At 44.9% G+C, this 70922-nt stretch overlaps 3 protein-coding genes and 1 pseudogene across 4 annotated transcripts in view; 3 read left to right on the top strand and 1 right to left on the bottom strand.

Moving 5' to 3' along the window:
* Positions 1-6208, top strand: part of LOC103677247 (zinc finger protein 256-like) — a 20575-nt gene extending 14367 nt beyond the window's left edge. For both annotated transcript variants that reach the window (XM_008706507.2, XM_040633792.1), the window contains one exon: positions 2244-6208. In XM_008706507.2, the coding sequence (XP_008704729.2) occupies positions 2244-3703 (1460 nt within the window). In that variant the 3' untranslated portion in view covers positions 3704-6208. The remainder of the gene's footprint in view (positions 1-2243) is intronic.
* Positions 6209-11381: 5173 nt separating this feature from the next.
* Positions 11382-20704, top strand: LOC103677246 (zinc finger protein 345-like). The gene is made up of 3 exons (XM_040633788.1): positions 11382-11625; positions 13992-14118; positions 17782-20704. Exons 1-3 carry the CDS (start codon positions 11593-11595, stop codon positions 20097-20099), a joined length of 2478 nt encoding a protein of 825 aa, XP_040489722.1. The 5' UTR covers positions 11382-11592; the 3' UTR covers positions 20100-20704.
* A 28747-nt stretch (positions 20705-49451) lies between these two features.
* LOC121099753 (zinc finger protein 345-like) lies at positions 49452-64733 on the top strand. Its single transcript, XM_040633787.1, has 3 exons — positions 49452-49722; positions 52355-52481; positions 59838-64733. The coding sequence occupies exons 1-3, from the start codon at positions 49690-49692 to the stop codon at positions 62153-62155; spliced, it is 2478 nt and encodes an 825-aa protein (XP_040489721.1). The 5' UTR covers positions 49452-49689; the 3' UTR covers positions 62156-64733.
* Positions 55339-55847, bottom strand: LOC103677280 (annotated as a pseudogene).
* Positions 64734-70922: the final 6189 nt, after the last annotated feature.

The raw sequence follows: 70922 nt of genomic DNA, 5'->3' as shown, positions 1-70922 counted from the left end.
ATTTAGTTACAGTTTGTTTTTTTATTCTCTCTCTCTCTCTCTCTCTTTTCATATAGAGTCCGTACCCAGTATGGGGCTTAAATCCACTACCCTGAGATCAAGAGTTGCATGCTCTGTGGACTGAGTAGGCCACGTGCCCCCCGTTTGTCAGTATAAACACTCACAGACTTACTGATGTTTCCGTGTATTGGCTATGTGAGCAATACTGCAGCGGATACTCATGTTCAGATACGTTGTGGAGATACTGATTTGTTTCCTTCGGATACATACTAGAAATGGCCGTGGTGGACTATATGGTAGTTTTATTTTCAGTTTTTGGTGGGTCTCCTAATATTTTCCATAGTGAATTCCCCGCTTACATTCCCAGCAGCAGTATTCACATGTTATTTTTTTCTGCACATCCTGACCAACCTGTTGCCTCTTGTCCTTTGGTAATAGCCATTGTAACAGGTAGGAGGTGATATCTTGTGGTTTTGGTTTTCATCTCCCGGAGGATTCGTGATTGTGAGCACGTGTTAGTCACTTGTACATCCTTTTCACTGTCTCGCGTGTTTCATCGCCTCTGGCGCAACTTTTCAATGGGGTATGGTGGTGTTTGTTAGTTTTTGCTTTTGTTGTGTATGCTTTAGATGTCCTTTTCAAAAAATCACTGTCAGGAGTAAGGTTAAGGAGGCTTTTCCCTATGTTTTTCTAGGAATTTCAGGGTTTGAGATCGTATCTCTAAGTCATTAGTCAATTTTAAGTTCATTTCCTTCAGTGCTGGAAGATAGGGATCCAGGATCCCTGGTTTTTCATTTGGATATTGAGTTCACAGCAGCATGAAAGAGGTTATTCTTTCCCCAGTGTTGATTCTTGGCCTCATTGTCAAAGATTAGTCGTCCATACATGTGTAGCTTTGCTTCTGGGCTCTTTATTCCATTCCACTGGTCTGTTTCTATGCCAGTACCCTATTGTTTTAAAAACTATAGCTTTGTAATTTAGTTTGAAATGACAGGTGTGCTGCCTTCAGCTTGATCTTCTTTCTCAAATTGCTTTGGCTTCAGACATTGGTTAACTCGATGGCAAAAGATGCCGGTGTCCTCTGTGGAGCAGGAAGCTGGAGGCTCTGCTGAGCGGGGACTGCAGTCGCACCCACCCTGTGGCTGGCAGAGATAGCCCCAGCCCTTATTTCCCACCCATCACACACGGCTCTGCCAGTGGAGTCTCCAGCCGACTTTTCTGTGTGCTTGTGCCCTCTTTTATGGTCTGCTGTGTTCTAGTCAGTGTTAATGGGCCCTTGAGCACTTCCAGGCTAAGCCACTCATAGACAGCTGTAGAATTGATTTCTTTTGTTGGGGTGAGGGATGATTTCTGCTTTTCTACCATCCTGCTGACATCAGTCACATAGGATGTTTTTCTTTGTTGTGTCCTGAGTCGCTGTAGGACAGTGCTGGCGGTTCACTTGGCCTGTTTTCCTACAGTATTGGTATCGTCCTGGTACCCTGTAGTTGCTCAGGAGGGCTTACAGGGAAGAGTCCTTTGTGTATCATAGCATGGACATGCTCCAGAAGTAACCAGGTGATCTCATGGGGAGCCTGTTTCTGGTGGACGGCAGCTGGGAAAGGTGTGGTATCGCACTGTGTTGAGATCATACTGGGCACCTTTGTTTTTTCAACCTGAGTTTGGTCCCATTGCTATGGCCACACCCCACTTCTGTCTTTCCTTCTTTACTGTTGACAGTTTGTGGACTTCTGAATTCTACTGTTTGGTGGTTCCATGATACCCAGTTTAGGGGTAATAAATGCTTCTCGAATCTCCACGTCTTGCCGATATCTCTCACTGCTTTTTCCGAGTAGTCCGACATTCACTCCTGAAAGTTTTACCATGAGCTATTCACATGCCCTTAAACTACCTTGAACAAAAGCAAATTTCTAGGGATTGGATATTCCCGCAGCCTCTCCTGAGCCTAATATCAATAGCAGAAATGGTCCTACACAAACCTTTGGTCAGAGAACAAGTTGTAGACCCTGGTTCTCTTCCTTGTGTCATGGCCTAGGTTTTTGTCCTTCTAGAGTGCTCTCCACAATACTTGACCAGTTGGACCCAGTAAAGCACGGCGACCACTCCTTCAGTTGAATTCCATCTCCTTTGTGTGGAAAAGCATGCTGTACACTCCTGCCTAGATGAATCGGGTGCATGCGTGTGATGGGCTCAGCCCCTCGCGATAGTGAACACGAATTTCACCAGCGTTTCTTTGCCTTCAGGTTGCTGCTGTGGAGCAGAGGGTGAGGAGGCACCCTTTGCACAGAGCACTACTGTAGGCGCGTCACAGGCCGGGACGCCCACGGCAGCTGTGTCTTCCCGGAAGACCCACCCCTGTGAGCTGTGTGGTCCAGTCTTGAGAGACATTTTCCACTTGGCTGAGCACCAGGGAAAAGGAAACAGCCAGAAACTGTTGAGATGTGGGGCGTGTGGCAAACCATTTTATTTCAGTGCAAAGTCTCAGCAGCAGCAGGAACAGCACCTGGGAGCAAAACCCTGCAGAAGCTGTGTGGACGGGGCCTCTGTTGTGAAGAGCTGGGGATTCCATGGTTCAGGAAAGCCCTTTACCTGTGCAGAAATTCAGAAGGACTTCCTCTCTGGCTCCGGGCATCTGCAGGCAGAGGTCACTCATACTGGGGAGAAGCCAAATGAAATCTTCCAGTGCAGGAAAAGTCATCATCCTTGCGGAGAATGTAAGAACATCTTTTGTCCCAAACACACAGATACTCAGGACCAGGGTGTCCACATTGGAAGACAGTCCGTTGTGTGCAGTGAATGTGGGAAAACATTCAGGTACAAATCCTTATTTGCTATACACCAGAGATATCATACTGGAGAAAGATACGAGTTTGGCCAATGTGGAAAATCCCGTAGACAAAGATCAACCCCCAATGAACATGGAAAGAGTCACAGTGGATCCAGGCAGCCCACGTGCAGCAGATGTGGGAAATCGTTAGGTCGGAAATCTGTCCTCATTCACCCCCAGAGATGGCACAGTGGAGGGAAGAGTTATGTTTGCAGTAGATGTGCAAAATCTGTTAGATGTAGCTCAGAGATGATTGCCCATAGGGCTGATCCTGGGGAAAGGTCTTACAAGTGTCGTGCCTGTGCAAAATCCTTTCCCTCTAAGACTGCCCTCTCTTGTCATCAGAGATCTCATGGAGGAGAAAGATGGTATGAGTGCAATGAATGTGGGAAATCTTGTACTAGTAATTCTGCCCTCCGTTCTCACCAGAGACTTCACACTGGAGAAAGGCCTTATGAGTGCTATGAGTGTGGGAAATCTTACACTACTAGTGAGGCCCTCCGTTATCACCGGAGAGTTCACACTGGAGAAAAGCCTTATAAGTGCCATGAATGTGGCAAATCCTTTAGGAGTAGTTCTGCCCTTGCTTGTCACCGGAGCATTCACACTGGTGAAAAGCCTTATAAGTGCAATGAATGTGGGAAATCTTGTAGTACTAGTTCTGCTCTCCGTTGTCACCAGAGAGTTCACACTGGAGAAAGGCCTTATGAATGCTCTGAATGTGGGAAATCTTTTACTGCCAGTTCTACCCTCCGTTACCACCGGAGAGTTCACACTGGAGAAAGACCTTATGAGTGTAATCAATGTGGGAAATCATTTACTGTTAGTTGTGGCCTCCGTTCGCACCAGAGTGTTCACACTGGAGAAAGGCCTTAAGGTGCCCTGGATGTGGGATATCTTTTATAACTCCTAATGGTTTTAGATATCATAAGAGTCTTCACACTGCAGGAGGGGTTTAAAATAGCGTGGAAGGTGATACTTCTTTGATCAGTATAGTTCAGGCCGCATGACAACCTCTGTGAGGCAGCCACGTACCTGAATTGAACTTGATTCAGCCGAATGTCCTCAATGAAGTGATTTCGCATAAGTTCCCCCTATTTTTGGAAAATTTCAGAACCTGCACTGTGCTTTCGCTGTGCACGCAGTCATTGCAAGATGGAAGTCACTGTGTCTGTGGCAGATGTCCTTTCACCTCTGCCACCTCGTAGTTCCCAATAATGTGCGTAAGTCACCACCCCACCATGGTTAATGATGCAGACCTGTCTGCTTTTTCATTTGTTCATCTAAATTATGGGTAACTGGAACTCCTCGTTCTGTTCTACGTTACGGCACAGTGAGTGATGTGAGTTCTGGGTGGTGACTGGCACAGGAAGGCCAAATCCAGTGGGGATGTTGTCGGTCTCATGATGCTTTGATGACTGCAGCTTCCAAGTCACCACACAGGACTTGAGTGCCACGTGTTGCTCTGATTTATGCATTTAGTAAATGCCGTCTTTGTTTAATTACCTTTAGTCTTAGACATTGTGTGCACTCTTTAAGGGGTGGTTTGAAAGCTGGACTGTGCTCTCCCACCATGAAGGAAAGAGCAGGTTACATTGCATCCCAGATTTGCTCTGTCTCTGAGAGGATAATCGCAAATAAATAATATTGACATACATAGATTCATAAATACTCTAGCTTGTGTGTGAATTTGCATTATAACCCAAGACCATTGTGATGGGCTGAATTGTATACCCAAAATCTGTTATTTTGACGTTATAACCCCCAGTACCTCACAGTGTGACTATAGTTAGACACAGCATCTTTAAAGCGATACGAAGTTGAAATGGGTTATTAGGATGGACTCCTATGAAGTATGGCTGGCTTCAAGATGAGAAGAGATGAGGATACAAGGACACAGGGATGACCATGTGAAGACAAGGAATCCCCACTACAAGCCAAGGAGAGAGGCCTCAGAAGAGAGTATCCCTGTTGACACCTTATCTTCAATTTCGAGACTCGAGATTCGTGGAAAAATAATTTTCTGTCGTCTGATCACCCATTGTGTGGTACTGTGTTATGGCAGTTCTAGCTAATACAGTCTTCTGGGATCCATATCTGGGTTTTGTGGTGTTGATGCCAGCATGTTTTGTGTGCTCAGAGGTCACCTTGAAGAGGGGAGCAGTTGAGATCATCTCCAGCGCATGTGGAAACAACAGGAGTATTTGCTTGTCCTCAGCTGACAGCACGGGATCCCAGGCACTGCTGAGTGGAATCTCTATCCCAGATCCTTCAAAGGAACCGTGTGATCTGGTATACAGTATTCACTTGTAACACCACAGGGGCGGGGCAACTGTAATTGGTAATCTAGGAGATTGGGTAATTAGGTACTTAGAGGACTGCCGCGTCAGGCCCCTAATGGAGTGTAAGTCTTATAAAAGTTTATCCATAGATGTTGTACTGATTTGCTGGCAGGGTCAGTGTGCACAGAAATTCTCCACTTTCAGACACATGCATCCTGTATAACAGGTCATTATAAAATAATCCAAACGTCCCTGAATTCCCATATCCTCTCCGGTGCATATATGTGAAGACCGTTATGCTGCCCACAGGTAAAAGGCAGGAGAGAATTCATAGTTTCCAGATGTAGCTTTAGTGACCCCGCCCGGCCAGCATTCTTGTTGGTGTCCTAAAGGGCTATGGCAGACGCCTGTTCTGAAACATCCTCGTCCCAGGTTGTCTCCCAGGTCGTCTCCAGGCCTAGGGTGAAAAACACAGGTCTTTCTGGAGGTGGTGGTGCAGAGTCCTACTCCTATTCACGGTTGCTCAAGATCTGTCCCAAAGTCCTTGAAAAAACCATTTCTCCTCAAGGTGGACTTCTCAGCCTTTTTCTTCGGTCTGAAGTGTTGGAGTTTGTGCATGTATGTCCCTTTCATTCCGTGGTACTGTTTCCTTCTCTGGATGTATACCAATCTCTTCATCTGTTTGGAGCACGTGATTATTTCCTGTGTTTCCTTTTCACAAACGATTCCCTCTATATATTTTCATTGTAATTCCTTATGAGGATAGAGGTTTCATTTCTCTTCTGCTAAAAATCAAAGCACCATGGTAGGCACAGGTAGGTGAGTGTTAACACTGTCATGAATCAAGGGCCAAAATGGGGTCTGAAGTGTTCACTACTGCATTCCCTCCGGTTACGTATGAGAGTTCCAGTGTTTTCATCCCTTCTAGTACTTGAGAGGGTCAGTGTTCCATGTCAGCCCTTTTAGTACATGTGTAGTGCTATGTCGTAATCGCATTTCCTACGGCTTTCTGCCTTCCAGCATTGTTTCATGTGTTATCTTTATCACCTATATGTCTTCTTTGGTACAATTTCTGTTTACATTTGCCCGTTTTCTTTCATACGAGTTATGACTAGTTCCTTTTCATTTACAAATAAGACATGTATACTAACAGATATGCGATGGAATGTCCTCATTTGCACATGGTGTGATGTTTATCTCAATGGAGTCTCAGTAATTCTGGAATTCTATTTCTTCTTCATTTTTTCTCAGATTTTTTGTGTCCCGCAAAATGTAATGGCCCAAAATACCTTACTTGTTTAGTTGTTCAGTGCATTCCTACCGCTACGTAATGCCCTTCTAAAGTCCAGGCGCTCAGAATAGAAAATGCATCCCGCTTTGTAGTGCTTCTGCCAATTTCCAAAGTATAACTTCTCCCATACGAGCGGATATGCTCAGAGAAGGTGTTGAACAACTACTTGGGTGTTTGGGGAAAACTAAACTTTGGCCTGTGTAGGCGGGAGACTTCACAACACCTGGCAGACAACAGCGTGGGGGGTGTGAGCTGGCTGGAGGTCTGCAGGAGCCTCACAAGCAGACTAATCTCGTCCGTCCAGAGAGGAGGGACGTCCCTGAACACCCCTGACTGGTGACTGAAAATCTGGGTGGTCTCAGCGTAGTGTGACAAGGTTGTCTTGTACACCCGCTCAGGTCAGAGTTGCTTCCTCCGATCCCACCCAGTACCTTGGAAGGACTTTCCTCTTACGTGATTACCCCAAATGATTAAATTCCTTCTCTTTCTGGTCCACAAAGGAGTCTATGTTCGGCGGCTCACCACCTCTGTGGGCTGTGTTTGCGGACAGCTGACCGGGAAGACTGTGAAGGAACACTAGGGCCTTCTGGCTGCCCCCTTACCTTGAAGGATTGGGAGACAGGTGAAGCAAGGCCTTACCTAGAAGGTTGGGCTCAGTACTGGCCTTCCTCTCCACTGGAAGGACGGTTGTTCAGGCAGAGTAGGGCCTCTACCGGAGGCATAGGGTCCCCAGGTCAGGCACGAGTTTGGGAATCGGCTGAAGTTTTTTGCCTTGTCCCCAGGTGAGATCAACCTCCCTCTCAACCGGGAGGATCAGCCAAGAAGAGGCCTACAGGGGGACCACGGTGCTGGGTGGGAGGGCAAGTGTGCAGGGACAGGGGAGCACCTGCAGGAGGGTGACACACCTGGAGGCAATTCAGGAAGGACCCTCTGTGCGGAGTCCATTACTTCCTCTGGGGCTGATGTTCCCACGTGTGGATCCCTAAGGTAATGCCCTGCCCAGAGCTCCAGCCATTCTTGTCCAGGTATGAGATGCAGCACAGTCCAGAGGTGAGTCCTGAATTCCTCCCACGTGCACCAACATGACCACTGGTGCCTTCTGATACCGATGGGGTGTCGAAGTCTGGACTAAACTCAGCAGATTAGGTTGTCCACGATTCTCTTCAGGGGAAAAGACGTCAACAAATTATGGTTGGTCAACAAAGACGACTTTGTTGTAGTGTTAGCACAGGGTGCAAGAGCACCTAGTCTGGGGGCCCCAGACAGACTTGGTTTGGCCACTCCATGGTGACTAAATCCAAAGGCAGAGAAAGGAGTGGTGCTAAACAAGAAAGGAATCTCAGGGAGCCCAACACAGAGAAGACAATGGCCTAAGCTCTCAAAGATTGTCTCCAAAGTGCTAAGAACACTTCCAGGTTTGTAGAGGGGAAAACCCGGGGGTAAGGTGAGTGGCTACATGCAGGTAGGCAGTGAAAGTCAAATAGATCATTGTCCTGGAGTCAGTCATTGGTGGGGACTTGCTGGCCTAGGGCAACCCTTAGAGTTTGAGGGGGTACTTATTGGTTCCCATCAGGGGATGCCTTGCCAGCAGGGTCTTCCAACTGAGTCAAGAGGCAAGCTGAAAAGAAGAACCCAACTAGAAAGTTTGAGGTCAACATGGGGGCAGGCGAGGTCCCCTTTCAGTGCTAAGTAAAGCAGTGTGTATGGGTGAAGTCGCCTCGGGCCCTCCAGCCAACCTCGTAATCCTGAAGGCTTAACAAGCGCCCTATTTGCCTCCATGATTGATTAACCTTTCTGTGTTCATCTGTAGGTCATGCTTTCTCTCCTAGAAAGAGCTGAGCATTCTGCATGCCACAAAACAGAACAGACCCTTTTGCACGACCCCTAGGCATTATGGAACCAGACCCCCCTGTACAGTCTCCCAGCGCTGTGGGAACATCTGTAGCCGCACCACTGAGTGTGCATGTAGTCGAGAAATGTTTCAGACCTTGTACTCCCTTTATTGGTTAACTACCTTAAGCTTTTTATTTTTTTTAAAGATCATTATTTACTTGACAGAGAGCACAGGTAGGCAGAGTGGCAGGCAGAGGGAGAGGCAGTAGCAGGCTCTCTACTGAGAGATCATGACCTGATCTCCTGGGATCATGACCTGAGGTGAAAGCAGCCGCTGAAGCTGCTGAGCGCGCGCCTGCCCGAAGCTTTTTAAACACCCAAGGGTGAGGCAGAAACCTTGGAGTTGGCCTCTGTACAAGAGTCCACCTTCTCCCGCCTCCTGATTAAAACTCATATTCCTTTCCAGTAAACATTTTCTCTGTTCATAAAAGAGTAGTAATCCCTTAATAAGAGAAAAGTAGACATTTTAGACATTACTTTTTTAAGGAAGGAAATAAATGTGTGCTGGTACGTTTTGCAGCCTAGGTTATGAAATCCTGTACCGGTCGAGGAAATTCTTGTGAATCACAAGACTATCAGGTGCCCTGTCCACAGGAACCACAGGAAGGAGATGGAATGTTTTACTGTGTGTCTATCTCATCCGGAAGCTTGTTTTAAAAAGGGGGGGATTGTTTAATTACCCCCCAAAAGTCTGAGTCAAAAGGTCTCAGTTGTGGGCAGAGAATCACCATTTCTAATGAGGAGATGTTGATAGGGTCAGTGCACAGAAAACAAGTTTTTAGGGACGCCTGGGTGGTTCAGTCGTTAAGCGTCTGCCTTCGGCTCAGGGCATGATCCCGGGGTCCTGGGATCGAGCCTTGCATGGGGCTCTCTGCTCTGCTGCGAGCCTGCTTCTTCCTTTCCCACTACCCCTGCTTGTGTTATCTCTCTCACTGGCTGTCTCTCTCTGTCAAAAAAAGTTTTTAGGGAAGACGAAACTGTCTCCCTCCAGGCTCCAGTACAGGGAGACTGTAAATGTACAGACTGTAATGAGCAGCAGAGTGAAGGGTTCCAGTTGCACACATGCTGAGTGCCTCTGCAGTGATCCAAGCCTTATGGGACTGGAGTTCCAGGCTCTCGACTACTGAAGGGTTCCAGTTGCACATATGCTCAGTGCCTCTGCAGTGATCCAAGCCTTATGGGGCTGGAGTTCCAGGCTCTCGACTGCTGAAGACTCCACAGAAGCCACCTAGCCAGCTCCTTCTTTTGCTTCCAAGTCTACATCCAGAAGGAGTCTGTTAGACGCAGGTGGTTCCCTGCGCTAGCCACCTACAAAAGCGAACAGACACCAAACCTGGAGCGAATTCTTGTAAAAACCTCCAGGGTAAGAAATGGCAATGGAACCTAAGAACACCCAATCACAGAGAAGTAGGCTTTCTGAAATGGGCAATTCCTTATGTTCTAGACAATCATATACTTCTTTGCTTGGATTCTTGTTTTTTGTCTACAAAAGCTTGACCCCTAGTTTCGTTTGGTGCTGCCTGAATGGATTTGCTGTTTCCTCAAATAAGCTCTTTGGGAAAAAAAAAAATTATTTTTGGTGCCAAAAAGGTGATTTTATTAAAGCATGGGGAAAGGACAGGTGGGGAGAAAGAGCTACCTTTTGGAAATTTTAATGTAGATCACTTTATCCTTTAACAGAACTGATAAAAATAAAGACCCAAATGACTCATCTTTGCTCAGTGGTGTTCTTATGGACAAGGGTTTTCTTTGCACCCAGTGTAAATACTATATGGAGTCCCCTCGTCTTATAAACTCCCCTAGCCTTGTTCCCATTACACCTGCCACATTCTAACACCGACTTCGTATTTCTGCATTCATGTTTCCTGTCCTTCCTTGAACATACTAAAAGCCACACGAAGGCAGGAGCGCTTCTTTTGTGCTTGCATGTCTCCCATACACCAATCCAAAGTTCCTGAAAACTCAGTATGAACTCAATGCACGTTGGGTAGAACAGTGAATAAATATGACATTTGCATTCTCCTTTCGGTTTAACTTTTCCGGTTGCTCTAAATGTCCCCTTTACTTCTCCCTCCAAAGTACTGTGAAAATTAGTAAAGGAAGCCCCATTTAAAATGGAGTCACTTGGCCCTGAATGGGGAGCTCCCTCACAGGTAGGACATGTATAATCAGCAGGAGGAAGGAAGATACTTTTTATCTTTTTTTTTTTTTTAAGATTTTATTTATTTATTTGACAGAGAGATAGCCAGCGAGAGAGGGAACACAAGCAGGGAGCGTGGGAAAGGGAGAAGCAGGCTCCCAGCAGAGCAGGGAGCCCAATGCGGGGCTCCATCCCAGGATCCTGGGATTGGGCCCTGAGCTGAAGGCAGACCCTTAACGACTGAGCCACCCAGGCGCCCCGATACTTTTTATCTTGATAAGGGAGGATGCTTTCTTGGTAGGATTGTAATCTTCTTTTAAGGAAAGAAGGGATGATCTCTCCTGTCCCAGCAAGGACACACTAACCTTGGCATGCAGGCAATGAAACACTGCCAGGACCTCAGACGCTTTTCTTGAATGACCTTTTCTTGAAAGCCACCCTCTCTAAACTCCTTCTAAGACCTAATAAAAGCTGACTTTCCCTTTTTCTCTTCAGACTTGCTTGTGGTTGGCCACGGTGTACTTATCCCGAGTTGAGATTCCTCTGTTCCTGAAGAAACTCGGTTTGCTAGTAAAATAACTGGCTATTTATACTTAAGGTTGGCAGTAGTATGCCTCAGAGTTTTCAAGAATGACAGAAGTCACATTGTGATGATAAAAAGCTTCACCAAGTCCAGGCACGTTGGTCCAGCACGGTGACCCGCTCTGTGTGATTCCATCTTTTCCTGGACTTGTGAAGCCCTCTCCTAAGAGGTCTCCGAGGTGATGCCTGTCTTTTAGCTTTTACTGACGTGTAGGGAGACCTAAGCGCGGAAGCCCAGGGCGGAGGACCCCTTTCTGAGACCGCCAGAGCTCCGGGAGCCACACCCCCCGGAAGAGCCTGGCCTCTGAGGGCGCAGTGCAGCGCAGAGCCAATGAGGGAAGGGGACACGGCCTTCCTAGCCGAGCGCATCCTCTGGGGGCGGGACTTCCGCTCTCATCCCCCGCTGGCGGTCTTTTAGCCTCAGGTTAGGTCCTTTTATCCGCTAAGGTTCCTGACCGCGGGTTCCGGCCCGGGGTGACTGACGGTGAGGACGCGAGGGGAGGCGCTGTCCTCGCCGCACACCGTTGAGTCCGGGTGTCCGTTCCCTTCCGGCCCCGCTGCCGGCCCACCGAGTCCGATGGCGGCGGCCGCGCCCAGGGACCCGGCTCAGGTAAACGCTCGTCCCCGCCCTCCCCGCCGTCCCCCCACGCAGACCCGAAAGGCCCGGAGCGGGGCGCCTGCTCGCGTCCCTGCAGCCCAGGCCCCGGTGTCCGGGACAGGGAGGCGCCGGAGGGCGGGGGCCCGTGTGTGAGCGCCGGCGTGCTGGCTGCGGGAGCGGGCTCGGGGCTGAGGGGCCGGCTGGGGCAGAGGCTGGAGGCGGTCTGCGCCCCCAGCGGGGAACAGCACGTCTCCCTGCCTTGTGTCAGCAGCAAGGTGCGGCGCGGCCAGCGAGGCCTGTCCCCTCGCTGCCTGAGCAGTCCATGTCTCATGGCGGTAACGAGAGGTGGTCTAAGCCAGGTGTCAATAGGCTTTCCCTGGCCGCAGAGACGAGAACCCGCGGCGGGGGTGAGCGAGGAGGCAGGGAGCGCAGGAGGAGGGAGTTGCAGTGGTCGCTGGTATTGTCCACGGACTGCTGCCTTGTGCACCTTGGATGCTGGAGAACTGGTTGACTACTGGTCTACCTTCTGAGAAGGTCTAAGGCAAATTGTAGGTGTTGCAGGTGGGAGGAGAATGGGGGGAGTGAGGGAAAACCCCAGGACTTTTGGTCTGTGAACCTTAAAAATTGCTCTTTTACCCTCAGAAGTGGGTTTATATGGAAAGGAAAGTGAACTACAATTCGGAGTAACCAAGCTGAGCCAAAACAGTAGGCCAATGTGGAGAACAAAAGAAGGGTAGTCTTTTTAAAGGGGAAAGGGGCAAAGTTGGGAAGGCTGTTGTTATAAACTACGAGTCCACTGGAGTAAGGTGGGAGTTGTGGCTTCTCATTGGCTGAGCTGTTGCTTGGGATGATCAGGAAATCGTGTATTTTGGCTCTGTGCTAGTGAAGTAGTATCCCCACATAAGGTCAAGTCTGTCTCTTCCTCTGTGGTCTGCAGTTGGTCACTGTGGCAGTGCCTGAGAGCTCCCTATGCTGCAACCTCCCAAGTCCATAGTAGTGAAGGTTCCAGTTGTTAATTTTCATAGTTCCTAGCAGCTGAAGGGATGGAAACTCCCGTTACCTGGATTGAGGGTAATGTGGGTTGATTTTCCTTGGGGATGTCGTACATTGTGTTGACATTGTTTACAGCCTCAGATGTGTCAGAAAAGCGTGAGTCATGGAATGAACTAGGGAGCTGGACAGCAACGTTTGGGAAATTAAGGGAAAGTTTCAAGATGGACAGTTTGAAAAGTGATGGCTGTTGTGTGGACCAGGGCGGAGATTTGGATCACAGTTAGGAAGGAATGCAGAGTGTAGTGGCAGTGCTGCTAGTAGGTCTCAAGGATGTGCTCAAGAATGGTTCTCTTGCACAGCCCGTGGTGTGGTTGATGGGCATTGTTGACATGGGAGAAAGAGAGAGAAAGATCTGGCAGATGATGTCCAGGGTTCCTTGGGGTGATTGGAAGAGATGGCTGAGGACATCTAAGATTGAGACAGGGTGACAGTGAGGTTGGGGGCTGCTCTGTATTCCGTGTTCTAGGGCTTCACCGGAATTTTGTGGTCAGCTTTTATGGTGTCTGGAGTGTTTCAGAGTCTTCCTGCTAGAAAAGCTCTGGGTCAAATGTTATTTGTGGTTTGCTGTGCCTGGCAGGGAGAACTCGAGGACTGGGGTTTTCACAAGTTTCAGTGGAGGATGGTTGGTTCCTGATTGTGTAGGGACAGCATGGGCAGCAGGGAAGTAGAAGAGGGTCTACGAGTATTCTGTGTTGACTGTGGTTGTGAGTGTCTGTTACTGAAGCGAGGATTAGAGGCAAATAAGGAGGGCTTCTCAGTAGCATTTGAGGCTTTCCCTCAGTGGGGATCCAGGAGAATACTGGGGTGATTCTGGAACCTGCTTGAGTTTGTCAAATATCCTTTGGGTGTCATGTGACAAGTACAAGTGTGAGACAAGGGAGAATCCTTGGGTGGCGCAGGAAGGTGTGGGAGTTCATCCTGGGGTCTGAAGACGTGAGAGCGGTACAGTCTACAGAATCCTGTACACATGGAGAGAAAGCGTGAGCTAAGGGCCTCAGGGCTCTGGTATTGAAGGCTTCCTGGGAAAGCAGGGACTATAATTGTCTGCCTTGAGGGCACAATCTGGGAGACTCCCCGGGAATATCGTGTCAGAGGGATGGGACCTTGCAGGCCAAAGCCAGAGTCTCGATTGCGTCTGCGTGTCCCCGTGCCTCTGTTTGCTGTGGACTGAGCACAGTGAGTGATGGGAAGGTGAAAGGAGAGCGGCATTTGTGGCACCAGGACCTGGTATTTATTTTGAGGTGGGGAGACTGGGGTAGATGTGTGGGGGATTGGATTGTGGGTTCTCAGAATGTTCACGGTTTCATCTGTTCCTTTCATGAAAGGGTGGTGTGACCTTTGAGGACGTTGCCGTGTACTTCTCCTGGAAGGAATGGAAGCTTCTTGATGAGGCTCAGAGACGGCTGTACCACCATGTGATGCTGGAGAACTTTACGCTTATATCCTCACTGGGTAAGAGCCTCAGCCTCCCCTTTGACCTGGACTAGACTCTGTACTCCCGCTTCCCCCTCTCCATTGTCCAGGGTAGGTTTGTCCTTCTCTCGTGTGGACTGTGGGCACTGCTTGGTTCCCCAGCTTTCTGGGTAGTTGCTTTTTTTGCTAGCTCTCAGTTGTTGGTCTGCCCTTTCCTCTGCCCTGCAGGCCCCATATCCTTTGTGCTGAGCCCTGATCGGCTAAGATTAGAGGTCAGTGGTCATGCAGTGAGGCTGATGGATTGCACCTTGCTTGCCCTCTCCCTGGCTGGGTCCGTGTATCTAGATCCATGGCTTTTGGATGGCGTAGGTGTTGACCCTTCCCTTAGATGATATTTCCTTGTGCCTGCCTCTGCCTGAAATTGGAGGCATTGGTCCTGTCACTACTTTAGTGGACCTTGGGCTACTTCACAAGAATGTGCTGTATGGATCTTTTTGTAATGTTTACCTCTCTTCTGCCTGCCCCTCTCCTTCAAGTTTGTGACAAGTGTTTGAGAAATCAAATTGTATTATTAAAAGTATTGCATAATGATTTCATGTACTTAAACATTATGAAGTTATTACCAAAATGAAGTTAATCAACACAGCCATCACTTGGCATAGTTACTTTTTTTATTGGTGGTGGTGAGAAAGCTTAGTATCTACCCTCTTAGCAAATTTCAGCTCTGCAGTGCAGTATTAAGTGTAGACATGCTGTATGTTAGTTCCTCAGAAGTGTATCATCTTGTAAATGAAAATGTGTATCCCTGACCACCATCTGCCCTCCCCCTCATGTGCACACGCGCTCCCTCGGTCTCTCTCTCACAAATAAATAAGTTAAAAAAAAAAAAAAGGATATCCATGTAATTAGCATAATGTTTTCCAAGTTCATCCATGTTGTGGCAAGTGGCAGTGTTGCCTTTTATATGTCTGAGTTTTCCTGCACATATGTGTTTACTAAACGTTCTTTTTTTTGTGTGTTTTTTTTTAAGATTTATTTATTTGTCAGAGAGAGACAGAGAGCGCGCGCGCACACGCAGAAGCAGGGGGAGTGACAGGGAGAGGGAGAAGCAGGCTCCCCGCTGAGCTAGGAGCCCAATGTGGGACTAGATCCTAGGTCCCTGGGCTCATGACCTGAGCGGAACACACACACTTAACCCACTGAGCCGTCTAGGCGTCCCATGTTTCCCAAATGTTCTTTGTCACATTACTATTTTGCTTAAGATTTTTAAGTTGTTTTTTTTTTGGTTTTGTTTTTGTTTTTTGTTTTGTTTTTTAGCGATCTCTACACCCCATGTGGGGCTAAAACGCACAACTCCGTGATCAAGTGTCTCATGCTCTACTTACTGTGCATGCCAGGGCCCCAAAATGTTCTTTGTGTCTTTAAACCCTGACCCACACCTAAAGATGTTGCTGTATATCGGGTATTATGAACAGTACTGCAGTGGATACGGAGGTGCAGATAGTTTGTGGAGATACTGATTTTGTTGCCTGGGGATACACACATAGCTAGAAGTGGCAGTGGTGGAATATATTGCAGTTCTGTTTTTAACTTTTTGTGTACCCTTCCTAATGTGTCCCATCATGACTTCCTAATGTGTATGCCCAGCAAAGGTATTCAGGGATTCGCTCTTTTCCACATCCTCACCAACTGGTCTTGTCTTTTTACTAGCCATTGTAATAAGTACAAGGTGATACCTTGTGTTGGTTTTCATTTCTCTGATGATCAGTGATTGTGAGCTCGTGTTGGGCCCTTGAACATCTCCTTTTCCCTCTTTTGTGTTTCTTTGGCTCTGCTGCAACTTTTTTTTTTTTTTTTTAAGATTGTATTCATTTATTTGAGAGAGAGAGAGCAGGATGGGGGGAGGGTCAGAGGGAGAAGCAGAGTCCCTGCTGAGCAGGGAGCCGGATGTGGGACTCCATCCTGGGACTCCAGGATCATGACCCAAGCTGAAGGCAGTCGCTTAACCAACTGAGCCACCCAGGCGCCCCCTGCTGCAACTTTTAAATTTAGTATAGTCCTACTTGTTTGCTTTTGCTTTCGTTATATAAACTTTGGGTGTCCTGTTCAAAAAATCATTGCCAGCAGAAAGGTTGAAGAGGCTTTTCCCTCTGTTTTTGCTGGGAGTTTTAGGGTTCAGGTCATAGGTTTCAGTCTTCAGTCAATGATACGTGCATTCCAAGGGGTGCTGTAAGATGGGGATCCACTCTTACTGTTTTTTCATTTGTGTACTGAGAGTTCACAGCAGTAGGAAAGAGGTTATTTTTTCCCCCAGTGTAGTTCTTGGCATAATTGTCAAAGAGTAGTCGACTGTGTATGTGTGGCTGTCCTTACAGGCTTTTCATTCCATTCCATTGTTCTGTTTTGGATTGTATAGCTTTGTAATCTAGTTTGAAATCAGAAATGTGCTGCCTAAAGATTTGATCTTCTCTCTGAAGATTGCTTTGGCTTTAGGCTTTGGTTGACTTGGTGGCAAATAGTCCAGTGCCCTCTGTGGAGCAGGAAGCTGGAGGCTCTTCTGAGCAAGGACTGCAGTGGCACCCACCCTGTGGCTGGCGGAGATAGCCCCAGCCCTTATTTCGCACCCATCACCCACGGCTCTGCCAGTGGAGTCTCCAGCCGACTTTTCTGTGTGCTTGTGCCCTCTCTTATGCTCCTCTGTATACTAGTCTGTCTTAATTGGACTGTTGAGCCCTCCGAGGCTAATGTCATTCATGGACAGCTGTTGCATTGATTTTCCTTGGGGCTTAGGGTGGTATCTCTGATTCTACCTTGCTGCTGATAACAGCCCCGTGGGACATTTTTCTGTGTCTGTTGTGTCCTGAGTAGCACTGAGTAACAGTGCTGGCGGTCCACTTGGCCTGTTTTCGTACAGTCTTTCTATCTTCCTGGTACCCCGAAGTTGCTCAGCTAGGGCTTACAGGGAGGAGTGCTTTGTGTATCAAAGCATGGCCATGCTCCAGACATGACCAGGTGCGCTCATAGGGAGCCTGTCTGTCATGAGTGGCAGCCGGCAACGGTGTGATATCCGACCTGTGTTAGGTCATACCGGGCACCTTTGTTTGTTCAGTCAGAGTTCGGTGCCATTGCCGATGGCCACACCCCGTTTCTGTCTTTCCTTCCTTGCTGTTGACATTTTTGTGTCAAGTGGATTCTACCTCTTTGGTAATTCCGTGAATGCCAGTACAGGGATAATCCTTGCATCTCAGGCACCCATGTCCCACCTATTTCTGTCACTGCTCTTTCTGTGTACCTCAGTGTTCACCCCCAGACATTTTGAAATGAGATATTCACATGTCCTTAAACTCCCCTTGACTGAAGTCAGTTTCGTGATACTGGATTGTGCCGCAGCCTTTTACTCAGCCAGACACCAGTAGCAGAAACGCTTCTACACAAACCTTTGGGCTGAGAACAAGTTGCAGACCCTGGCTTGCTTTCTTGTGTCATACCCTAGGTTTTTGTCCTTCTAGGCTGCTCTCCGTAATACTTTGACCAGTTGGGCCCAGTTACGCACAGTGGCCACTCCTTCAGTTGAATTCCATCTCCTTTGTGTGGAAAAGCACGCCGTACACTCCTGCCTAGATGAATCGGGTGCATGCGTGTGATGGGCTCAGCCCCTCGCGATAGTCAACACGAATTTCACCAGCGTTTCTTTGCCTTCAGGTTGCTGCTGTGGAGCAGAGGGTGAGGAGGCACCCTTTGCACAGAGCACTACTGTAGGCGCGTCACAGGCCGGGACGCCCACGGCAGCTGTGTCTTCCCGGAAGACCCACCCCTGTGAGCTGTGTGGTCCAGTCTTGAGAGACATTTTCCACTTGGCTGAGCACCAGGGAAAAGGAAACAGCCAGAAACTGTTGAGGTGTGGGGCATGTGGGAAACAATTTTATTTCAGTGCAAAGTCTCAGCCGCAGCAGGAACAGCACCTGGGAGCAAAACCCTGCAGAAGCTGTGTGGACGGGGCCTCTGTTGTGAAGAGCTGGGGATTCCATGGTTCAGGAAAGCCCTTTACCTGTGGAGAAGTTCAGAAGGACTTCCTCTCTGGCTCCGTGCATCTGCAGCCAGAGGCCACTCACACTGGGGAGAAGCCACACACGATCACCCAGTGCAGGACAACTTTACAAAGCAGGAAAAGTCATCATCCTCGGGGAGAATGTAAGAAAGCCTTTGGTCCCAAACACACAGATACTCAGGACCAGGGTGTCCACTTTGGAAGACAGTCCGTTGTGTGCAGTGAATGTGGGAAAATATTCAGGTACAAATCCTTATTTGCTATACACCAGAGATATCATACTGGAGAAAGATACGAGTTTGGGCAATGCGGAAAATCCCTTAGGCAAAGATCAACCCTGAATGAACATGGAAAGAGTCACAGTGGATCCAGGCAGCCCACGTGCAGCAGATGTGGGAAATCTTTAGGTCGGAAATCTGTCCTCATTCACCCCCAGAGATGGCACAGTGGAGGGAAGAGTTATGTTTGCAGTGGATGTGCAAAATCTGATAGCTGTAGCTCAGAGATGATTACCCGTAGGGTTGAACCTGGGGAAAGCTCTTACAAGTGTCGTGCCTGTGCAAAATCTTTTCCCTCTATGTCTACCCTCTGTTATCATCAGAGATCTCATGCAGGAGAAAGACGGTATGAGTGTAGTGAATGTGGGAAATCTTTTACCAGTAATTCTGCCCTCCGTTCTCACCAGAGAGTTCACACTGGACAAAAGCCTTATACATGCAATGAGTGTGGGAAATCTTTTGCTGGCAGTTCTGCCCTACGTTATCATCAAACAGTTCACAGTGGAGTAAGGCCTTACGAGTGCAGCGAATGTGGGAAATCTTTTGCTGGTAGTTTTATCTTACGTTATCACCAGAGAGTTCACACTGGAGAAAGGCCTTATGAGTGCAGTGAATGCGGAAAATCCTTTATCCGAAAAACTAGCCTCAGTGTACACATAAAGGTTCACTCAGGTGAACGGCCTTATGAGTGTAATGAATGTGGGAAGAATTTTACTGCCAGTTCTGCCCTCCGTCATCATCAGAGAGTTCACACTGGAGAACGTCCTTATGAGTGCTGTGAATGTGGGAAATCTTACACTGCTCGTTCTGCCCTCCGTTCACACCAGAGACTTCATACTGGGGAACGGCCTTATGAGTGCCGTGAATGTGGGAAATGTTTTACTTTCAGTTCTGCCCTATCTTCTCATCGGAGACTTCATACTGGACAAAGGCCTTATGAGTGCTGTGAATGTGGGAAATCTTACACTGCTAGTTCTACCCTCCGTTCTCACCAGAGACTTCACACTGGAGAACGGCCTTATGAGTGCCATGAATGTGGGAAATCTTTTACCAGTAGTTCTGCCCTCCGTTATCACCAGAGACTTCACACTGGACAAAAGCCCTATAAGTGCAGTGAATGTGGGAAATCTTTTATCACTAGTAATCAACATCGTGCTCACCAGAGAGTTCACAGTGGAGAGAGGCCTTATGAATGCAGCGAATGTGGCAAATCCTTTCCCCGTAAAGGTAGCCTCAGTGTACACAAAATGGTTCACTCAGGTGACCGGCCTTATGAGTGTAACGTATGTGGGAAATCATTTATTGCTAGTTCTGCCCTCCGTCGTCACCAGAGAGTTCACACTGGAGAAAGGCCTTATGAATGCCATGAATGTGGGAAATCATTTACTGCTAGTTCTGCCCTCCGTTATCACCAGAGACTTCACACTGGACAGAAGCCTTATCAGTGCAATCAATGTGGGAAATCTTTTATCACTAGTAATCAACATCGTACTCACCAGAGTGTTCACAGTGGAGAGAGGCCTTATGAATGCAGTGAATGTGGCAAATCCTTTCCTCGAAAAGATAGCCTCAGTGTACACAAAAAGGTTCACTCAGGTAAACGGCCTTATGAGTGTAATGAATGTGGAAAATCATTTACTGCTAGTTCTGCCCTCCACCGTCACCAGAGACTTCACACTGGAAAAAGGCCTTAGAATGCCATGAATGTGGGAAATCTTTTTATCAGTCATAATGGTTTAGATATCATTACAGTCTACACAGTGCATGAAGGATTTAAAATAGCACTGTGAGGCAGCCACCTACCAGAATCCAACTTTGTTCACCTGAATATCCACAGTGGAGTGACTTCTCCTACGTTCCGGCTGTTTTTGTTAAAATTCAGAACCTGCACTGTGCTTTCGCTGTGAATGCAGTCATTGCAAGATGGAAGTCACTGTCAGTGTCTGTGGCAGATGTCCTTTCACTTCTGCCATCTGGCAGTTCCCAATAATGTGCATAAGTCACCACCCCAACATGGTTAATGATGCAGACCTGTCTGCTTTTTCATTTGCTCATCTAAAGTGTGGGTAACTGGAACTCCTCGTTCTGTTCTACGTTATGGCATGGATGAGACCCAGTGTTGATCCACAGTGAGTGATCTGAGTTCTGGGTGGTGACTGGCACAGGAAGGCCAAATCCAATGGGGATGTTGTTGGTCTCGTGATGCTTTGATGACTCTGCAGCTTCCAAATCACCACACAGGACTTGAGTGCCACGTGTTGCTCTGATTTATGCATTAGTAAATGCCGTCTTTGTTTAATTACGTTTAGTCTTAGACATTGTGTGCACTCTAAGGGGTGGTTTCATTTTTTTTTTAAAGATTTTATTTATTTGACAGGCAGCGAGAGAGGGAACACAGGCAGGGGGAGTGGGAGAGGAAGAAGCAGACTCCCAGCAGAGCAGCCTGTTGTGGGGCTCGATCCCAGAACACCGGGATCACGCCCTGAGCCGAGGGCAGAGGCTTAACGACTGCGCCACCCAGGCCCCCCTCTAAGGGGTGATTTCAAAGCAGGATTGTGCTTTCCCATCATGAAGGAAAGAGCAGAGTGCATTGCATCCCAAACTTGCTGTGTCTCTGAGCTGATAATCGCAAATAAATAATATCGACATACATATATATATGAATACTCCAACTTGTGTGTGAATTTGCATTATAACCCAAGACCTTTGTGATGGACTGAATTGTTTACAGTCTCAGATGTGTCAGAAAAGCGTGAGTCATGGAATGAACTAGGGAGCTGGACAGCAACGTTTGGGAAATTAAGGGAAAGTTTCAAGATTGAGGGTTTGAAAAGTGATGGCTGTTGTGTGGACCAGGGCGGAGATTTGGATCACAGTTAGGAAGGGAATGCAGAGTGTAGTGGCAGTGCTGCTAGTAGGTCTCAAGGATGTGCTCAAGAATGGTTCTCTTGCACAGCCCGTGGTGTGGTTGATGGGCATTGTTGACATGGGAGAAAGAGAGAGAAAGATCTGGCAGATGATGTCCAGGGTTCCTTGGGGTGATTGGAAGAGATGGCTGAGGACATCTAAGATTGAGACAAGGTGACAGGTTGGGGGCTGCTCTGTATTCCGTGTTCTAGGGCTTCACCGGAATTTTGTGGTCAGCTTTTATGGTGTCTGGAGTGTTTCAGAGTCTTCCTGCTAGAAAAGCTCTGGGTCAAATGTTATTTGTGGTTTGCTGTGCCTGGCAGGGAGAACTCGAGGACTGGGGTTTTCACAAGTTTCAGTGGAGGATGGTTGGTTCCTGATTGTGTAGGGACAGCATGGGCAGCAGGGAAGTAGAAGAGGGTCTACGAGTATTCTGTGTTGACTGTGGTTGTGAGTGTCTGTTACTGAAGCGACGATTAGAGGCAAATAAGGAGGGCTTCTCAGTAGCATTTGAGGCTTTCCCTCAGTGGGGATCCAGGAGAATACTGGGGTGATTCTGGAACCTGCTTGAGTTTGTCAAATATCCTTTGGGTGTCATGTGACAAGTACAAGTGTGAGTCAAGGGAGAAGCCTTTGGTGTGGGGCAGGAAGGTGTGGGAGTTCATCCTGGGGTCTGAGGTCGTGAGAGCGGTACAGTCTACAGAATCCTGTACACATGGAGAGGAAGCATGAGCTAAGGGCCTCAGAGCTCTGGTATTGAAGGCTTCCTGGGAAAGTAGGGCCTATAATTGTCTGCCTTGAGGGCACAGTCTGGGAGACTCCCTGGGAATATCGTGTCAGAGGCATGGGACCTTGCAGGCCAAACCCAGAGCTTCGATTGTGTCTCCGTGTCCCCCTGCCTGTTACTGCTGTGGACTGAGCACAGTGATTGATGGGAGGTGAGAGGAGAGCAGCATTAGTGGCACCAGGACCTGGCATCTATTCTGAGGTACGGAGATGGGTAGATGTGTGGTGGATTGGATTATGGGTTCTCAGAGAGAGAATGTTCATGGTTTCATCTGTCCCTTTCATGACAGGGTGGTGTGACCTTTGAGGACATTGTTGTATACTTCCGTCCTCATTCATCCTCAGAGATGGCACAGTAGAGAAAACTGTTTGCAGTGGATGTGCAAAATGTCTTAACCGTAGCTCAGTATTGATTACTAATAGGGTTCGTCCTGGAGAAAGGCCTTGTAAGTGTAGTGACTGTGCCAAATCATTTACCACTATGTCTGCCCCCCATTATCATTAGAGAGCTCAGAGTGGGGGAATACCTTATGTGTGCAGTGAATGTGGGAAGTCTTTTATCGCCAGGACTGGCATCTTTACTCACTAGAGTTTACATTGGAGAAAGGCCTTTTGTGTGCATGACTGTGGAAGGTACTTTTTCCAGAAAAGCAACCTCAAGATTTGCTGAGGTGAATGACCTTAGAAGTGTAATGGTTGTGGGAAATGTGTTATTTTTTAAAAGATTCATTTATTTGTTTTATAGAGGGAGAGAACACTGAAGGGTTGGGCAAATGGAGAGAATCTTCAAGCTGACTCCTGTTGAGCCTGGAGCCAGAATCGAGCTTGATTCCATGACCCAGGAGATCATGACCTGAGCCGAAACAAAGAGTTGGACACTTAACCAGTTGAGCCACCTAGGTGCCCCAAATGTGGGAAATCTTTTAAGTAGAGGGCAGCATTCATTCACTACTAGAGAATTCATGCAGGAGAAAGGCTTTTGAGTGCAATGAATGTGGAAAATCTCTTACTGGTCATACTACTTTTAATTATCATCAAAGAGTTTACACTGGAGAAAGGCCTTAGGAGTGCTGGGATGTGCAAAACCTTTCAGCCAAAGCTCCAGTCTCCTTAAAGCAAAAAGTACGTAGTTGATACGTCGTTAGGAGTGATATTATGAACTGAATCTTTATGTTTACTAAAATTCATAGGTTAAATTCCTATACTTCAGTGTGATAGGATTAGGAGTTGAGGTGATGTCTTTGGGAGGGAATTGCAGTTAGAATATGTCATGAGTGTGGAGCCCTCACGAATGGGATTATTGTCCTCATAAGAGTTCTGAGAGAGTTTGCTTCCTCTATCATGTAAGGACCATTTTTGAAGATAATCTATAAATCAGGATCTCACCAGACACAGAACTAGACCCTATAAGGAGTGTAACGCCAGATATCCAGCCCCCAGGACTGAGAAATAAATTTGTGTTTTTACAAGCCACCTAATTTATGATGTTTTTAGGGCAGCCCGAGGGAAGACAAATGTGAAGAATATAGGTGATCGTTTGGCCAAAGATACGGTTTTAGAAAAATCAGAATTCATACTGGGATAAGGTGAATGACACCATTCCTTTATCCAGTCATCTCTATTCATTCCATATTGGAGAGTTGACATTGCAGAAAGGCTTTAAAATAACACAGAAGGTGATGTTTCCTTACTTTGTGTAATTCCAATGGGGGAGAACCTAGTGAGGCAGCCACCTTCCTGAATTGAACTTTGTTCACCTGAATGTCTACGGTGGAGTGACTTCCCATAAGTTCCAGCTATTTGGGGAAAATTTAGGAGGCATTGTGCTTTCTGATGTGTGCAGAGTCCTTGCTAGATTGAAGTCACTGACCGTTTCTGTAGCAGAAGTTTAACTTCTGCCACCTGGCAGTTCCCAATAATGTACATCAGTCACCATCCTAACATACTTAAGGATGCTGAGCTCTCTGGTTTGTCATTGTTGATGGAAATTATGGACAACTGGAACTTCTCATTCCCTTCTAAGTTAAGGCATGGATGTGACCCAGTATTTATCCACAGTATGTGATCTGAGTTCTGGGTGGTGTCTTGCAGAGAAAAACCAAATCTCTTAGGGATGTTGTTGGTCTTTTGGTGCCCAACTTGTCAGGTGGGGCCAGGGCCTTGCCCAGAAGGAGGGAATGGGGGTAGGATTCTGTACAGCAACTTGGTGAGGTCTTTTCCTTTGCAGACCCAAGTGTGAGTGTGGTCACATCTCAATTGGGACAGTAAGAAAGGGGTTGAGCCATGTGGGGAGCAGGGTAGAACATGCCGGTAGACCACCATGCTAGGTGGGAGGGCAGGGGTGGTTCATGGGGACTGGAGTAGACACCTGGAGGGAGCACGCCTGGGGATGCGATTTAGGCGGGACCCTATGGGCTGAGTTTCCTTTCTTCCTCTGGAGGCAGATTTCCCACTGTGGGTCCCTAAGGCAATGCCCTGCCTAGAGCTCCAGCTGCTCTTTCCCCAGATGTCCCCTGAGGGACACATCACAGACCATGTGGCCTGGAGACGATGGCATGTACAAATGGTATTCAGTCTTTGAGCCAGTTAGGGACTCAATCTCCATAGCAATTATGTTTCAAAATATATTGTTAAGAGATAAATTAATAACACGAAATGAACCATAGATCCAGAAAGCTTAGAGAACGCTAAGCAGGATAAATGCCAAAAAATACCCCAATGTAGGCATATTATTTTCAACTTCCTTGAAATCATAAAGTTTTGAAAGAAGCCTGAGGGAAAAAATACCTTAGCTCCAGAAGAACTAAGACTTACATCCATCCTCTCAGAAACCATGCAAGCAAAAAGGGAGAGGAGTTAAATATTTGAAGTTTTGAGAGAAAAACTGATCAGGCTAGAATTCTGTTCATTGCAAAATTATCCTTCAACAGTGCAGGGCAAATAGGCTTTCTAAAAGAAAAACTAGGGAATTTGTTGCCAATAAACCTGCCATCTTAGTCCATTTGGGGTGATATAACAAAATACTAGAGGCCAGGTAATTTATTATAAAGATAAACATTCATTTCTGACAGTTCTGCAGCCTGGAAGTCCAAGATCAAGGTGCCAGCCTGGGTGAGTTCTCTGGTCAAGATCCTTCTCCTGGTTCATAGTTTGCTTTTCTTTCTGTGTCCTTCCATGATTGAAGAAATCAGGGATCCTGGTGGAACCTTTTTTTTTTTTCCTTAAATTTTTTTTGAGAGGGTGTGCGCACTTGCAAACTGGGGGAGGGGCAGATGGAGAGGGAGAAGCAGCTCCCTGCTGAGCGGGGAGCCCAGTGTGGGACCTGGATCCCAGGACCCCGAGACCATGACCTGAGCCAAAGGCAGATGCTTAACTGACTGAGCCACCCAGGCGTGCCAGTGGAACCTCTTTCAGTAAACCCATTCATGAGGAGTCCAACCTCATGACCTAAGCACCTCCCAAAGCCCCATCTCTTAATAATATCACATTTTGGGGTTAGGATTTCATCATATGGATTTGTGGAAAGGGGGTGACAATGAGCTCTTCCATGCAAGAATTGTTAAAAGAACTTGTTTAGAGATAAGGAGAATGATACAGGTCAGAAATTTGGATCTACATAAAGGAAGATCATTGCAGGAGGAATAAGTAAAGGTCAAATAAAAAGTATTTTTCTTTTATTATTATTTTAAAAGTTTGATTTATTAGAGTGGGGTGAGGGAGGCAGAGGGAGAGAGATTCTCAAGCAGACTCCCCTGCTTAGTTCTGAGCTTGATCCGGGGCTCGATTTCAGGACCCTGAGATCATGACCTGAGGTGACATCAAGAGTCAGATGCTTAACTAACTGAGCCAGCCAGGTGCCCCTATTGTTATTACTATTTTTAATTTTAAGTAGGCTCCACACTGAACATGAGGCTTGAACTCATGACCCTGAGTTTAAAAGTTGCATGCTCTCCTAACTGAGCCAAAGAGGTGCCCCAAGAGTGTTACTTTTTTTAATTCTTAATGTAACAGAACAATTTTTTTGCAGTAGTAACACCAACAATATATTCTGTTATTTATGATTATCTTAGTGTGTGTGTGCTCTTATCATGCTTTTGTATTCGTGGGATGTATGACATCAATGGTACAAGGGACCGGAGGGGGAAATTGAGATTATTTTGTTATTACAAGGTACTCACATTATCCGTGAAGTGGTATAGTGTTTGAAAAGTATATTTGGATTAGTTGTCAGTGTTTATTGAAAACTCTAGGACAACTAATTAAAAAAGTAAAAAAAAAAGCATAATTGATATGCTAAGAAACAAAGAAACAGAATCATATAAAATGCTCAGTTAAAACCACAAAAAGCAGGAAAAGAGTGGAAGACAAAGTGGAACAACAAAAAAGGTGACAAATAGAAATTGGTAACAAATATGGTATATATTAATCTGACTATATCAGTAATCACTTTTTTAAAAAGATTTTAGTTATTAGAGAGAGTGAGAGAGCACAAGATGTGGGAGGGTCAGAGGGAGAAGCAGAGATTGGGGCTCAATCCTGGGACTCCAGGATCATGACCTGAGCCAAAGGCCTACGCTTAACCAACTGAGCCACCCAGGCGCCCCTCAATAATCACCTTGAATGGCAAAAAACTAGTAAAAGATTTTCAGAGTGGGTCCCAAACCAAGATCCAACTATGTATTGTCTACAAAAGCTGTGCAATAATTTTTACGGCTCTAAGTTTATAGTAATTTGTTACAGGAACAATAGAAAAGGACTAGAAGAACAGACATGCAAAGAAATGAAGTAATTGAGGGGCGCCTGGGTGGCTCAGTCGGTTAAGCGTCTGCCTTTGGCTCAGCTCGGGATCTCAGGGTCCTGGGATCGAGTCCCACATCGGGCTCCCTGCTCAGTGGGGAGCCTGCTGCTCTCTCTGCCTGCTGCTCCCCCTGCTTGTACTCTATCTCTCTGTATGTCAAATAAATAAATAAAATCTTTAAAAAAAATGAAGTAATTGAAAAAGACATAGAGCAAGTCAATGAGGGCTCACTTCTTTATAAAGTTTCTCCCTGTGTGTGACATAGTAGGGTCAGTGTTGGTAAGTAAACTGCTTTATTTACTGTGACTTCATTGCTTAGCAGTACCCATTAACTGTCATCAGGCAAAAGTATAACTTTATATTGATATTTCATCATAAAATTATGCAGGTATGACTAGGTCAGAAATGACCTTAGAATTATAGAGTACAAAAGTCAGTTGGTCACCTGTTTAGCTAGTTGGAAAACATTCAGGTCATTGTGTTTAATGAAACACACCCTTTATCTGATTGTGAAAGTTCTGTGAATGGGAGGTATTGGAAGGATACAGCCCCATCACAGAATATTGCATGAAATTAACCCGATAAATATTTACAAGGTGTGTATAATTTTATAAATATGAGATCATACTCCAAAAATATGAAGGTTTGGAATTAAACAATCTTTTAAATTTCATCACTGGCTTAGAAATACACAAAGATCAGTGGAATAGAATAGAGAGCCCAGAAATAAACTTGTGCATATATGGGTTTGTCTATTTAGTTAGACAAAGGAGCCAAGAATGTACAATTCAGAAAGGATAGTCTCTTCAATAAATTATGTTGGCCAAACTGGGCAGTTACATGCAAAAGAATGAATCTGGGGCGCCTGGGTAGCGCAGTCGTTGGGCGTCTGCCTTCGGCTCAGGGCGTGATCCCGGCGTTCTGGGATCGAGTCCCGCATCGGGCTCCTCCGCTGGGAGCCTGCTTCTTCCTCTCCCACTCCCCCTGCTTGTGTTCCCTCTCTCGCTGGCTGTCTCTCTCTGTCAAATAAATAAATAAAAAATCTTAAAAAAAAAAAAAAAAAGAATGAATCTGGACCCCAGCTTTATACCATAAATGAAAATCAGCTCAAAATGGATGAAAGATTTGAATGTATGACCTGAAACCATAAATCTCCTAGAAGAAAACATGTGGGTGATCTCCTTGCCATTGGTCCTGGTAATGATTTTTTTGGATTTGACACCAAATATACAGTCATGGCTACGCAAGTGCAAACATTTGTCAAAAGTCCATGAATTGTGTATTTAAAATGGGTACACTTTATTGTTTTTAAATTGTGCTTCAATGAAGTGAGAACTAGCTTGTTTAAATGGTCACTAGGATCAACAGCCTAGCCTTCTTGTACAAAAGGGGACCCAGAGAGGTCTGTCTTTTCTTTCTTTCTTTCTTTCTTTCTTTCTTTCTTTCTTTCTTTCTTTCTTTCTTTCTTTCTTTTTCTTTCTTTCTTTCTTCTTTCTTTTTTTTTTTTTTTTTGATTTTATTTATTTGACAGACAGCCAGTGAGAGAGGGAACACAAGCAGGGAGAGTGGGAGAGGAAGAAGCAGGTTTCCCAGCGGAGCAGGGAGCCCGATGAGGGGCTCATTCCAGTACCCTGGGATCATGCCCTGGGCCGAAGGCAGAAGATTAACACTTAACGACTGAGCCACTCAGGCGCCCCGAGGTATATCTTTCTGTGAGAGAATGGGGAAGGGACTTCCCCAATGTCATACAAGTTATGTAAGACCTGAGGCCAGAATGCAGGTCGCCTGACACCCAAGCAGGATTTCTTTCACACACACACACACACACACACACACACACACACACACCCCGTCTTCCACGTAAAGACTGCATCTGACTTCCCTGAATGAACATGGGCACATCCCTCCAAAGACAGGCTCTGGGTCAGGGGCCAAAAGGCAGCTGTCCACTTTCGCCTCCAGGTGACCATGATGCCTGAAGTGCTGGTTGACTTGTCCAGTAGTTTGTGTCTTGAGGATAAGCTCTGCCTGCCAGGGTGGGGAGGAAGGAAAGTAATCCCCCAGGATTCTTTTACCTGGCCCCAGGGCTGGTCTCTGATCACTCAGAGACAGAATCTTGAACATATTCAAGGATGTTGAGGTCTAAGGGGGGCACTGAAAAGAGAACAGTTCAAACATCTTCATTTCTAAAAGTTAGAATTTTTCTTTTCATTTGAATTATCAAGGAGAGAACCTTGCTTTTTTTTTTTTTACAAGCAGGGGGAGCAGCCAAGGGAGAGGGAGAAGCAGGCTCCCTGCTGAGCAGAGAGCCAGATGCCGGGCTCCATCCCAGGATCTTGGGATCATGATCTGGGCTGAAGGCAGAGTGTAAAGATTACTTAAATAAATAAATAAATAAAATCTTAAAAAAAAAAAATACCCACAAAACTCCAGTTTGTCTAAGTGTAAAGAAAGCTCCACTTGAAGGATTGGTTTTTCTTTGCGCTTTTTTTTTTTAGTTTTTATTTATTTATTTATTTGAGATGGGGGGGGCCGAGGGAGGGGGAGAAGCAGACTCCTGGATGAGCAGGGAATCCTATGCAGGGCTCAACGCTGGGCTTGATCCCAGGACCTTGGGATCACGGCCTGAGCTGAAGGAAGTCACTTAACCATCTGAGCCACCCAGGCGCCCCTGAAGGATTGGTTTTTGAAACTCTCAGAATCACTTTTCTTTTCCTCAAATGTGTTGTAGGTTCTAGCTGTGATAGAGTAACAGGGTCTGAGTGACAGCCTGCACAGTGGAGAGCAGAATTATGTATGGGGTTAAGAGAGGAAGCAGAGCCCCAGAAGCAGGCTACTGCAATAGTCCAGGTGAACTGGTTGTTGAACCAGATGGTGGCTGTAGAAGTGATAGGAGGGATTGGATTCTGGGTCCATTTTTAAAGAAGGGCCAAGTAGACTTTTGGATATCGTAGGTGAGGGAGAGAAAGGAGGAGTCAAAAAGAGCCCCAGTCGTTTTGGTCCTAGCAGCCGAAGCAAAGGAAGCTCCATGAACTAGAATGGTGAAGTTGGTAGATGGTTAATTTTCATTGGGACTATCAGGAGTTTTGTTTGGCCCTGTTAAGAATCTATGATGTTTCAGAGAATGGTGAGTGAAGTCATTAAGTAGGCAGCTGGATACACAGGACTGGAAACCTGGGGAGCAGTTCAAGAAGCAGACATTCAAAAGTGGTGGCTATGGTGTGGACCAGGATAGAGCTTTGGATTAACATGGAGGAGGGGGAATTCATGTTATGGTGATGCTCTTAATAGGTTAGGAAGATGGTAAAGAGGACTGAGTCTGTTGCTCAGGCACATGGTTGAGGGTGGTGGGCACAGAAAGATGAAGGGAGGATTGTCTGGCAGGTGACCAAGGCTTCCATGGGATGCGTCATCATGAGACAGTTGTGGAGGCATGGGAGTAATTGAGACAAGAGGACACTGCCAGGTTCCTGCTTACTCACAACTGTACAGAATCAGCATAATTTTGTAGTGAGCTTTGGTGGGGTCTGGGGTTTTTCAGTCTTGCTGGTGGATAAGATCTGGAGCAAAGGTGGTCATCTGTGAGAGTCACTATACCTGGCAGAGGGACCAGTGGTGCTGGGATTTTAATGAAAATTTCTTAGAGAATAATGGATAATGGCTGCTGAGGGGAGAGCAAGTGCAGCACAGAAGTGGAAGAGGGCATGGGTGTCTCAAACTCACATGGAGTTCTAAGTGGTTAATACTGCAGAAAGGTCAGAGGTAGGCTGAGAGGCCTTCAAAGCAGCATTCAGGGCTTTCCTGGGCCGTGGGATCCATCAGAGGTCTGGTGTTGTGCTGGATGGTGTTTGAATTTGTCAAGCACTCTTTGGATGCCATGTGCCAAGCACCTGGGTGAGTCCAGGGAGATGCCTGTGGAGTGGGACAGGGGGAGGTGGTGGTGACGTTAAAATGTGACTTTGGTGTCTGGAGGTGTGAGAAAGTATGGTCCACAGAATGATGTGCATGTAGAAAGAAAGCGTGACCTGATGTCTCCAGGGCCTTGCTATTGGGAACTGAAGATGAAACTGTGAAGCCAGGTTTGGTTGTATCTGAGAGTCATGATCTTGGGGACCCCAGGGTTATTGCCTGGCAGGAGGGTTTGGGCCCTGAAGGCCAGCCCCACTCTTTAGATGGCATCTGCCTACCTGCCTGTTGGTGGTGAGGTCTGAGCAGAGTATTAATGTGACCACTAGGAGGGCATGGGCATCAGTGGGACCAGGGACTGCTATCTCCTCAGAGATGTGGATCTCTGGAGGAAGATGAGTTTGTATTGTGGGACCTCAGAGAGGCTACTCCTGATTTCATCTGTCCCTATCATGACAGGTGCTATGACATTTGAGGACATGCTTATATATTTGTGGGAGGAGTGGGGGTTCCTGGATGAGGTTCAGAGATGCCTGTACCACAATGTGAATCGGAAGAACTTTGCACTTTATCCTCATATCCTCACTGGGCAAGGCACTCATACCCTCCCCGGTGCCCTGATCTAGGCTTCACATCCCCCCTCTCCAACCCTGCTTTCCCCAGAGGGTGCTCTTCCTTCTCACATCAGGACTACGGACACTGCTTCCATCCCCAGTTCCCTGGGCAGGCCCTGTGGTTGATAGGACTGGATTGTTTGCACTGACCTCTTCCCTCCCCTACAGCCCCAACATCTGCTGCCCAGAAGCCTCACAGGGAAAGATTCAGCATCAGTACTCCTACAGTGAGCTGAAGGATCCTGCCTTGCTTGCGTTCTCCCTGGCTGGTGACTGTATTTATGTCCATGGCACGTCTGTACCTTAGGTTTTGCTTCCTTACTTCAGCTGACATCTCCTTGTGCTGGCTTGTGCCAGGAATTACTTGTATTCTCATGGCTGCTGCTATCTGGACCATGAGCTGTTTTTCAAGCCTCCCACTCACTTCTCTTTATAGTGTTTAGATCTCTTTTCTGTGGTCTGTTGTGTGCTGACCTGCCCTGGCCCAGTACTAGCCACTCATCTGGCATTTTTTCCCCCATAGTTGCTCAACTAGGACCTGGAAGAGTTCTTTCCGCATCACAGGTTGGACATGACCCAAGCCACAGCAGGTTGGGCTCAGAGGGGGCCTGGACCTGGTAGATGGCAGCTGGGGGGAGTGTGTTGTCACTTCAGATCACACCAGCACCCTGTCTTGTTCAACCAGGGTTTTGGTGCCATTGCCAGTGGCCGCACCCCAGTCCGTCCCTCCCTCCCTCCCTCCCTCCCTCCCTCCCTCCCTCCCTTCCTTCCTTCCTTCCTTCCTTCCTTCCAAGATTTTATGTATTTATTTGTCAGAGAGAGAGTAGAAGCAGGGGAAGCAGCAGGCAGAGGGAGAGAAGCAGTCTTCCTGCTGAGCAAGGAGCCCAATATGGAACTTGATGGATCATGACCTGAGCCTAAGGCAGAGCTTAACCGACTGAGCCACCCAGGCATCCTCTATCTTTCCATTGTTGGTATTTTGCTGACTTGTTGAAGCCTAGGGAAAATCTCCCCCTTCTGTATTCTGCATCCTACCCATCCCTCTCACCACTCCTTCTGAAGTGCTCTGCAACATTGGCCTGCACATGTTGTGTCCTGAGGTGTACACGTATCCTGATACTGGCCGTGAACTCCCACTTGTTTGTTGCAGTTGGATTGTCCTGGGCTTTCACACACCTCTGCATAGCTGTAAATGCCACCAGCAGACAAGTTCCTGCTGAAAGCCTTTGGTGGAAGAAGAAATTGTACATCTGCCTTGCTTCCCTGTGCCACACACCCTGTCCTTGTGTCCTCCTGGTGAGGCCGCTCCCAGTACGTGACCTTATGGGTCCAGTAATGCACAGTAGCCACTTCTGCAACCAGAACCCCACTCCATTTCTTGAAAAGCATCCCCAGGGCTTATTTCTGGTTGCATTTCAATTGAGTAATTCAATTGGTTGTAATTCAGTGAATCAGTGTAGACATATTCCTCCAGTAAAATCAACACATACTGCACTGTCACTTCTTTGCTTTCGGGTTATTGGTGTGTAGCAGAGAGCAAAGAGGTACCTTCTGAACAGTGTTTCTCTAGGAGCAGCACAGATCAGGACTCCCAAGTCAGGTCCCTTCATCTAGAAAACCCCCCCTTGTGATATGTGTATCCATATCTTGAAGCACACTTTACAGTTGGCTGAGCACCATGGAAAACATCGTGGATAGAAACTGTATACAAGAAGGCAGCATGTACCAAACAGTTTTATTTCAGTGCATACCCTCAGTGTCACCAGGATCAGCATACTGGTGAAAAACCTCAGAAGCAACACGGAAAGGGCCTCATGTGAGAAGAGCTGCAAGTTCCAGGTGTTAAGGAAGCCCTTTACCTGTGAGGAGGTTAGAAAGGACTTACTGGCCACCCCGAGCTATTTCTACAAGAAGGAGAGGCCGAACAAAACCATCAAATGTGGGTTGGCAGAAAAAGTCATCACAACTGGGGAGAATGCAAGAAAGCCTTCAGCTACACAGGCACACTTGCTCAGAACCAGGTGTCTACACTGAAGAAAAGCCTTCGAGTGTAGTAAATATAGGAAATCTTTTAGCGATAGTTCCACCTTCAATTATCAATGCAGAGTTCATACTGGAGAAAGACCTTAGTTGTGGAGGGAACGTGCAATCTCCTTGTTTGGTGTAACAAAATGGATCAAAGCCTCTGTGAGGAGCCATCTGCCTGATTTGAATCTCATACATCTAAACCTCCATAGAGGGAGGATCCCCCACAAATATCATTTATGTAGGAAACGTGTGGCTATGTTGCACTTTCTAGCTATAGTTCAGGTACCGCTCCATAGCGGGGTGCCTAAGAGATTCCTCCTAGGCACCCCGTTATAGTTCCAGTACTGCTCTATAGCAGAGGAATCTCTTAGGCACCCCGTTGTAAATCGAGATTTCTTTTTTTTTTTTTTTAAAGATTTTTTATTTATTTATTTGACAGAGAGAGAGACAGCCAGCGAAAGAGGGAACACAAGCAGGGGGAGTGGGAGATGAAGAAGCAGGCTTCCAGCAGAGGAGCCTGATGTGGGGCTCGATCCCGTAACGCCAGGATCACGCCCTGAGCCGAAGGCAGACGCTTAACCGCTGTGCCACCCAGGCGCCCCTAAATCGAGATTTCTTATACACATATTTATAGGTGAAATATTGATATATATAGGTGAGTATAAAATCTGTCTTATACACCCATATTTAAAAGATGTCTTAATCGAGATTTGTTTTATGCAAAATAAGTATGAAGTATTGACTTATATAGGTGTGTATAAAATATTTCTTATACACACTTTGAAAAATAATTCTTATACACACATATTACAAAAGATTTTTTACAGAGATTTCTTATACACACATTTATATATGACGTTGATATATACAGGTGTGTATACATTATTTCTTATACATGCATATTCTAAAATATTTCTTACACACACATATTATAAAAGATTTCTTAATCGCGATTTCTTTTACGCACCCATTAATATACAGTGTTCATATATATAGGTGTGTATAAAATATTTTTTACACACACATGGCATAAAAGTTTCCTGAAGGGACATTTCTTTTTTTTTTTTTTTAAGATGTTTTAATTTATTTATTCGACAGAGATAGAGACAAGCCAGCGAGAGAGGGAACACAAGCAGGGGGAGTGGGAGAAGGAGAAGCAGGCTTCCCGCTGAGCAGGGAGCCCGATGTGGGGCTCGATCCCAGGACCCCGGGATCATGACCTGAGCCAAAGGCAGATGCCCAGCGACTGAGCCACCCAGGCGCCCCCATGGACACATTTCTTAAACGCCTGCCTCTTCAGCACAGGTTCTCATGGCTGGAGAAGTGCTTGGAACCTACACAGGGAAGTGGAGTGTGTCCCAGTCCCTCACTGGCCCCAACCTCTCATCTCCATGTTCTCTGGATTGTGGTGTCCTGATGCTCTTCATGCCATTCCTCCCTCCTTGAGTCTGGTGATCCTGGAGAACCCCTAAGCCCAGGGTTCTAAGGCCATGTCAGGGGTTATATGCAGGCATTCCCTTTTCTGGTAACCATTTGTAAACAGCTTTGGAAGGTTAACCCAGGAGTGGGTACCAGGATGTGCAAGTGCCTTGAGGTAAAACTGAAGTCAGGAATGTTCAAAAACCATAGGTCTCCTTTCTTTCAGGTAGAAATAAATAGCAAATGGATAGGTGTCCTGTCAGGTGACTGCCTGAGGTGTTGGGTGTTTATTCTAGAAGTAATAAAAGGTTTCGATCACAGGAAAGAGGTGATGTTACCGAGGTCTTAAGAGGCTTCATCTGGCTTCACAGTGAAAAACAGACTGTGGGCTTGAGAGAGCACAAGGACAATCATTGTGCAGGCTACTGCCATAGTCCAGGTGAGGGTTAATGGACCAGGGTTGTTGCTTAGGAAATGGTTATATTCTGGCTGTGTGTTTTTAAAAAGGGGCAACTAGACTTTCTGATGTGGACAGTGAGGGAATGAAAGAGATAATCAGTGATGATCTCAGAGCTTTTGGTCTTAGTAGCCGTAGGAATGGAAGCTGTATCAGTGTGTTACCGGACTCTGGTCCTTGGACACGGCAACGGTAGAAACAGGCTGGACCTACAATTTAAAAACAGACCAGGCTTTATTGGGGACAACAGCTGCAATGGAAGGGAGACAGAGTCACAACAAAGGTGTCAAACTGGCTCTCCGAACAATAGCCAGGGAAAGTTTTAAAGGTCCAGGGGTGGAGGAAGAGTGATGTCTGTCTAAGCACGTAGGGGTGAGGAAGTACAAGGAGTTGGGTGTGCAGGTGCAGTTGACAGAACATGCTTCTTCATACATTGGGTGTTTCATTTGCAGTTGTCTCCACCTCGGGGAGTGATTTATAGCATTGTAATGAGGTCAAGGTTACTGTTGGTCACTTCCTGGCCCATCTGCACACACATGAGTCCGGGGTTAAGCTCCAACTGGTCTGATTTTGGCCACCAGAGGCCAGAGCTCTTTGACCAGGCAGTTTTTGCTTGAGGGGTGGTGTTGGTTTCTCTCCTGGGATTCTATGCCTCTTGGGTCTTTTGCCTGAGTTAGGAGATAAGCTAGAAAGAGGCACCTAAGGAAAAATGTGGGACAAAGGCTGGTGGATACAGGCAGGTGAGAAGTAAAGGTCAGGTCTTGGGATCTAGCTGGTGGGAAATTCGGATGAGCAAGTTGGTATTCACTGAGGATATTAGGAGCTTAGTTCTGACCATTTTAAGAGTCTGAGGTGTTTCACAAGTCACTGACTGGAGGCATCAAATGAACAACTAACATACAGGTCAGGAAATCTGGGGAGGGATTCAGGTTAGAGACATCCAAAATGTGGTAACCACATTGTGGACTGAGATGAGTAAGCAGTGGGTCACATTGAGGCAAACTTGAGGCAAAACTCTTTGGGGGCCAGTTGTGGAAAGTGGGGACCCAGGACTCTTGCTTGGATACCTGGCAATGGTATTAGTCTTCACAAATGTAGGTAAGTGGACATGAAGATTTGGTATATCAGACAGGATAGTCTGGTAGGTGTCTACAGCTTCCAGGGGAAGAGTGGCCTTCCGATGGATGCAGAGACAAGGGGTAATGGACGAAAGATGACACTCGGGCCAGAGCTGATACTTTCTAGCCACTTTTTAGACTTAATAAGATTTTGTGAGGACTTTGGTGGGGTGTGAAGTGTTTCATTCAGCCTGGTCAGGGGAAAATAGGGTCACCTGTGAGAATCACTAGGCCTGGGATGGGCAATTAATGGGGGTGGTCTTGGAATGACAGGGGGAGAGAGAAATTTTTTATTTGCTAAGGTGACAGCAAGTGCATCAAGGAAATAGAATGGAACTATGAATATCTGAGATCCGCACATGGTTCTGTGTGTCTAAGTCTGAGGCAAGGATCAGAGCCACAGGGTGAGGCCTTCATAAAATGATTTGGAGTAACACTGCTCTCGGGACCCAGGGGAAGTCAGTGGTCTTATGGGATCCTGTTTGAATTTGCCAAGAATACTGTGGATGAGGGGCGCCTGGGTAGCGCAGTCGTTAAAGCGTCTGCCTTCGGCTCAGGGCGTGATCCCGGCGTTCCGGGATCGAGTCCCACATCGGGCTCCTCCGCTAGGAGCCTGCTTCTTCCTCTCTCACTCGCCTGCTGTGTTCCCTCTCTCGCTGGCTGTCTCTCTGTCACATAAATAAATAAAATCTTTAAAAAAAAAAAAAAAAGAATACTGTGGATGCTATCTGCCAAAGTGTGGCATAAGGCCTAAACCCTACATGATGTGCTTTCTTGACATTTGGTGAGACCAACTGCTCAAATGGCCTGAGTGCAAGTTCTCCTCCCCACACTGCTTCATGGGATGATAGCTCCTAGCCCAACAACCCTTTTCATAAAGGGAACATGGTGCAATTCCTGCTCATCTCTTTGTAGCAGGCTTCAGTCCCCTACCAGCCCACAGGCTTATACAAACAAGCCAGTCACATCCTCCTGTGGGATTCAGAGTGCTCCCAACCTTTCATTCTGCAAGCATAGCATCTCATGGCCTCTGTTTGTTCACTCTTTTTCAGAATGCAGCTCCCATATGGGCCTTTATGCTGAGTGGTATCCTATAATCAGAGGTGTGAATTTCTGTGATAAATAAACTGCCGTCAGGCTCCTCTGTCCAGTCTCAGGTGTCATGTGTTTGGCCATCACCATAATCTAAGAGTCGGATTAAGTGGAAGCAGTAACATCTGGGTAGGTCAGGCAGGTGCTTATGAAGCGGGACAGTGATGTGGTGGCAGTCATGGTCATACAGCTGTGGGATATGGAGACTGAGGGATGTGCAGTCTCAAGAATGAGTCCTTGGAGAGGGAGCATTGTCAGATGGTCCCAGGGCCCTGCACTGATAATTACAAGGCAATGACCATACCAGGGGGATTGCTTGTCAGGAGGTCATGGATTCCTGTATGCCAGGCCCCAGCTTAGATATGTATTTGTCCACCTGTCTCTTGCTGGTGGTTGAACGCAGTGATCAATGGGACCATGAGGAGACAACAACACTGATGGTACCAGGGCCTGATTTCTCGTCTAAATTGGGAGGCTTGGGAGATAGATGGTAGGGTAGATGTGTTGGGGAAGGGATTGTGGTTCCTCAGAAGTAGACTGTTAGTGGTTTCATCTGTCATCATCATGGCAGGGCAGTGTGACCTTTCAAGATGTAGCTTATAGTTGTCCACACTATAAGCAAGAGAAGCAGACTTACTATCACTCTTACTGAATTTTGAATCAAAATATCCTGGAAGACTAATGATAGGAAATGTGAGCCTACAAATATATAAGGTTGATGAAATAAACAGTGTGATGTTCTTGAGGGAACTAAAACCCTAGAGACTGTACTTGGAACATTTGTTTTTCTTGCCCAGCAGGTAGAGCAGAATTGAGAGACCCACATGTCACTGTCAAATAGCATGAAGGGATGAATGTCAGGGAGTCTGAAGAGACCAGTGTAGAGGTGTTCATCAGACCATGTCGTAGGTTCATAATCAGGGCTATTCAAAAAGATAAAATGGAAGAAAGTAAAAGGAGACCAACGTATTCATCAGGATGAGATTGGCTTTTGTCCCATCAAGAATGGAGCTTGGGGCTTTGGTTTCACAGAAGGGTCTGAGGGAAAGGCCATGGCTATGAATGTGTTGGATTTGCTGCTTGTGTGGGAGTGACGGGGCGCCACTTGGTAGATGAGGCCAGAGCACATAACGTCAGTGGAGGACAACATGCATGTGTGCAGTGAGATAATATTTCTGGAATATCCAATGAACGGCACTATATATTTTTTCAGTAGTTTTTTTACTTGTTTCTTTTGGAGCCATTTGCTTTCATAGCAGTACATTTATGTAAGGGAGATGCAGGGTGCAGGAGGGGAAACAGAAGCAGTGACACTTTGGGAACATCAGTCTAAGTTTCATCCACTGCGAAGCATTGTGGCAAAGCTTAAGGTTCTGAAAGCTACTCAGAAAGCAGGTAGTGCTAAGAAAAACCTTCCGCCCTTTCTGTGAAAATAAAGACAGGTTAATATCCAACATCATTCCAGAAAATAAATTCCATTCAAAAGCTGCCATTGGCTGACAAATCTCATTAGAGAGAAGCTTTAGATAAGTTGGTTGAGTCTGTCAATAGCACCTTCTATGCAGTGAACAAAGTAAAATTATAAAGATAAATGAGTAAAGCATTTCCAAGGATCCCAGATCTAGTATGGTTGAGAAAGAAAATAACCGAATTTAAGTTAGAACAGTTTTATCAATTTAGAGGACTTGGGGGGGGTTGATTTTTCTTGAATCGGAGAAATATGCAAACTTTGAAATAAAATTGGCTTGAGGTGCCTGGCTGGCTCAGTCGGTGGAACATGGGACTCTTGATCTCAGGGTCATGAATTTGAGCCCCATGTTGGGTGTAAAGCTTACTTAAAAAAACCTATTGATTAATAAATAAAATAAAATTGGCTTATTCTCATTATACTCAGATGTGATTTTTCACATAACCCACTTTTTCAACTCAATTTAGTATAAACATTAACATCAGGTCTTTCATACACACAAATTTATTTTTTGGAGTGCTTTTTTATAATAACAAAAAGATCGAAACCTATCTGATATTTGTCAGTGGAAGGTTGATTGAATAAATCATGATGCATACCAGGATGGAGCATTAGACAGTGTGGAGATGACGAGGAGGTTCTCTCAACTGCTGCAAATCAAGAACATAGCGCTAGGTGAAAAAGAGGAAGAGGAAGAAGGTGTCACAATATTTTGTGCAGGTAGCTTTATTTTTCTAAGAAGGGAAGGAAAGTTTATTTTTGTTTCTCTTCAGTGTCATTATGGGTTGATTGGGGGGATACTACAAGAACGTACTGAATATATTGATGGTAACTTGACAAAAATAGACAAAAGGAGGTACTATGTTTGTTTGGAATGTCATACAGAAAAAAGTAGCAATGGCTGCCTGTGAATAATTCTACCCAAATACCAAATCTAATTTTGATCCCACCCATTGATTAAGTGACAGTTTAAAGGAACAATGGAGCATTGAGGATTATATTAAAATACATTATGAGGAAGCAGTAAGCCAAATTAATATATATGAAATTCTATAAGATATAGGAGTCTTTTCACAAAATGTAATATGTTAAGATAAAAGGAACAGGATATCTGTAGAGTATAATAAAGTCTAGAGAATATATAAATATGATACAGTGGTCAGAAAAATATTTGAATGCTGATCCCAACAAACAACTCTGAATATTTAATCAACATATCAGAATTTGAATACTGTCTTGGTATTTGATCATTTTAAGCAACTATAACTTACATGTGATAAAGATATTGTATGTTAAATAAAATATTCTTTTATAGAAAATATTCTTTTATGAACATTCACCGAAGTGTTTAGAGGCACAATTATATGGCTTCTTAAATTATCCTTAACATGAATTGGCTTTGGAGGAAACTTGGGTGGGTTTATACATGAAATGAGTTTGGCAGTGGGTGGGTCCTGTGAAACTATGTTGTGGGTCCACATGATTCATTTATTAACCCTTTCTCTTTTGTAGATGTCTGAAAATTTGAAGTTCTAAAAATGTCATAATTTCAATAATTAACAAATTCAGATAAATGTTTTCCCCCTTTTTACTAAAACGATTCATTTTATTTTCTAGGGCACCATTCTTTATGTTGCATTGTTTAACCTTCAATTTTGAGAGAGTATTACAGTGACATCTTTTTCTATTACTCTGTTTCTCATCATTTTTCCTAAGCAAGGATCAACAATTTACATGGCTTCCACATTGGGAGGAGACGGCAGTGAAAGGAGTAGAGTCAGCCATGTGATGAGTAGAGCTTGCATGCTGAAGAAGAGAAGACCCTACTAAGTTGGCCATTATTTTGTATTTATGATCAATTTTTTTCTTTGTTAAGCAGGCAATCAAATCCAGATTATTATTTTTTAAATTAGATCTTGTTTTTTTAGGGCAGTTTTAGGTTCACAGCAAAATTGCCTGGAAGCCACAGAGGTTTCCCGTATACCCCTCCCCCCCCCCATAAACACAGACCTCCCTACTCTCAACATCCTACATCAGAGTGGAATATTTTGTTACAATCAGTGAATCTGCACTGACACATCATTTTCACCCAAAGTCCACAGTTAACATTGGGGTTTTGACAAGTGTATGATGACATGTATCCACCATTACAGTATCATACCTAGTTTCACTGCCCCCCAAATCTGTGCTCTGCCTATTCAGTGGTCTGCCCCTAGCCCCTAGCAAACACCGATCCTTTTAATGTCTCTATAGTTCGACATTTTCCAGAATGTCATAGACTTGCAGTCATACAGTACGTACTCTCTTCAGATTGGCTTCTTTTACTTAGTGATATGCATTCAGGTTTCCTTCCTGCCTTTTCAGGATTTGATAACTTCTTTGCAGTGTTGAATAATATCCCATTGGATAGATGGATCATAGTTTATTCATAAATAAATATCTATCGTCAGGTTTTTATGTGGACATACGTTTTCCACTGCTTTAAGTAAATACCCAGGGGGCACAATGCCAGATTTTATGATAAGAATATGATTCGTTTTGTAAGAAACCAAACTGTCATCCAAAGTGGCTGTACCATTTTGCATTCCTACCAGCAATGAATGAGAGTTTCTCTTGCTCCATATCCATCAGTGTTTTGGATTTTGGCCATTTCTAATAGGTATGTAGTGATATCTCATTGTTTTATTTAGAAATTCCTAGTAACAAATGATGTCGACCATCTTTTGATATGTTTGTTTGCCATCCATGTATCGTCTTTGGTGAGGTATCTGTTCATGGTTATGTTAAAAAACACAACAACAACATAGTTTTATTAGCCACATTTAAGTTAACAGCAGCACCTAAACTGCCTAAAATTTGGCCACCTAAAATTTAGATGCTCTCAGAGAATTCAAGATTTTATTATTTGACAGAGAGAGAGAGTGAGAGAGGGAACACAAGCAGGGGGAGTGGGAGAGGGAGAAGCAGGCTTCCCGCTGAGCAGGGAGCCCGATGCAGGGCTCCATCCCAGGACCCTGGGATCATGACCTGAGCCAAAGGCAGACGCTTAATGACTGAGCCACCCAGGTGTCCCATCAGAGAATTCAAATTAGGATTCATCATAGCATCACTTCAAATCCATAATAATATTTTACTTGTTTAGATTAATAGTCAATAAATTATTAAGTAACAATAAATTATTAATTGAAATTAGATTTAGGGACCATCAGACGTTTGGTATATTACAAATTAGTTACTGCAAATGTATGCTAACAAATAAAAAATATTTCTGGAGGCATGCCCAACAATTGATTACAGAACTTAACTCTTGCATTATAGAGGTTGGGGAGTGGAATAGGAGAAAGAGGAAATACCATTTATTGTATGTATATGCACATAAATCTGAAAATTTTCTAAACAAAAATATTTTATACATATTGAAAAAATAATAAGGAAAACCTTGATAAACAAAAAGTGTGTATGAAATTAATACATACAAATAATAAAAAATTCTAGGGGAATTATAATAAAGAGGAATTACAAAATGAATTTAAATAATCAGATATTTTATGTATTTATTTATTTATTTAAAGATTTTATTTGACAGAGAGAGAGACAGCCAGCAAAAGAGGGAACACAAGCAGGGGGAGTGGGAGAGGAAGAAGCAGGCTTCCCAGCAGAGCGGGGAGCCCGATGTGGGGCTCCATCCCAGGACCCTGGGATCACGCCCTGAGCGGAAGGCAGATGCTTAACAACTGAGCCACCCAGGTGCCCCATCAGATATATCATTTAAATAGGAGTCAGGGTGTGCCTGTGTGGCTCAGTGGATTAAGGGGCTGCCTTCGGCTCAGGTCATGATATCGAGGTCCTGGGATCGATCCCCATGTTGGGTTCCCTACTGAATGGGGAGTCTGCCTCTCCCTTTGCCCCTCCCCCCACTCATGCTCACGTGCTCTCTCTCACTCTGCTCTCTCTCAAATAAATAAAATCTTTTTAAAAAATGGGTGTCAGAACCACAAAATTTGGGTAAATCGTAGAGATCACAAAAGATCTTTGATTTCCGGACCAGTTGTGGTTACATGTCTCACCCCCATTAAGAACTGCAGTCATTTGAAAAAAAATCAAGCCTGTTTCCTGTCTTTTACCACACAGTTTCTGTGGAAGGACATTTAGGGACTAAATTGGCACATCTTATTTTTAGTGGGAGTGATGGGAGAATCCCCATCTCACAGCTCCGTGGTTTAAATTTTGGAGGTCAGGTGAGACTTAAGTTGTCACTGCTCACAGAATGAGTGGAGCAAACTTTAGAAATCCTAACAAACGTGGAGCAGATGCTGATGTTCAGGGACGATCAAAGCATTTTATATGTACCAGAGATACACTTAGACCCTAACACCATTATACACCTTCATTATTTCTGTCCTTTAAGCTTGGCAATGTTTCATTCATTCTTTCTTATAGCAAATGAGGTGTTTATTTTTTTAAAAAAAGATTTATTTATTTGAGAGAGAGCTGGGTGTGGGCCTGGGCAGAGAGAGAGGGAGAGAGAATCTCAAGCCAACTCCCTGCTGAGCATAGAGCCCAGCATAGGGCTTGATCTCAAGACCCCGAGATAATAACCGGAGCCAAAATCAAGAGTCGGCTGCTTAACCGACTGAGCCACCCAGATGCCCCTCAAATGAGGTGTTTATCATTCTAAATGAGAAGCACATCATCTGGTCTTAAGGGTTAAATTTCTTCAAGTTGACACACTTACTTGCTGACTTGAGGCCCTTGATCTGTAACAGAACTAATTTACTTTGTTTGAGATTTGCAGACCACCAGCCTTGAGGAGTGGAGAACCAGAAATTTCCCAGGCCACAGAGGCCAACAAGTCTGTTTGAAGCCACCTCGGCTTTCTGATTAGCCTAGCAGGGTTTTGTTTGTTTGTTTGTTTTTTTAGCAAAATGTTTTATTTTAGGTCACAGAAATGATTTTACTGACCTCCCTTTGTGTATCTGTAGAACTTGCCTTTCTTTGCAGAAAGAACAGAGCACTTCTGCACATCGTGAAACAAGAGCTGCCCCCCCCCAACTCCTGAGCGCTGAGATAACGTTTGTAACTGGCACCATCAGGTCTGCCTGTGACCAACAAATGTTGCAGGCCACAGCACTCCTTTTGCTGAACAACTAGCCTAAATTCCTTTAAAAAAAAACCTTGGGCAGGGCAGAAACCTCAGAATTGGCTTTTGGACAAGACGCCGCCTTCCCTTCCCAGGTTGCCAGGCTCCTGCACAAAACTCAAATTCCTTTCCAATCAAAACTTGTCTCTTGAGTAATGATCTTTCAGGTGACTGGCAGCTGAACTTAGGTTCAGTAACACTTTCTTTGTACTGATCCCAGAAATCTGCTATAGACATAAAATTACTGATGAGATAAAGTGCAACCTATTCCCCAGGACCAATAAGAAAGTACGTGGGGTATACAGTTTTGTACTGATCACAGAAAGTTTTTAAAGACTAATCATCAGGGTTCTCCAGAGCAAAAGAACCAATAACCAGACACACGGAGAGAGAGAGACAGAGACAGAGAGAGAGAGGAAATTTATATTCATTTTTTTCCTCAATAATACTGGCTTAATAGAGACATGAGAAAGGAAGAGAAATTTTTAAGGAATTGGCTTGCAAAAATGTGGAGGCTGGAAAGTCCAAGATCATTGGGGGAAAACTGGCAATCTGTAGATCCAGGGAATAACAGATGTTCAGTTCTAGTCTGAAGACAGTCTAGAGACAGAATCTCTCTGTGGAATTCGTGTCTGCGCCCCTGTCATCTGAAAATATATTGCATATTTTATCTATTACTTATTTTGCCTGAAGTTTATCTTTCCTGAAGATAACATTGCTTAATAGAGGCAGTCTCTTTGCCAGATACTTTTCCTTCTGATACTTCTCATTTACAAGAATAATGTTTGACAAACATTACATGCTTAACATGTATCTATTTTTTTTTTAAAGATTTTATTTATTTATTCGACAGAGATAGAGACAGCCAGTGAGAGAGGGAACACAAGCAGGGGGAGTGGGAGAGGAAGAAGCAGGCTCACAGTGGAAGAGCCTGATGTGGGGCTCGATCCCGGATCACCGGGATCACGCCCTGAGCCGAAGGCAGATGCCCAACCGCTGTGCCACCCAGGCGCCCCTTAACATGTATCTATTGAAGTAGTGAATAAAAGTATACCTACTTTGTCCATGTTCATTTTCAAGTGTCCATGTTCAAGTCTTCCCTACTTCTTTATTTTCTTCTTCATCCAGGCTGCAATGGTGCAGAGATACCAGAAATTTAAAATAATATTTTTTAGGTAAAACACTTCAGTTCACCAGAAACACACCCCAGTAAACCCATCTTTTGTCTTAGCCGTCTTCTTTCAATTATTACTTTGTCTTGCCTGTCATTTTTATCTAATGTTTTCCAGGCATTTTATTTTTTTATTTTTTTAAAAAGATTTTGTTCATTTGAGAGAGAGAGACAGAGATAGCGACAGAGAGCACGAGTAGGGAGGAGAGGGAGAAGCAGGTTCCCAGCTGAGCAGGGAGCCCAACATGGGGCTCGACCCAGGACCCTGTGATCATGACCTGAGCTGAAGGCAGACGCTTAACTGACTGAGCCACCCAGGTGCCCCTCCGGGCATTTTTAATGTGTTATGGCCTGGTAGTTTCTCTCTCAATAAATTATGTAATCACTTCTAATAGTTCTCAATAATATGATTATTTTACAAGTGTTTCTGAGATCATCTCAAGTCCCTATAAACACATTATTACATGTGAAATAATAATCTCTTCCCAGAGAGGAGATGACCTCCTGTTATCCCAAAACTTTAATTAAGGGATAAAATGCTCCCTTTGGGGGCGCCTGGGTGGCTCAGTCATTAAGCGGCTGCCTTTGGCTCAGGGCGTGATCCCAGGGTCCTGGGATGAAGCCCCACATCGGGCTCCTCCGCTGGGAGCCTGCTTCTTCCTCTCCCACTCCCCCTGCCTGTGTTCCCTCTCTCGCTGGCTGTCTCTCTCTCTCTGTCAAATAAATAAATAAAATATTTTTTTTAAAAAATGCTCCCTTTGTACATGTTCAAAAATAGGAATTTGGAAGTTTTTGGCTTATAGTGGTGTTTATGCCATGACGGATGAGATCGCCAATAAAATGTGTGTAGATAGTGAAGACAGAGGTGACTAAAAGTTGAGCCCTCAGGAATTCCATTACTATTGATTGGGAGAAAATGAAGAACCAGCAAAAGTAAGTTAAAAATACAGAAATTATTAACGGTGTCAAGACCTGGTGAGAGGACTTTTAACCAAAATCTTAAATGTGATTGTTCTGTTTAGAAGTTTGCTCATAACATTGGATCTGTGAAGATAAAGGTGCAAATAGAATGAGAATTACATGGGAATTGAGATAACAGAAAAAGAAAAAAAATTCTTAAGAAGTTGAGTTTAAAAAAAAAAAGGTTGTAAGGGTGTGACTGAGAAGTGGTAGAAGCAGGAAATGTACTGGGTGGAAGAGTGAAGTGTAACTGATTCAAAGTGGCCAACGTAGGGGCGCCTGGGTGGTTCATTTGGTTGGGCATCTGCCTTCAGCTCAGGTCATGATCCTGGGATCCTGGGATAGAGCCCAGAGGCGGGCTCCCTCTCCCAGGGGAAGCCTGTTTCTCCTTCTCCCTCTGCCCCTCCTACCTGCTCATGCTCTCTCTCAGATGAGGAAATAAAATCTTTAAAAAAAAAAAAAAAAAAAGGACTTCTGGGTGACTCGGTTGCTTAAGCGTCTGCCTTCGGATCAGGTCATGATCACAGGGTCCTAGGATTGAGTCCTGGATCAGGCTCCCTGCTCAATGGGGAGTCTGCTCCCTCTGCCAGTTGCCTGCCCGGCTTGTGCTCTCTCTGTCTTTCTGACAAATGAATAAATAAAATCTTTAAAAAGAGAGAGATTTGGTTAAACAATCTGTCTTTGCCAACTCCTTAGGGCTTGTCTCTAAGGAGTTCCTTAAAACCATGGCAGCTTTGGAAGGAAATATTTTCTGAGTGATGTTGGACATAAAGGTGTCCTTTATTTTCTTTCTTTTTTTAAAAGATCTTATTTATTTGAGAGAGATCAAACACAAGCAGGGGGAGAAGCAGAGGGAGAGGGAGAAACAGGCTCCCCACTGAGCGGGTAGCCTGATGCGGGGCTTGATCGATGCATTTATAGTACAGTGTATGAAGAGGACAGTGGTGAGAAAAGCACAGAAAGTGGGCAAGGCTTTTTCTACCAGGTATCAGAGGACACCTGAACTGTCAGAATGATCAGAAATTTGGGAAGGGAGATGATGGGTTTGTGAGGGATTGATCAGGTGGAATAAGTAGTATTGTTTTTTTACAGATTGTATTTATTTATTCACAGAGCACAAGCAGGGGGAGCGGCAGGCAGAGGAAGAGGGAGGGAAGCAGGCTCTCCGCTGAGCAGGGAGCCCAATGTGGGGCTTCATCCCAGAACCCTGGGATCATGACCTGAACTGATGGCAGACACTTAACTGATTGAGCCATCCAAGTGCCCCTTAAATAGTATTGTTAATGATAAAAATTTAAGTATTCTAATAAATTTACTTTATTAAACTTTCCATTTTACCACCTTTTTTTTTTTTAAGATTTATTTATTTATTAGACAGAGAGAGACAGCCAGCGAGAGAGGGAACACAAGCAGGGGGAGTGGGAGAGGAAGAAGCAGGCTCCTAGCAGAGGAGCCCGATGTGGGGCTCGATGTGGGGCTCGATCCCAGAACGCCGGGATCATATCCTGAGCCGAAGGCAGACGCTTAACCGCTGTGCCACCCAGGTGCCCCTATTTTACCACCTTTTAATATTTATTTAAATGGAAAGGTTTTTGTTTGTTTTAAATCTTATAAGAGCATTTACAGTATTTAGTGGGAAGCTTTTGGAAATTAGTTTTTATCAGTCAATTTTAGTAATTATTGTGAACCATTGGCACCTGGATGATACTTTCAAAAAGTTGCTCTTTTTCCTCTTTATTACATGTCTTTGGTCAGTCATTTACCTTTCATTACCACTAAAACATTTATGAGTGTAATATCAATATGTTGAAATCCTAAGCCAGAATGAGCATTCATAGAGGCAATTAAAGTTAAATGAAATCATATGGGTGGGGCACTACTTCATTAGGACTGATTTCTTCTAAAAATAGACACCGGGAGTATGCTCATAGGGAAGAAAAGGCCCTGTGAGAGCACGAGAAGATGGCCATCCACAAGCCAAGGAGAGAGGACTCAGGAGAAACCAAACTTGTTGACACCTTCGTCTTCAACTTCCAGCTTCCAGAACAGTGAGAAAATGAATTTCTGTTGTTTAAGCTACTTCAGTCACAGTAGACTGACAAAATTGTCATTTAATGTGTTCTCACCAAATAAATAAGCTGGACATCCAAAAAGATACAGTTAGGGGACACAATTGATACTATCCTAAAAAGACTACAAGGGAACGTAGCTGGTTCAATCAGTGGAGCACGCGACTTTTGACCTCAGGGTTATGGGTTCCAGCCTTACCTTGGGTGTAGAGATTACTTAAAAATGAAATCTTAAAAAAAAAAAACAAAAACTTACTTTAGAGAGAGAGAGCATGAGCGAGAGGGGCAGAGAGAGAGGGAGAGAGAATCCCAAGTAGAGTCCACACTGAGGATGAGCCCCAGGCAGAGCTCGATCTCAGAACCCTGAGATCACTACCTGACCCAAAACCGAGAGTGGGAATCTTAACTACCTGTGCCACCGAGGCGCCCCTAAAAATAAAATCTAAAAAAAATTACACAGTTATAAAATAGCTCTTTGTAAAATTTAGAGGATTTAGTATAGAGCTTCCAATTTTACTTCCACTTCTGTTGATTTTTGCTTCCATTTGTCAAAATCACTGATGACACAGGTAATGGAGAAGTTTTCTGTGGGAACCAGAAACAAATCCTGTTTGTCCACCCGCTTCAGGGCAGCCTAGCATGCCTTTTCTTGCTCTTCTGTTACGACCCTGTATGGAGTCTTTTTTCTTCTTCCTGACAGACACATTAATACAAAACTGAGTAATAATGCTCCAGGCCATATACATTTGAAGAACAATAACATGTTTCCACTTATGTGTGAACTCTTTTATGTTTGAACGACACTGTGAAATGAGATGTCATTTAGATAGAGGATTTCGGGACATCTCAAATAATATTTTTATCCTCATGGAGCAGGCTGAGCTTTATAGAGTCGAAATAATGTCTGTAAGCCGCGTTTAACAACGAGCAAAACCCCTCCCTGCTTTGACGCAGGAGCGCGACTAGCATTCCCGGGCAGCTGCCTGGACCATCCTCCGGTGGAGCACTGTGAACGCCCTTTGCAGCTACTACATTTCCCAGAAGATCCTGCGATGGGAGCCAGCAGCCATGAGCCAATGAGGGACCAAGTTGAGGGATTTCCGAGCGTGCGCATCGCCTCAGGGCGGGACTTCCGGTTGTCATCACCCCGGTCATTTCTGCTTCTCGCTGGTTCTTTCACCCGGTCGGAGGTTCCGGAGCTCCCGGTGTGGGTTGTGGTGACGCAACCAGAGAACGGGCGGGAGGAGGCGCTGTCCCCGCCGCACAGACTTGGGTCCGCTGCTCAGCGACGCCGCCCGGGCTGCCCCGTGCCGAGACGGGGACCGCGGGTCCGCTCCGCCCACAGAGTCCGATGGCGGCGGCCGCGCCCAGGGACCCGGCTCAGGTAAATGTTCGTCCCCCGGGCCCTCCCCGCCGTCCCCCCACCCAGACCCGAGAGGCCCGAGCGCGGGGCGCCTGCTCGCGTCCCTGCGGCCCAGGCCCCAGTGTCCGGGACAGGGAGGCGCCGGTGGGCGGGGGCCCCGTGTGTGAGCGCCGGCGTGCTGGCTGCGGGAGTGGGCTCGGGGCTGAGGGGCCGGCTGGGGCAGAGGCTGGAGGGGGCCTGAGACGGGAGGATTCTGCCCTCAGGCGACAGAGCGTGAGGCGGAATCGCGCGTAGAATGCAGGCAGAGGTGAGGTACCTTGGTTCCTAGGGCCCTAGAGGATCGTGAGCAGAATAGGGATACAGTCTGTGTTAGGGTGTTAACAGCTTTCCAAAAAGCTGTTCGAGGGAGAACAGGTTGGAATGGGGGTGATGAAGACAGGCAGGCACTGGGAGTTGAGTTCTTGACCAAGGTCTTAGAGCTGGTAGGAGGAGCACTGAGGCACAGACGTTAGTCCCATAACAGGTCACTTGGTTACAGAGGATGCCCAGCTCACTCGGTTGCCTTCCTCTTCCCACAGTTTCTGGAGGCTGAAAAGGCACTTAAGGCACCTACACAAGGAGGGAGAAGATCTCCCAGTCCCTCACTTGCCCTGACACCACCCCAATGGTGTATAGGATTGTGGTAACCTGAAACGTTCACTTGTTTTTCCAGCTGTTGGGTCCGGGACCTTCCAGATACCCCAAGTTCAGGGTCCTGAATGCAGGCCAAGGGTCACATGGAGGTGTTCTCGGTTTTGTCAGCCAATGTAAACAGGTGTGGAAGGTTATTTCAGGAACAGATACCAGTTTGTTTAAATGCTTGAAGGCGTGCCTGAGTTAGAAACAGGGTATAGCAGGTCTTCATTCTTTCTATTAAGAACAAAAAGCAGATCAAGAATCAGGCCTGTAATGTGGGCTGCCTGAAAACTTGGGCATCTGTTAGGGAAGTGATGGGAAGTTTGGATAGGGGGAAAGAGTTGGTGATACCCAGGTTTAACAGGCTCCATCTGGCTGCACAGTGGAGAACAGATTATGGGGTTAAAGAAGGAGATGGGGAGCCCGGGAGGAGGCAATTGCTATAATCCAGATGAGTGTTGATGGATAGGAGTGGTGGCTGTGGAAATAGAAGAAGGGGTTGGACTTCTGTCCATTTTTTAAGAAGGGCCAAGTAGACTTTTGGATGTTGTAGATGAGGAAGAGAAAGGAGGATTCAGGGAGGATCTCAGGGTTTTGGGTGTTAGCAGCTGAAGCTATGAAAGGTCCATCAGCTGGAATGGGGAAGTTGGTGGAAGGTTAATTTCCACTGGGAATATCCTAAGGTTTTTGGCCCTATTAAGAATCTGAGAAGTTTCAGAGAATTGAGTACTAAAGAATCAAATGGGCTGCTGGACACACAGGTCTGGAATCTTGGGAGACATCCAGGATGGAGACATCCAAAAGTGATGGCTATTGTGTGCAGCAAGGTGGAGAGCTGGATCACATATGGGAGGGCAGGTTGTGGTGTCGTGGTGGTAATGCTGTTTAGTGGGTTAGAAAGAAGAGGGTGCATGCCGAGGGAGAAATTTGATAGTGGGAGCAGTGTGGGAGAGAGGATGATCTGGCAGGCGGCCACTACTTCCCTGGGATGAGTGGACATGAGAGAGCTATGGAGGCAAAGTAGAAACTGAATCAAGATGATAGTGAGTCCAGGCCTGGTGTTCATTCACTACCGTACAGATTCACCAAATTTTGTGGTGAGCTTTTATGGCATCTGTGGTGTTTCAGTCTTGCTGGTGGATAAGGTCTGGGGAAATGTTCATTTGTGAGGGTCACTGTGCCTGGCATGGAGACCAATGGCGTTTTGATGTGCTTTTAATGAAGGTTAAGTGGAGAAAGGAGGGTTATTGCTGCTGAGGGACAGCAAGGGCAGCACAGAAGTATCAGAGGGGTCATAGGTATCTGAAATTTACTTGTGGTTCTAGGTGACTAATATTGAAGCAAAGATCACAAGTAGATGGACAGGCCTTCAAAGCAGCCCTTGGGGCTTTCTTTGTCGGTGGGATCCATCAAAGGACAGGGGCTATACTAGATCATGTTTGAAATTTTCAAGCAGTCTGGATGCCACGTGCCCAGTGCATGTGTGAGTCCAGGGACATGCCTGTGGTGTGGGGCACGGAGATGGCAGAGCTATGGGAATGCATTTGAGGGATCTGAAGATGTGAGAGGTTTGGTCTACTGAATGATGTGCACATTGAGAGTAAGTATGAGCTGAGGGCCCTAGGGCCCTGGTATTGGGGACCTCAGAGTGAAGCATGAATCCATGTGGCTTCACTATGTCTTGTATGTACAATCTGTGAGATGTAGGGGAATTGCTTGGTAGGAAGGATGGGGCCCTGGAGACCAGGCCTAGAGCTTACATGACATTTATCTGCCCCCGCCTATTGTTGCTGAGAGCTGAATATAGTGATGAATGGGATCATGAGGAGAGAACAGCCATCAGTGGTGCTAAGGCCTGGTACCTCCTCTGGGGTGGGGAGCTCCAGAGGAGGATGAATGTGGAGTAGATGTATGGGAGATGGAGTGTGGGTTCTCAGAGACAGAATGTTCATCGTTTTATCCGTCCCATTCTTGACAGGGTGACGTGACCTTTGAGGATGTTGCTGTGTACTTCTCCCAGGACGAATGGAGTCTCCTTAATGAGGCTCAGAGACGCCTGTACTGTGATGTAATGCTGGAGAACTTTGCACTTATATCCTCCCTGGGTAAGACCCTCCCCCTCTCCAGTGATGTAAACTAGGTTTTGCATTACCCCATGCCCCTCTTTTCCCAGGGGGTGCTCTGTCCTTTTCAACATATAGAGTATAGGTACTGCTTGCTTCAACAGTTTCTTGAATAGTTGTTGTCCTTGGTAGGGCTGTGTTTTTGCGCCGTCCTCTTCTCTCCCCACAGGCCCGATACTGTCTGTATTGAACCCTCAGGAAGAATTTGAGTTCAGTAGTCTTGCAGTGAGGCTAGTGGGTGGCATCTTGTTTGTCCTCTCCGTGGCCAGGTTGTCTCTCTAGGTCTATGTTATTTCTGTGTCCCTGGTTTTGTTTCCTTTTCTTTCTTTCTTTTTTTTTTAAATGTATTTATTTGACAGAGAGAGACAGCCAGTGAGAGAGGGAACACAAGCAGGGGGAGTGGGAGAGGAAGAAGCAGGCTCATCGCGGAGGAGCCTGATGTGGGACTCGATCCCAGAACGCTGGGATCACGCCCTGAGCCGAAGGCAGACGCTTAACGACTGCGCTACCCAGGCGCCCTGTTTCCTTTTCTTATCTGACATTTCATTGGGCTTCCCTGTGCTGGGAATTGCAGGTATTATCATCGTCATTACCTGCCTGGACCATGGACTGTTTTTTTAAGACTATCCTGTACTGTTCTTTTTATAGTGTTCAGATTTCTTTTCTTTTTTCTTTTTTCTTTTTACCAGCTTTATTGAGGTATAATTGACAAATAATATTGTATATATTTATATTTAAAGTGTACAGTGTTATGATTCGATATTCATATACATTATGAAATGATTACTATAAACAACTTAATTGACATATCTATTACTTTACATATTTACCTTTTTTGGGTGTGTAAGAACACTTAAGATCTGTTCTCTTAGCAAATTCAAGTATACAACTCAGCATTATTACTAACTATAATCACCATGCTGTACATTAGATTCACAGAACTTAATCAAGCTTGTAACTGACCAGTATCTCCCTGTTTCCCGTAGCCCCCGCCCCTGGCATTCTACTCTTTGTTTCTATGGGTTGAACTCTTTTTTTTTTTTTTGTACAAAACAAAAATATTTTAATACCTTTAAAATCCAAATTTTTCTTTAAAATCATTCAGAAAAAGATTCTCAAGCCAGCATTAACACCTCATTAAATAGTTACATTAGAGCTATTTAATATACAAAGAGACATCTTTTCCCCAGTCACTTCCTTCTAATGTCTTTTCCAGAATCATACACTTTTTTGCTTCTCTCCGCTCCCCATGCCACGGTTTCTTTAGATCGTGAAAACTAAATTTGTTGAACACCAGAAATCTGTTAATATGACATTGTATAAACCATAACATTTTGTTGTTGACAGAACATCTGAGCTTTATACATAAGAGCAGCATGGGTGAGCCCCAGAGCCTTTACTAAGACACAGCTTAATAAATCCTAGTGCTACCAATAAAAAATAGGAGGAGAAAAAAGGAAACTGGACCCTTATTTTACATCACTCACAAAAATTAACTTGAATTAGAATAAGAACTTAAACATAAGACCTGAAATTATAAAACTTTATTTTTTTTTAAAGATTATTTATTTGAGAGAGAGCAAGTGCGCACACATGTTCAAGTGAGTGGGGGGAGGAGCAGAGAGAGAAAAATTTTAAAGACCTTCCATTCTGTACTAATGTCTATACCAGTTTATCTCACCAACTGTATATAAAGGTTTCCTTTTCTTCACATTCTTCACCAACAGTTGTTCTCTCTTGCTTTTGGATAATAGTCATCCTGATAGGTGTGAGGTGATACTGTGATTTAGATTTGCATTTTTCTGGTATTAGGGATGTTGAGCATCTTTTTATGTACCTGTTGGCCATTTGTGTGTCTTTGGATAAATGTTTATTGAGGTTCTTTGCCCATTTTTTATTGGATTTTTTTTAAAAGATGTAATTTATTTATTTGACACAGAGAGAGACAGTGAGAGAGGGAACACAAGCAGGAGGAGTGGGCAAGGGAGAAGCAGGCTTCCCGCTGAGCAGGGACCCCCCCCCGATGTGGGGCTCGATCCCAGTACCCGAGAATCATGACCTGAGCCGAAGGCAAACACTTTAACGACTGAGCCACCCAGGCACCCCCATTTTTAATTGGATTATTTGGTTTTGTTCTTGTTATTGTGGAGGATTTTTTAAGATTTTATTTATTTGACAGAAAACACAAGTGGGGGGCAGGGGCAGAGGGAGAAGCAGGCTTCTGGCTGAGCAGAGAGCCTGACATAGGGCTCAATCCCAGTACCCCGGAATCATGACCTGAGTTGAAGGCAGACACTTAACCTACAGAGCCAGCCAGGTGCTGCTGCTGCTGTTGTTGTTGTTGTTGTTGTTTTTTAAGATTTTATTTATTTATTTGACAGAGAGAGACAGCCAGGGAGAGAGGGAACATAGGCACGGGAGTGGGAAATGAAGAAGCAGGCTCCCAACGGAGGAGCCTGATGCGGGGCTCGATCCCAGAACGCCAGGATCATGCCCTGAGCCGAAGGCAGACGCTTAACGACTGAGGCACCCAGGCGCCCCTCATGTCGTGATCTTGTGGGTCGTGGGATTGAGCCCTGTGTTGGGCTCCGTGCTTGGCAGGGAGTCTGAATTTTCTTTCCCTGTGCCCCTCCCCCCACTCACTTGAACATGTGTGTGCACTTGCTCTCTCTCAAATAAATAAAGAAATCTTTTAAAAAAAAAGTTGCATAATTTCCAGTCTTACGTTTAAGTTCTTATTCTAATTCAAGTTAATGTTTGTGAGTGATGTAAGATAAGGGTCCAGTTTCCTTTCTTCTTCTTTTTTTATTGGTAGCACTAGGATTTATTAAGCTATGTTTTAGTAAAGGCTCTGGGGCTTGCCCATGCTGCTCTTATGTATAAAGCTCAGATGTTCTGCCGATTCTTCTTGAGACTTAACACCAGGAAATTGATAGTTAAATGGATGTTGTACATAAGCTCATTATCTCTCATCTTCATTTGGCCAATAGCCACTGCCAGACAGGACCTTCTTCATCTGGAGTTTGATGATGGACTTAACTTCATCCACTTTGGCTACCGTGTTCTCATTATGAGTCAGCAAGGAGGGGAACTTGTCAGCCTTATTCAGGCCTCGGCCCAGGATTTATGGGATCTGCTTGATCAGAGATTGAAGGCAAAAATGCATCGTAATTCTTGGCCAGCTTCCCGACTACATTTTTTATTCTTGTTTTCTTCAATGCCTCAATGTCCATGTGGGGAATATCCACAGCCTTGGCCTCATCACAGTGCTGGTCCCCCAAAATACATACGGAAAACTTTGGGCGGGGAGTGGATGTAAGCCCAGAATATCCACATTCACCAGCAGCTAGTCTAGCTTCTCAAACTTGCTGTTAGGGTTGGCCAAGTTTTCCCCACACCTTCCCTCTTATTTTAAAACCCAGTGTGGAGGTCCCTTTTTCCTTTTTCTATGTGGATATCCAGTTTTCCCATCACCATTTATTGAAGAGGCTGTCCTTTTCTCATTGTGTGTTTTTGGTGTCCTTGTCAAAGATTGGCTGACCATGTGTGCATGGGTTTATTTCTGGGCTCTTTGTTCTATTCCATTGGTCTAATTTTATGCTATACCGTACTGTTTTGATTACTATAGCTTTGGAATATTTTGAAATCAAGAAGTGTGATGTCTCTAGCTTTGTTCTTCTTTTTCAAGATTGCTTTGGCTATTTGGGGTTTTCTATGGTTCCATACAAATTTTAGGACTTTTTTTCCATTTCTGTGAAAAACGTCATTGGAATTTTATTATGGATTGCATTGAATCTGTAGATTGCTCTGGGCAGATTGCTGTGGGTAAATGGACATTTTAATAATATTCTTCCAATCCAAGAACATTGGATATCTTTCCATCTGTCTTCAATTTCTTTCATCAGTTTCTTTTTTTAAGATTTTATTTATTTGTCAGAGACAGAGAGACAGAGAGAGAGCACAAGCAGGGGGAGAGGCAGACAGAGGGAGAAGCAAGCTCCCCCCTGATCAGGGAGCCCGATGCTGGACTCAATCCCAGGACTCTGAGATCATGACGTGACCTGAAGGCAGCTGCTTAACCAACTGAGCCACCCAGGCGTCCCACTTTCATCAGTTTCTTATAATTTTTAGGATATAGATCTTTCACCTCCTAGGTTAAATTTCTTTGAGTATTTTATTCTTTTTGATGCTATTGTAAGTGGGATTGTTTTCTCAAATTTTTTTCCAGGTATTTTATTGTTAGTATATATAAATACAGCTTAGTTTTGTATGTTAATTTTTTTTTTTTATCCTGCAACTTTACTGAATTCATTTATTTAATAGTGTTTTGGCGGATTCTTTTTTTTTTTTTTTCCTTTTAAGATGGAACATTGCTTGATAGATTTTTTTTTCAAGATTTTATGTATTTATTTGTCAGAGAGAGAGAGCACAAGCAGGAAGAGTGGCAGGTAGAGGGAGAAGCAGGCTCCCTGCTGAGCAAGGAGCCCAGCGTGGGACTTGATCCCAGGACCCTGGGATCATGACTTGAGTTGAAGGCAGACGCTTAACCAATGGAGCCACCCAGGCATCCCAGTGTTTTGGTGGATTCTTTATAGTTTTCTATATGTAAGATTATGTCACCTGCAAACGGATAATTTTACTTCTTCCATTCTGATTTGGATGCCTTTTATTTATTTTTCTTCCTTAATTACTCGGGGCTAGGATTTCCAGTGCTGTGTTGAATAAAATTGGAGCGAGTGGGCACCTTGTCTTGTTCCTGATGCCAGAGGCTGGGGGCAGGGGAGGGAAGCTTTTAGCTTTTGATCATTGAATATGATGTTAGCTGCGGGCCTGTCAGATATGTTGAGGTTCTTTACTTATTTAACTAATTTGTTGGTGATTTTTTATCTTGAAAGGTTATTGAATTTTCTAGATGCTTTTTCTCCATCTATTGATATGGTTATATGATTTTTACCTGTTAAACTGTTATTCAGTTATGGTGTTGGATTATGTGTATTCATTTGCACATGTTGAACTATCCTTGCATCTCAGGGATAAATCCTGATTGATTGTAGTGTATGTTGCTTGTAATGTGCGATTGGATTTGGTTTGCAAGGAGTTTTTTTTTTTTTTTTTTTTTTTTTTTAAGTTTTGTATTTATGTTCATCAGGGATATTGGCCTGTAACTTTCTTCTCTTGCATTGTCCTTAAATGCCTTTGATATCACGGTAGTGCTGGCCTTACAAAATGAGTTTGGAGGTGTTCCCCCTTCAGTTGTTTGGAAGACCTTAAGAAGGATGGTGGCGATGAGTGGGCGGCTCAGTCGGTTGAGCATCTAACTGTTGATTTCATCTCAGGTCATGATCTCAGGGTTGTGAGATCAAGCTTGGCAGCAGGCTCCATGCTCAGTGACGAGTCTGCTTGGGATTCTCTCTCCTTCTCCCTCTGCCCCTCTCCCCGTTCATGCTCATGCTCTGTCTCTCTAAAATAAACACATCTTTAAAAAAAAAAAAAAAAGGATGGCGTTAATTCTTTAAATATGTGGTGGAATTCCCCGTGATTCGGTTTGGTCCTGGGCTTTTCTTTGTTGGGAGATTTTCTCTTTACCAGTCTGTTCACATTTTCTATTTCTTCATTATTATTGTCAGGTTGTATGTTTTTTTCTTTCTTTTCTTTTTTCTTTTTCTTCTAGGTTATCCAGTATATTGGCATGTAATTGTTCATTGTCTCTTGATAGATTGTATTCCTCCAGTATCAATTGTGATGTTTCCTCTTTCATTTCTGATTTTGAGTCTTTTTGTCTTAGTGTAACTAAAGGATTGTCAAATTTATTTACCTTCTCAAAAATCCAGCTCTTCGTTTCATGGCTCTTTTTCTATTGATTTTCTAGTGTCTATTTATTTCTACTCCGGTTTTTGTTATTTGCTTCTTTCTGTTTTGACCTTAGTTTGTTCTTTTTCTCATATGTTGAGGTATTAAGTTGCTTATTTGAGATTTTTCTTTTTTCTTAAGGTAGACATTTATTTGTATAAACTTCCCTCTTATAACTGATTTTCTTGCATCCTGTAACTTTTAGTGCGTTGTGTTTCAATTTTCATTTGTCTACATATATTTTTTTTTTCTTCTTTGACCCATTGTTGTTCGGAGGAATGTTGTTTAAATTCTACATGTTTGTGATATTTTCCAGCATTCCTTCTGTTAATGATTTCTAGTTTCATGCCATGTGATTGGAAAAGATACTTGATATGATTTTAGTCTTCTTAAATGTTAAGAATTGTTTCATGGGGCACCTGGGTGGCTCAGTGGGTTGAGCATCTGCATTCAGCTCAGGTCATGATCCCAGGGTCCTGGGATCGAACCTTGCATTGGGTTTGCTGCTCAGCTGGGAGCCTCCTTCTCCCCCTGCCCATGCTTTCTCTCTCTCTCTCTCAAATAAATAATAAAATCTTAATTTATCTGCGAGAGAGAGATCATGAGCAGGGGGAAGGGTAGAGGGAGAAGCAGACTCCCCACTGAGCAGGGAGCCTGATGTGGGACTCACTTCCAGGACCCTGGGATCATGACCTGAGCTGAAGGCAGACACTTACCTGACTGAGCCACCCAGACACCCCAAATAAATAAATAACATCTTTAAAAAAAAAAGTTTCACGACCTAACATGTGAAAGAGTCCTAGAGAATGTTCCATGTGTACTTGAGAATAAAATGTATTCTGCTGCAGTTGGATGGCATCTTCTATATATGTCTCTTAGGTGCCTTTGTTATAAGTGCAGTTCAAATCCAACATTTCCTTATTGATTTTCTGTCTGGATAATCTGTCCATTGTTGATTACTGGTTATTGAAGTCCTCTACTGTTACTGCATTGCAGTCTATTTCTGATCTGTTAGTATTTGCTTAATATATTTAGGTGTTTGAATACTGGGTATGTATATACTTGTTATTGTTAAAATTTTTTTTTTAAGATTTTATTTATTTATTCGACAGAGATAGAGACAGCCAGTGAGAGAGGGAACACAAGCAGGGGGAGTGGGAGAGGAAGAAGCAGGCTCCTAGCAGAGGAGCCTGATGTGGGGCTCGATCCCATAACGCCGGGATCACGCCCTGAGCCGAAGGCAGATGCTTAACCGCTGTGCCACCCAGGCGCCCCTGTTATTGTTATATCCTCTTGATGAATTGACTTCTTTATATTCTGTAGAGACCTTTTTTGTCTCTTATGATAGTTTTTGACTTTAAAGTCTATTTTGTTTGACATAAGAATAGTTTCCCTGCTCGTTTTGGGTTTTCATTTGTATATTCGTAATTGGGTTACTCTCTTCCAGTAAAGTCAATGTGTACTTCACAAGTGTTTCTTTGTGTTCAGGTTGCTGCTGTCGAGCAGAGGCTGTGGAGACACCCTTTGAACAGAGCATTTCTGTAGGTGTATCACAGGCCAGGACTCCGAAGGAACCTCGGTCTTCCCAGAAGACCCACCCCTGTGAGATGTGTGGTTCAGTCTTGAGAGAGATTTTCCACTTGGTTGGGCACCAGGGAAAACAAAACAGCCAGAAACTGTTCAAGTATGGGGCATGTGTGAAACAAATTTACTCTAGTGCAGACCTTCAACAGCATGAGAAGCAGCGCATGGGAGACGAACCCTTCAGAAGCCGTGTGGACAGGGCATCATTTGTGAAGAGCAGCAATTTCCATGATTCAGGAAAGCCCTTAACCTTTGAGGAGATTGCGAAGGACTTCCTGGCCACCTCAGAACATCTCCAACAACAGGCCACTCATACAGGGGAGAATAAAATCACTGAGTCTGGGGAGACTTTTCAAAGCATAAAAAGTCATCACACCTGGGAAGAATGCAAGAAAGCCTGTGGTCCCAAACACACACTTGTTCAGGACCAGGGTATCCACACTGGAAGACAGTGTTTTGTGTGCCCTGAATGTAGAAAAACATTCAGGTACAAATCCTCACTTCTGATTCATCAGAGAGTCCACACTGGTGACAAACTTCATGTGTGTAGTGACTGTGGAAAATCCTTTAGGGGAAGCTCAACCCTCAGTCAGCATCGAAGAATTCATACTGGGCCAAGGCAGTACAAATGCAGCAAATGTGGGAAATCCTTTAGCCAAAAATTTGTCCTCATTTATCCTCAGAGAAGTCACACTGGAGAAAATTGTTACGTGTGCCGTGTATGTGCTCAGTCTTTTAGCCAGAACTCTATCCTTATTCAACAACGTGCAGTTCACACTGGAGAAATGAGTTATGAGTGCACTGAATGTGGGAAATCTTTTAGACGAAAATCTGATCTCATTGAACATTGGAGAGTACACACAGGAGAAAGGCCTTATGAATGTAGTGCATGTGGGAAATCTTTTACTTCTAGCTCTGCGCTCCGTTATCATCAGAGAATTCATACTGGAGAAAAACCTTATAAATGTAGTGAATGTGGGAAGTCTTTTACCTCTAGCTCTGGCCTCCGTTATCATCAGAGAATTCACACAGGAGAAAGACCATATGAGTGTAATGATTGTGGGAAATCTTTTACCCAAATAAATCACCTCATTATACACCGAAGAGTTCACACAGGAGAAAGGCCTTATGAATGCAGTGAATGTGGGAAATCTTTTAGCCACAAATCTTACCTCTCTCAACACCAGAGAGTTCACACAGGGGAAAGGCCTTATGAATGTAGTGAATGTGGAAAATCTTTTACCTCCGGCTCTGCCCTCTGTTACCATCAGAGAGTTCACACTGGAGAAAAACCTTATGAGTGTAGTGAATGTGGGAAATCTTTTACCAATGGCCCAATACTTATTCGACACCGTAGAGTTCACACAGGAGAAAGGCCTTATGAGTGCAGTGAATGTGGGAAATCGTTTACCCAAAGAAATCACCTCAATATACACCAGAGAGTTCACACAGGAGAAAGGCCTTATGAGTGCAATGAATGTGGAAAATCATTTACATCTGGTTCTGCTCTCCGTTACCATCAGAAAGTTCACATTGGAGAAAGGCCTTATGAGTGCAGAGAATGTGAGAAGTCTTTTACCTCTACCTCTGCCCTCCGATGTCATCAGAGAGTTCACACAGGAGAAAGGCCTTTTGACTGCAGTGAATGTGGGAAATCTTTTAGGGATAGTTCCCAGTTGAATCAACACCAGAGAGTTCACACTGGAGAAAAGCCTTATGAATGTAGTGATTGTGGGAGATCCTTTAGTCAGAATTCATACCTCTCTAAACACCGGAGAGTTCACACTGGAGAAAGGCCTTATGAGTGTAGTGAATGTGGGAAATCTTTTACTTCTGTCTCTGCCCTTGGTTATCATCAGAGAGTTCACACTGGAGAAAGGCCTTACGAGTGTAGTGAATGTGGGAAATCTTTTACCAATAGCTCCATACTGATTCGGCATCGCAGAGTTCACACAGGCGAAAGGCCACATGAGTGCAGCGAATGTGGGAAATCCTTTACCCAAAGAATTCACCTCATTATTCACCGGAGAGTTCACACAGGAGAAAGGCCTTTTGAGTGCAGTGAGTGTGGGAAATCTTTTACCTCTCGTTCCACCTTACATTATCATCAGAGAGTTCACACAGGAGAGAGGCCTTACGACTGCAGTGAATGTGGGAAATCTTTTAGCCGAAAATCTAATCTTTCTCAGCATCGGAGAGTTCACACCGGAGAAAGGCCTTAGTTGGGTAGGAAATATATAGTCTCCTTGTTCAGTGTAATGACACCAGAGGATACTCTCTGTGAGGCACCATTTGTCTGAACTCAATCTACTACATCCAAATGCCAGTAGTGGAGAGATTTCCCTTAAGTTTCAGTTACGTGGAAGCATGTGTGGCTATGTTGCATTTTTTAAACTTCCCAGGGCTCTTTCCAGATTAATATCGCTGCCAGTCTGTGGCCAAAGCTATGTAATTCTACCACCTGGCAAATCTCTACAACATGCATCAGTCATACCCCACTGTGCTCAGGGAAGCTGACCTCTGTTCTCATTTGTTGGAGGAAATTAGGAGTAACCTGAGTCCTTCAGGGGACCCACATTTACTTTTTTCTGACTAATTGGCATGGACCTGACACATATTGTCCTAGAGAACATCACATGAGTTCAGCTGGTGGAGAAGGACCACCATTTGCAGGGACATGGTCTCTGGAGATATTACTGATTAGTTTTTCCACCTTCCAAGTCACTAACTCAAGAACTGCTAGTCCCTATTGCTTTGGTTTGTACAATAACAAGTCCTTATTGTTTAAGTCTTCTTTAATCTTGGGTGTTCTATTTACCATGTATGGTGGTTTATAAACATTCTGAGGTCTCCAAGCATGAAGGGGTGAACAACTTTCACTGGGGAGGGTCTTAAACTTTCTGTGCTTCAAGGGGACAGCACAGTGGCCAAAAATAGCCTACTGCTTTTTGCCAGATTTGTACTGCCCATGGCCTCCTAGAAAAGACTGCAGGGAGGGCTTTCTGGTCCTCATTTGAGACTGGATGCTATGAGTTTGGGGAGTGTCAGAGGTTACCCTGAGAAGGATCAGGTGTGAGAACCTCAGGTGCTTCTGGGAGCAGCATAAATTTTTTCCCTCGTTCACAGAGGATATCACGGGGGATGTCAGCACTCTTGAGGGGAACCTCTTCCCCAGGTCCTGCAAAGAGCCATATGCCCCAATGTCCACATTTCTGTAGGTGATGGTCATTGGTTGTAAGGCCATAAGGTTCAGGGGAAACCAGAACTGCTACAGAAACATTGGCTTCATAGGGAGTGGAGGAGACCACAGCCACCCAGATGGAATGTGCCTCTTCTAAAAGTGCACCCACAAATACTACTGTATTAGGGACTGCAGACTGGTGTGTGCACCAGTCGGTGGACCTCCAGGTATAGTTATCTTGTGTAGCTTATGTCATTGTCGTTGGAGATAATGGAAAGGTTTTTTGGATTCCTGCAGCCTCTCAGTGATGTTCACCTCAAGAACATGGCTGCACGGGCAGGAAAACAGATCAAGAAAAGGGGGATCTATAGTCCAGGGATGTGGCTTTTGTGACCCACCCAGCAGTCCTTTTGACTGTGGTGAAAAGCCCTTCATTGATCGCTATATTTGCTTTCACTGAGCAAAACTGGCCTCCACAGGGCAAGAATGTGCAGTGAATGTAGGGTTGCAAAACCTATTTTCCAGAAAGAGTTGGACAAACAGATTTTTTATTTTGAATCATTTTGAGAAGCTTTATTAAGGTATAATTTACATGTAATAAACTGTACATACTGGAAATGTAGTCCTTGGTAAGTTTTGACATGTGAACCTGGAACATCAGTCATGATAGTGATCATATGTGTCATTGCATATTGACCTCATGTCTTTTAATAATCTCTCTAACTGCCCTCCCAGCCCTCCAAGTCACCGTTGATTTACTTTCCAGTACAATAGAAAATTTATTTTCTATAATTTAAATAGTAGGAGTCAAAGTTTTTTTTTTCCTACTTTTATGTTGCATAAATAATTATAGATTCATCAGTGGTATGTAAGTTGCTCGTTTTTTGTTTTTTAGCTCAGAAATATTCTTATCTCTGAGGATAGCAGTATTAGTTTACCCATTATTTTGTTTGCGGACGTTTGGGTGTTTCTAATTTTTGCCTATGGAAAAAACGATAAAAACATTTGTGTGTAATTATATGGATATGTGTTTCACTTACCTTCTGTCAGTAACTCAGTAGAAAGTCTGAGTCATAGGGTAGATAAATGTTTAACTTAAAGGAATTAGTAAATTGTTTTCTAAATATACCTTTTTGCATTCTTCCAGCAGTGTGTGGGAGTTGCATTTCCTCCACGTCCAAGCGGATGGTGTAGTTCGGTCAGTCGTTCTTAATTTCAACTCTTTATAAGTGTGTAGTGCCGTCTTAGTGTTTTAACTGCATCTCCCTAAGGAGTCCCGATGAGCATTTTTTTTCAGATACGCATTTGCTATCTATATTTTTGCTAAAATGTCTGTTCATATCTTCTGCCTATTCTGTGAATTTTGGTGGTTCTCCTTTTACAAAAGGGTATGAAACCACAAAGCTATATGTTGGAATTTGACTTGTGGCTTTTTTACTTTGTGGAATCATTTTTAATACTGGAAGTATATGTTCTCATTTTTTTAGTTTTTTTTATGCTATGCATAATGTAATGGACACATACACACTTTTAATTTTAATCTACGCTATTGACATCTTCTTTGCTTTCTAAAGTCCAGACATTTAATAATAAAATAAATCCTTACATTGTAGTGTTCACCCATTTTCCTGGTCTATCATTATGGAGGTTGGTGGGGTGGAGCAGGACTCTGGAGGCACCAGAAAGACTCAGGATGAGAAGGTGTTTTTTGAGTCCCAAACCCAACAGGGAGGGAAATAAGGCACTGATCAGGATCTCCAAGCCTTGGGTCCAGGCAGCCTGGGCTGGAATCCCAGATCCCCAGGACACACAGGCAAACTACCCACCCTCTGTGGGCCTCAGGTTCCTCCTGTGTAAAAGGGGTGTAAGGTGTGGGCTGCTCCATAGCGTGTGGAGGAGGTTAAGAGCTGAGGTACCCATTCACTGTGCACTGGCTGCATCTGTGGCCTTTCTAGGCCTGGGCAACTCCAGCCTCTGCCGGCAGCAACATCCTTGGGCCAAGCAATCTGTTTCCCCAGTGGCCCAAAGGCTCTCTACCGCTGGGTGTGTTTGAGAAAGAAATGGGGCTTCTCCTGTGGGGGTGGAGGGGCTTCTCCACCTCGGAATCTGGGCAACTCAGCTCCCTGACTGATGTGGAGGTGATGGTGCTTACCTTGGCGCCTGTGAGGATTACTAAGACTCTGAGCACTTACCCGTGTCAGGACTCCAGGGTTTGCATTGTGGGCATCTTTTCTAATTCTTAAAGCAACCTAAGGAGGTGGGAATGGGAATGATTATTGTATTTCTAGGGAAGTGTAGGGTCAGAAAGATGAAGTTGGTTCCCCAAGGTCATATAAGACACAAGCGTTGGATTCCTGAAACTGGATTCAAAGCTGAATGACTAGCTCCAGACCTGGGTATGTTTAACCCCTATAGCACAGCTCGTGAAGCCATCAACCCAGGGGAGGTGAATAGCAAGGGCCAAGAAGGCACTGCCGCTGCTGTTCCTGTTGGAATTACCATCGTGACCATTTTCCCGCTTGCCCTCTGCCCCCACGGTCCTCATGGGAAAGCCATTTTTGTCTACAGTGCCTCCCCTTTTCTCTCAGCCACAGTACAAAGGCTGCCATCAGCCTCCTCCTTGAGCCCAGCACAGAGCTTGAACCTCAAGACGCCTTGATGATTCAGGGTTGGATCTCTGCATCTTTATCAGCAATGGAGTGACAGCTCTGATCCCACCCACCAACCCAAAGGTCAATATGATGCCTTAGTTGTACTTTTTCAGGTGTTTATGACTTCAACTCTGGTGGGCTGCACACAGCCCAGAGGATCCAGTACGTGGATGTGTGCCGGAGATCTCTGGGCTCCTGGTCTTGCTAGGTAAGGGCTCATCTCACCAAGGGGCATCTCTCTTCCCTGCTCCCTCTGTGCTTTTCCCATATGAGGCAGCACCGGGCTCTGGAAAGAGCCAGCTGGAATGTCAAATGTGCCGGGTCCCAATCCAGCCTCTCTTCCAGAGCTGTGTGACCTTGACACACACCCAGTCCAATGAAGGACTGGGCAGCTGCTTCTGCGGCTCCACCATCAGTTGTTCGCTTTCCCCTTGGAGCCTGCAGCATTGACATAGGAGATAGTGGCCAAGGTTATAATAGCAGGCATACATCAGGTGACGATGGCAGCAGGATGATAGCTGGAATAAAGTTGGAGGTTATAAAATAGACAAATATTGGCTGTCACGTCCCTTAGATAAGGTTTGGGAAATTAGAAATGCACAAGGGAGACTGCAGGGGCACCTGGGATCATTAAGGGACCTGGGATCGAGTCCCGCGTCGGGCTCCTCTACTGGGAGCCTGCTGCTTCCTCTCCCACTTCCCCTGCCTGTGTTCCCTCTCTTGCTGGCTGTCTCTCCGTCAAATAAATAAATAAAATCTTTAAAAAAAAAAAAAAAAGGGAGACTGCAGAATGTAGTGGAGCCAAGGATAGAATCAGGTAGCAGAAGACCGGGGCCCTCTCCTTGCCCTGCTGCTTGCTTGCTGTGTGACTATGAGTAAATTTCTCAGCCTCTCTGAGCTTTGCTTCCTCATCTGCCTGGTGGAGATCATGCCTGGGCCCCACCTACCTCACATGGGCCATTATGAGAAAGAGAAGATGTTGGTTGCAAAAGTGCCAAACCAGTTTTAGTTATCGTTTTGCTACAACTTTGGTTTTAAGATCTGGTACCTGACCTAAAGGAGTTCACAATCTGTTTCTTGTAAAGACAAAGCATATGCAGCAATGAGAAAGACAGCACAGAAGTCAAATCACTATGTTGTACCCCTGAAACTAATGTAACATTGTGTGTTAACTATACTCAGATTTTAAAAATTGGAAAAGAAGGAAAGGAAGAAGGAAGGACAGAAGAAAGAGGAAGGAAGGGAGGGAGGGAGGAAGGAAGGAAGAGAAAGAAACAAAAAGAAAAAGGAAGGAGGGAGGGAGGGGGGAGGGAAGGGAAGGGAGGAAAGAAGACAGCACAGGCTCGGTGCCAGAGAAGTGGCATAGACAACACATGCTCCAACAGTTGCAATCTGGGCCAGCTGGGTGATTCTGGGTGGCTTCATGCATAACCTAACTGTAGTTTCAACCCTCATAGGAATATAATTTTTAACAAACCAAATGGGAATTTCCTGGCCAAAACTAGGAATTAATCCCTTGATAGACCCCTGTGGATCCCCTTAGGAGGGCAAGCTTTCCTAAAACAATGCATTCTTTGCTAATAAATTTCCATTTTCTGCACTCCTCTGCCTTTAAAAACTTTGCATTTTGTATATCTCTTTGGAGCCGCCCTCTACTTGCTAGACGGGATGCTGCCTCATTCATAAATCCTTAAATAAAGCCAATTAGACCTTCACAATTACTCAGTTGAATTTTTTAAAATAGTTTTAGCCCTATCAATATCTATTTTATTCATCCCATTTAAAAATAATCATCCTGTTTGTTCACTCCTATCAATATTTGTTTTGTTCACTTTATTCCTTAATAATTGTTTAAAAATTTCTACCCTGCTAAAACCAGTCTCTTGACTCTGTCTTCTGCTTTTTCCCACTCTCTGGTTAATTAATGTAATATTTTATTTTATTTTTTTTAAAGATTTTATTTATTTGACAGAGAGAGACAGCTAGAGGAGGAGTGGGAGAGGGAGAAGCAGGCTACCCGCTTAGTAGGGAGCCAACGTGGGGCCCGATCCCAGGACCCTGGGATCATGACCTGAGCTGAAGGCAGATGCTTAAGGACTGAGCCAACCAGGTGCCCCAATTAATGTAATATTTTAAGTATCTATAAGACCTGTGAGGGAAAGCTGAAACCATTTTGACGAGGCTTCCTGAACTGTCCTTTGGTTTTACAGCAGTAAAGCGGTATGGGGTGCCCATGTGAAAGGGGTCCCTTAACCACAGCATTTACCATGACTTGGAAAACAGGAATATTCATTGTGTGAGTATCCCAGTCATAGCGTCAGGTCCACATGTCTTGCATAGCAGGCAGAACAGCTGCTTCATCTGGGTTCCTTCATTTGGCATTCAGAGGGGGATACAGACCCCTTCTCTGGATTAACATACCTGTCACTGACTTCTGTTCCAGTTTGCTTTCCCCTAAGGACTACCTTTGTTGTGTCTTGATCACATACAGCCACCTGTGATTATTTCACAGCAATCCATGGGTCCTGTATCGACACAAACATGCTCTTCCATTCTGCAGCGTTCAACACCAAAGACATAGCGCCCAAAGTAGTTACTCTCATAATCTGTTTCCATCTATAAAGTGAAAAGAGGGGCGCCTGGGTGGCACAGCGGTTAAGCGTCTGCCTTTGGCTCAGGGCGTGATCCCAGCGTTGTGGGATCGAGCCCCACATCAGGCTCCTCTGCTATGAGCCTGCTTCTTCCTCTCCCACTCCCCCTGCTTGTGTTCCCTCTCTCACTGGCTGTCTCTATCTCTGTCAAATAAATAAATAAAATCTTAAAATAAATAAATAAATAAATAAAAAATAAAGTGAAAAGAACTCCTTCATATTATGCCCCCGGGCTTCAAGTTTCTTGGTTTTGCCTCTCCACTGTGATGATGAACATCTTGGTGACCAGAGGTCTTAGAATTACTTTGTTACCCCTGCACCATTTTTCCCTGGGAAGGCCGGTTTGAGGCCAGCGGGCAGAGCTCAGACTCACTGAAATATGAGCTTGGTCTAGCAACAAAGTCTGACCCAGCATCTGCCTTTACTTATAGTTTAGCTGCGAATATTTTGCCTTTCTCTTTAGTTTGCACTTCCTTATGCATCCAGTGAACCAACTCGCCAGGAATTGGATCCATCTCTGCATTCTATTGGTAAGTTTTATCTTTAGTAACAGCACAGCTGTTTATAGCACAGCTACTGCTCCATTTCACGGTGACCACCATGACCATGTGGCCACTCAGGAATCAAAGGTTATTTATCCCCAACTGTCTCCTCCTTTCTCTTCCCAAACCACTTGTTTCCATGAGCAAGCACTGTTCTAGCAAATCCCACTTCATGACACCAACTACATTCTGCACCAACAGTTCCAACAAAAGAGGGTGTTCCCACAGCAACCATGAAATAATATACATATATGCATACATATACACATATACATACATATGTGCATAATAGGTAGGTATGTGTATATATATGTACACGTGTATGAGTGTGTGTGAGTGTGTGTGTGTGTGTATTTCAGGTGTGAATGAGAAATGGTAGTATTGGAGGAAGTCATGAGGAATCATGACTACCGATTGATGCAAGAGATGGACCTGGGTAATCAGAGGCTTCTTACCTCCTCCCCGGTCTTTGGAATGACCATTCTGCTTGCCTTCCCTGCACTAGAAGCTGCCCAAGGACACAGCCTTGAGCTAGTAAGGTGTTGATACCATCTGGATGGTATATGCAACTGAACCTAGTTAAGGCTTCTATATAAACTTCAAGATTCTGGCTGGCAGGTGCAGAGATCTATTCATCTTGCAGTCACCCAAGATAAGCTTAACATGTAAGTTCCCTTGCTTAAACCTGCCACCTACCAATGTGGAGTGGTCTGCCTCTGTCCTCCATGTATGGGGGCCAGTTTCAGATTATACCCAGGAAGCTCCCCAAATTGTGAACTAAAAGGTAGATACAAGAAGTGTACTTGATGGGGGTGCCTGGGTAGTGCAGTCGTTAAAGCGTCTGCCTTCGGCTCAGGGCGTAATCCTGGCGTTCCGGGATCGAGTCCCACGTCGGGCTCCTCCGCTGGGGGCCTGCTTCTTCCTCTCCCACTCCCCCTGCTGTGTTCCCTCTCTCGCTGGCTGTCTCTCTGTCACATGAATAAATAAAATCTTAAAAAAAAAAAAAGAAGTGTACTGGATGAAAGAGTGAAAGTATAATTGATTCAATGTGTCCAACATTTATAAAGGTATTTTTTAAAAAGAGATTCCAAGAGACTGAATAGCAATGATGGGGAGATTATTTGTCAAGAGGTTGAGTTAAACAATTTGTCTTTGCCAACTCCTTAGGGCTTCTCTCTAGAGTTCCTTAAGACAATGGCAGCTTTGGAAGGAAATATTTTCTAGGTGATGCTGGACATAAACTTGTTCTTTATTTTCACAGAGGGCCAGAAAGATGTCTCAGCACTACCTGCTCTCAGATGGCTTCCAGACCAGTAAGGTTTGCCCCCGTATTTTTTTTTTTTTTAAGATTTTATTTATTTGAGAGAGAAAGTGAGCAAGAGAAAGCACAAGTTGGTGGGTGGGGGAAAGCAGAGGGAGTGGGAGAAGCAGACTCCCTGCTGAGCAGGGAGCCTGATGCAGGGCTCAATCCCAGGACCCTGGGACTTGAGCCAAAGGCAGATGCTTAATGGACTGAGCCACCCAGGCGCCCCTGCCCCAGTATTTTGGGGTGGTGGAGCTAAGAATGATGTCTCCAAAAGTGCACTGGATTTTGCTCTTTCCTCTGCTGGGTTCTGTAACTCCTGCTAAATTCCTTTATTGCTATGAATGAACTGGACCAAGAAAGAGGAAAAATAACTACACAAAAATATTCATAGATGCTGTCTTTCAGAACATTCCAGGGGCGCCTGGGTGGCACAGCGGTTAAGCGTCTACCTTTGGCTCAGGGCGTGATCCTAGAGTTATGGGATCGAGCCCCACATCAGGCTCTTCTGCTATGAGCCTGCTTCTTCCTCTCCCACTCCCCCTGCTTGTGTTCCCTCTCTCGCTGGCTGTCTCTATCTCTGTCAAATAAATAAATAAAAAATCTTTAAAAAAAAAAAAAAAGAACATTCCAGAAAAATGTACTGTTTCAGTACACACAT

The sequence above is a fragment of the Ursus maritimus genome, unplaced genomic scaffold (assembly GCF_017311325.1).
Source record: "Ursus maritimus isolate PB19 unplaced genomic scaffold, ASM1731132v1 scaffold_19, whole genome shotgun sequence".
In the NCBI taxonomy this organism is placed as follows: Eukaryota; Metazoa; Chordata; class Mammalia; order Carnivora; family Ursidae; genus Ursus; species Ursus maritimus.
Note: the sequence above shows the minus strand (reverse complement) of the source record. Positions and strands in the feature narration are given on the sequence as shown.

Coding starts and splice junctions, on each gene's coding strand:
- LOC103677246 (XM_040633788.1), top strand. CDS start 11,593: ATGGCGGCGGCCGCGCCCAGGGACCCGGCTCAG. Junction 11,626..13,991: donor CGCCCAGGGACCCGGCTCAG/GTAAACGCTCGT, acceptor CTTTCATGAAAG/GGTGGTGTGACCTTTGAGGA. Junction 14,119..17,781: donor TACGCTTATATCCTCACTGG/GTAAGAGCCTCA, acceptor CTTTGCCTTCAG/GTTGCTGCTGTGGAGCAGAG.
- LOC121099753 (XM_040633787.1), top strand. CDS start 49,690: ATGGCGGCGGCCGCGCCCAGGGACCCGGCTCAG. Junction 49,723..52,354: donor CGCCCAGGGACCCGGCTCAG/GTAAATGTTCGT, acceptor CATTCTTGACAG/GGTGACGTGACCTTTGAGGA. Junction 52,482..59,837: donor TGCACTTATATCCTCCCTGG/GTAAGACCCTCC, acceptor CTTTGTGTTCAG/GTTGCTGCTGTCGAGCAGAG.